The sequence below is a fragment of the Thamnophis elegans genome, chromosome 12 (genome assembly GCF_009769535.1).
Source record: "Thamnophis elegans isolate rThaEle1 chromosome 12, rThaEle1.pri, whole genome shotgun sequence".
NCBI classification, from domain to species: domain Eukaryota; kingdom Metazoa; phylum Chordata; class Lepidosauria; order Squamata; family Colubridae; genus Thamnophis; species Thamnophis elegans.
Genome location: NC_045552.1, coordinates 28357603 through 28429691, shown reverse-complemented (window position 1 = coordinate 28429691; position 72089 = coordinate 28357603).

The window sequence follows — 72089 nt, the reverse complement described above, 5'->3', positions numbered from 1 at the left end:
TCAGTGAAGCTGGGCTTATATACTTTTATCAAGCTCCGTGTATATGTGTGTGTGTGTGTGTGTGTGTGTGTGTGTTTGTTTGAAAAGGCAATGTGGCTCTGCATGCAATCAAACTTTTTGAATTCTTCCCCCCCTCCCCACACACGTACTTTTTCCAGCTGTTTCAGAGAGGATTTCAATTCTGCTCTTGCCTGCCATCATGAAAAGAAAAAAAATGTAAAAGGAAAAAGGCATGAGCTCTGAGGTCAGACTGAGCTAGCTGCTCCCAGAGCCTCTAAAAAGCCTTTAAAAAACACCCTCTACAGGAGGCAGGAGGACCACGTGCCTCATCTACATAAGGAAATTTTCGGCTTTTAACCCTTGCTTAGCTGTGCTTGAGTGATCATAAAGTCAGACTAAATGAGGCACCTCATTCTCCTGCCGCCTCCTGTAGAGGGCACTTTTTTAGAGGTTAAGCACAGTTAAGCACTAAGCAGAGTCATCCACTGTGACTCTGGCAGCAACTACCTCAGCCTTTTTCCTTTAATTTTTTTTTTCATGATGACAGTGGTGAGGCTCTGCTTCCCCTGCCTCCCCTGACTGCACATCCCTGGTGGGCGGCCAGGCCCACTTGCTAGTGGGAGCAAACTGGTTCGCTCCCAGCTGAGCTTCATAACTACCAGTTTGCCCGAACTTTGCCCGAACTGGTAGAATCCCACCCTTCTGTTACTGTACACTGGTGACTCATGTTTAAGTGATTGTCCACTACTACTCCAAGATCCCTCTCACAATTACTGTTTTTGAGCCAAGTTTCACCTAATCTGTATTTGTAGGGGGGTTTTCCTGCCTAAATGTAAAACCTTGCTTTTCTCCACATTAAATTTCATTTTGCTGGATAGGGACAATTGTTCACATCTATAATTCTCTTTTTGGATCCCGAGCTTGTCTTCTGGGGTGTTAGTTATTCCTGCCATCTTAATGTCATCTGCAAATTTCATGAGTTCCCCTTCTATTCCTTCATCTAAGTCATTTATGAAGATGTTGAAGAGTACTGGCCCTAAGATGGAATCTTGTGGAACCCCACTGCTTACTTCCCTCTATGTAGATGTAGTACCATTAAGGACTACTTGTTGAGTATGGTTTGTCAGCCAGTTGTAAATCCATCTTGTGGTTATGCTTTCTATCTCTATCTTTTCTAGATCACCAAGAAGTAGATTGTGGTCTACTTTGTCAAATGCCTTGTGAAGTCTAAATATACTATGTTCATAGCATTTCATTGCTCTACTAATTTAGACATTTGTCAAAGAAAGACATAAGTTAGGTTTGGCACGATCTGTTTTTAACAAACCCATGCTGGCTACTAGTTATAACTTTATTTGTTTCTAGATGTTCACAGATCTGTTTTTTTTTAAATTATTTTTCCAGTAGTTTCCCAGGTATTGATGTTTAACTGATTGACTTGTATTTTCCTGAGTGGGTGTCTGTGTGATGGGTTTTTTGTTGTTGTTGTTTTGTTTTAAGATGAGAACACATCAGCTCTTTTCCAATCCTCCGGTAGTTCCCGGTGCTTCAAGATTTTTGAAAGATACAATAATGGTTCTGAGATCACATCTGCCAGTTACTTCAGACCTCTGGGATGTAGTCCATCAAGTCCTGTTGATTTATATTCATCAAGGTCAGTCAGGTGTTCTCTCACTATTTTCTTGCTTATTTTAATTTTTATTTCTAGTCTGTTCTTTTACAGTTACGTTTTTGGTAGGTTGAGCCCTATTTTCCTTCTGTATAAAGACTGATGCAAAGAATGAGTTAAGCAACTCTGCTTTCTCTCTGCTGCTGATTACTTCCTTGCCGTCTTCTCTCTTTAGTGGGCCAACTGTTTCCTTGACTTTTTTATTGTTATTTATGTTGAAAGATTTTTTTTTTATTATCTTTGGCTTTTGTTGCAACTCTTTGTTTATTCTGAGCCTTTATTTTTATCACTTCATCTTTGTTATCTTTTTTGTAGATTTGTAGATTTTATTGTCATTTATAGGCCGCCCTTTTCCCTGAGGGGACTCAGGGCAGCTTACAATTCATAGGGAAAGAGTGCAAGACAAAACATGAAATAATATGTGAATAAAATAAAACAATAAAACACAACATTCATTCAGCATTCGGGTGGGGCGGATGAAAATCTTATCCCCAGGCCTGACGGGATAGCCAGATCTTAAGGGCTGCGCGGAAGGTCTGGACGGTGGTGAGGGTACGAATCTCTACGGGGAGATCGTTCCAAAGGGTCGGAGCTGCTACTGAGAAGGCTCTCCTCCGCGTAGTCGCCAGTCGGCACTGACTGGCGGATGGAACTCAGAGGAGGCCCAATCTGTGCGATCTGATGGGTCGAAGGGAGGTAATCGGCAGAAGGCGGTCTCTCAAGTAATCAGACCCACTACCATGGAGGGCTTTATGGATGGTGAGTAGCACCTTGAAGTGCACCCGGAGATCAAGAGGTAGCCAGCGCAGCTCGCGGAGGATAGGTGTTATGTGGGCGAACCGAGGTGCGCCCACTATCACTCGCGCGGCCGCATTCTGGACTAGCTGAAGTCGCCGGATGCTCTTCAAGGGCAGCCCCATGTAGAGCACATTGCAATATTCCAGCCTAGAGGTCACAAGGGCATGAGTGACTGTTGTGAGAGCCTCCCGGTTCAGGTAGGGACGCAACTGGCGCACCAGGCGAACCTGGGCAAATGCCCCCCTGGTCACAGCCGACAGATGATGGTCAAAAGTCAGCTGTGGGTCCAGGAGGACTCCCAAGTTGCGAACCTTATCTGAGGGGTATAGAATTTGACCCCCCAGCCTGAGTGGTGGAACACTGGCCAAATTATTGGGAGGAAAACACAACAGCCACTCGGTCTTGTCCGGGTTGAGTACCAGTTTGTTAGCTCTCATCCAGTTCTTAACGGCCTCAAGACCCCGGCTCATCACGTCCACCGCTTCATTGAGTTGGCACGGGGCGGACAGATACAACTGCGTGTCGTCCGCGTATTGATGGTATTTTATCCCGTGCCTCCGAATGATCTCGCCCAGTGGTTTCATGTATATGTTAAACAGTAGGGGGGATAGGACCAAGCCCTGCGGCACCCCATAAGTTAGGGGCCTCAGGGACGATCTCTGCCCCCCGACCAACACCGACTGCGACCTGTCCGAGAGGTAGGAGGAGAACCACCATAATACGGTGCCTCCCACTCCCACCTCCCGCAGTCGTTGCAGAATGATACCATGGTCGATGGTATCAAAAGCCGCTGAGAGGTCAAGGAGAACCAGGATGGACGCATGGCCTCCATCCCTGGCTCTCCAGAGATCATCGGTCAATGCGACCAAAGCGGTTTCTGTGCTGTAACCAGGTCTGAAGCCGGACTGGAAGGGGTCAAGATAACTAGCTTCCTCCAAGGATCGTTGAAGCTGGAAGGCCACCACCTTCTCAACAACCTTCCCAACAAAGGGAAGGTTGGAGACTGGACGGTAGTTGTTAAAAACGGCTGGATCCAAGGATGGTTTCTTCAGGAGGGGTCTCACCACCGCCGCTTTAAGTGCGGCGGGGAAGTGCCCCTCCTGAAGGGAGGCAGTTACGACCGCCTGGATCCAGCCTCGTGTCACCTCACTGCTGTTGGCAACCAGCCAGGAGGGACACGGGTCCAGTATACAGGTGGAGGCACTCACAGCTCGTATGGCCTTGTCCACATCCCTGGAGGCAACATCCTGAAACTCAACCCAGACATGGTCTGCCAAGCTATCCCCTTGTGTCTCGGCTGGATCTGCAGAGATGGAGTCCAAGTCCGACCGAAACCGAGCAACTTTGTCCGCCAAGAACTGGACATACTCCTCAGCCTTACCCTGTAGGGGTTCCCCCGCATCCCTCCTATTTAGGAGGGAGCGGGTTATCTTAAACAGGGCGGCTGGGCGGGACTCAGCGGACGCAACCAAGGTGGCAAAATATGTTCTTTTAGCTGTCCTCAATGCCCTGATATATTCCTGCTGATATTCTGTCCTTAGTTATGTGTCCCTCTTTCCATTTTTTTGTACTTATCATTTTTATCTTTCAGTTCATCAGAGAGTCTTTGTTCAACCATGCTGGTTTCTTCTTGGATTTCTTGTTTTCTTCTTCAGTAGTATTATGTTGGATTGGGCTTTTATGATCATAATTTTTCGGAGTTTCCCATGCTTCTTGAATTGTTTTCCCCTTTTGGATTTTTATCCATGACATTTTGCTTAGGCTCTTTCTGAGTGTGTTAAAATCAGCTTTTTTAAAGTTTAAGACACTGGTGAATTATTTTCTATTGGTTGTGTTTGCTTTATAATGAATGACATAGTCACTTTCGCCCAAGGTTCTCACAATTTCAACTCCTTCTATCACTTCTCTATTAGTAAGAAATAGGTCCAGTATAGTTTTTCCTCTAGTTCCCTCCTCTACCTTTGGATGACAAAGTTGTCAGCAAAGTTGTTTATGAATCTGTTTATCTCCCACTTGCTGCAGAGTTTATCTCCCAACTGATATCAAGGTAGTTAAAGTCTCCCATTACTACTGTGGTATGTTTCCTACATATATTTGTTAATTGATTAGCAAACAGTTCATCTATTTCTTCTGTTGGCTGGGTGGCCTGAATTATATACCTATAGCAAAGCCATTTTCCCCCTTTTATATTGACCCATACGGATTCCAGGGGGTTTTCATCCTTGGTTTTGTGTATTTCTATAGAGATGTAGTGTTCCTTTTATGTATAATGCAACTCCACCTCCTCTTTTGTTAGGTCTGTTTCTTTTGAACAGTTTGTACCTTTCCATCAGTACATTCCAGTCATGAGTTTCATCCCACCAAGCTTCAGTAATGGCAACTACATCATATCTGCCTTCATGTACAAATGCTTCAAATTCATCCTGTTTCTTCCCTAAACTTTGAGTGTTTGTGTCTAGGCATTTGAATCAGTGGTGGGTTGCAGATGGTACGCCCCACTATGGGCATACCAGAGCCTGCGTGGAACACCAGGTACTGTTCCGGTACAGTGCTCCGGAGGGCCCGCCCGAGCTCCTTGCCTGTTCTTTAAGCCTTTGGTGCTTCCGCGCATGCACATGGCGCGTACGGCACCTGCACAACACTCTGCCGAGCAGCTGGAGTGTCACGGAGGCTTGCGGAAGGGTCACAGGCAAGTACAATGCATGCACATGCTGCATGTGTGTGTGCGTGCATCGCGCACATCCATGTGGGTGACGCTGGTGTCAACTCTCTGTGTTGACATTCCATGCAGACTGGCAGCAGAGCCGGATCTCAGATTACAGTAGCTAGGTTGAAATGAATGAAGCTATTGGATAACGTGATTTATGAGAGGCTTAAGGGAGGACAGAAACATGGGCAAAGTTCAAAAGCAGAAAAAGAAAGCAAAAAAGATGGCTGTGAATAAGAAATCACTAATGAAGAATGCCTAATAAGCTGTTAATAAATCACTGCTTTTTGTATTACAATATTGGATCGCTTATTATGAAGCAGGCATCGTTAGGGTACTTTACAGACAGCCATCTTTTGCTTTTAAATATCGGGGTGCCGAGGGGGAACTCAGAAGACCATGGCAAAAGGCCAGCTATCTGAACAGAGCTGGAGAGCAGCCATCAGACATCAAAGTCGAGATGAGCGAAGCAAGAGGAGATAAGTAATCAACCCCTAAAAAAGCTAAAGCTGAGCCCCCACCCCACCCTTATGCCCACAAAAAGGGAAAGGCCCCAAGCGAACTGGGAAGAGTGGAGGAGATGCTGGACTGAAATCAAGCCAGGCACCCAGAGCCCCAAATGGAGCCCCTGGGAAGTTCCATAGAGCAACAGAGGGAAGAATTTGACTGGGTCACCCTCCGTAAAGAAAGGCCATTATGCATGCCAAAAGAGAGGGGAGAAGCAGTGGATCCTCTTGAGGTGACGAGAAGCACATGGGAACGCAGCCCCACTTCTCCACCCATTAGAAGGAAGATGAAGCCAGTGCCTCTCCCAAGTAGCAGGCAGGTTGCCCAGGGCAATCTCCACCCTCCCTCTGAACTAGAACTAAGGAGTATCTTTAGACATATCAAACACAAGCATACAGAGGCCGACAGGAGAGGGAAGGGTACTGCTGATTGAACCACGCCGATTCAGAGGAAAGTTTGATGGGAACTCAGACCAGTTAGCCCTATTCCTTGACTCAGCTGAGGCCCACCTGGAATGCTATGCACACCTCTACTCATCCCCCAGAGCCATAGTGAATACTATCACAGAGAGACTAGAGGGAGAAGCAAGCCCTCCACAAGAGGAGAGCCCCCCAACTGTAAAGTGTAGATGACTTCCTACGACTGCTAGAGGCCAGATTTGAGGAGGTGGAGGAGAACCTGTATGCAGAAGATGAGTTCAGCGACCTAAAGCAAAGGGGGTGCCCCATCAAAGAGCACATCCGCGAATTTAGGAGAGTCATTGGAAGGCCACCCCCTTTACCAGACTGTCTGTTAGTGTATTTTTTCAGAATAAGTCTGGACCAGCAGATTGTCCAAGTAACTGCCTACCGCGACATTCCAAACCGACTCTCTGAGTGGTTCTGAGTAGCAATAAAAGTCGACAGTGGGCTGCATGCCAACAATATGAGAAAGCAACCAGACACAAAAGAGAGAGGCCAACCTGACCTGAAACAACCCAGCTGACGGGGAACCACAGCACCACAGCCCTGAGACTAGCCCTCTCCCGAAGTCCACTGAAATGCTACAGATGCAAGGGGATGGGCCAACCCTGATGCCGAGGCCAGAGCTACTACCCAGGGCACAATGGGAACATGGCCACAAACAGGCTACCCACGCATCCCGGAAGGCTTTCCAGGCTGCAGAGGTCCCTCCCCAACCAGATGAAGGGGGGGAACCCAAGGCAACAACGGCCAGTCACCAGAATCCTACGACAGTGACAATGAGGGCAAAAACGAGAGGACCAATTCACCCTTTCCTTTTTCCAATATGCCTCACAGCCCCAAAGACAGGAAGCCAGGGGGATTTTCAAGCCCTAGTAGACTCGGGCTGCACTAGATGCTTGATCAACTTGACCACAGTTCTGAAACTGGGGATCAGAGCAAAAAGACTGGCCCATCCAATCTGGTTTGAACAGGTTGATGGGTCCCTAATGAGGAGAGCCTATGCCACCCACCTGACTGAACCAGTGATACTAGAGCTAGTGGATCACTGGGAAGTAATTTGATTCATAAAAGGCTCCAAAATGATAGATGCAGTCATACTGGGACTCTCCTGGCTAGACAAGTGGGGACCAACCATCTGGTGGCAAGGGGGTACCCGCAGGCTTAGGATAGAAATGGGGCCCCAACCCCTTTTCCACCAGCAAGCAGAAACACCACCCAAGCAGGGAACCCCTCCAAAAGACCACACCAAAACATCTGGAAGCCACATCCGACGAAACCCCAGAGACCGAACAGATCCCAGGGGAATATCAGGACCTCGCAGAAGTATTCAGCAAGGCAGAATGCAACATTCTCCCCCCCTCCCCACCATGAGGCAGATTGTGCCATTGAAATCATCCCCAGGGCAAAACTACCCAAACCCAAGCTGTACAGCATGGTGCCCTGGGAAATGCAAGAAATGTGCAAATACATAGACAAAAACCTATCACGAGGGTTCATCGAGCCAGCCAAGCCATGGGTTGCAGCGCCAGTCCTATGGAACTATGAGACTGTATGTGGACTTTTGAAGGATAAATGCCATGTGCGTACACAACCTATACCACCACCACCACCCCCCCATGAAAGATATGCTATCTCACTTGGCCAAGGGAAAAGTCTTTACCAAATTAGACCTCAGGGAGGCATACTACCAAATACGGATTAGGGAAGGAGATGAGTGGAAAACAGTGTTCAACTTCCCCCCAAGGAGCTTCCAATTCAAAGCGATGCCTTTCGGACTACAGGGAGCCCCAGCAGTGTTCATGCAGTTAATAAGTGAGGTGCTGCATGAGCACCTCAACAAGGGGGTCCTTGTCTACCTGGATGACATCCTCATCTACACTGAGACCATGAACGACCACATACCCCTGGTCCGCCAAGTACTGGAAAAACTACTGGCAGCCAATCTGTACGTCAAGCTATCAAAATGTGAATTCCACCGTGAGTGACTAGACTACCTAGGCTACCGAGTATCAAATGAGGGAATAGAGATGGACCCAGCCTAAGTGCAAGCCGTCCTAAGCTAGCAACTCCCTCACACCCGCAGACAGCTACAAAGTTTCCTAGAGTTCACGAACTTCTATAGGCAATTCATCCCCTCCTTTGCGAAAATTGCAAAACCCCTGACAGATCTCTTGAAGACAGGGAGCCCAGGAACAAAGCCTCACCCGGGACAACCTCCACAGTGGGATCTAAGGTGCAAAAATGCATTCGAGACACTAAAAGAAATGTTTGCAAAGGAACTGGTGCTGAGGCATCCTGACCCCGAGCAACACTTCGTGATCCAAGCAGATGCCAGCGGCATGGCAGTGGGAGTGGTGCTACTCCAAAGAAACAATCAATGAAACCTACAACTCTGAGCCTACACCTCCCGCAAGCTCACAGACACAGAGACGATGGGCCGCATGGGAAAAGGAGGCTTTCACAGTGAGATGGGCACTGCTAACCTAGAGACACCAGTTGGAAGGGGGCCAGAAACCGTTCAAAGTCTGGACTGACCATAAGAATCTGGAGACTCTAAGGACCCCATGGAAACTATCACCCAAACAAGTCCGATGGGCTCAATATTTCAACCACTTTGAACACATTCCAGGGCAGAGGAACTTTCTAGCTGACGCCCTCTCCCGTATGCCCCAGTACAAATGTGAATGGGAGCAGGTGGTGGACGCCATCACTCCCTCTACCCAAATAGCTGCCCAAGTGACCACCAGACGACAATGCCATGACCAGCATGACTAACCAGCAGATGACCTAACCACGAGACTCAAAACTGAACTGCTAGCAGACCCTTGGTTCCAAAACAATCAATACATCTTGACAAAAAGAGATGACCTTGCATGGAAGGGGACGAAACTCTATGTCCCGGAATCCTTACGCACCCTAATTCTCCAGAGGAATCACAACGCCAAACTGGCAGGTCACTTTGGATTCCTAAAGATGTTACACTTAGCCCGGAGGCAGTTCTGGCGGCCCAAAATAAAGATGTGGACAGTTACATGAAAAGTTGCACGATCTGCGTCACAAAGAAGAAGCGACCAGGAAAAAAACCCGGATTGCTGCAGCCAGTAGTAGAGCCAACAAGGCCGTGGGAGGTGATCGTAATGGACTTTATAGTAGAGTTGCCGAAAAGTGGGGAAAACACGGTGATTTGGACTGTAATAGACCCGTTCTCCAAACAGGCACACTTCATACCTTGCAGCGGACTACTCTCAGCTCACAAGCTGGCCAAACTGTTCTTGAAGCACATCTACCACCTGCATGGAGTACCTTGAAGAATTATCTCATACAGAGGGGTCCAGTTCATGACTAAGTTCTGGAGGGAGTTCCTGCGGTCCATTGGGTCATTCCAGGGGCTTAGCTCGGCTTTTCATCCAAGCACCAATAGAGAGACTGAATGCTATGGTAGAGCAGTACCTGAGGTGCTACGTGAACTATCAGCAGTCCAACTGGGCAGACCTTCCGACCTTCGCTGAGGTTGCATACAATAATGCTGTTTACAGCAGCACAGGACTAACACCGTTCAAAGTAGTGAGCAGCATGGACTTTGTCCCATTGCCTAGGGATCCCCCCCTTCCTCAGTCAGCTTGACTGACTGGATATCAATACTAAAAGCAGCCTGGGAGAATATGAAAAAAGTGCTAGCTAAAGCAACACAAACCTATAAGAAACAGGCAGATAAACACCGAGCTCCGCAATGTCCATTCCTTGTGGGAGAGAAGGTTTACCTCTCCACAAAATATTTGAGGTTAAGACTCCCTAGGAAGAAACTGGGATCAAAGTTTGTGGGACCATTCCCCATAGTAAAGATCATCAACCCAGTCTCAGTGCAACTGAAACTGCCCCGACCTCTAGGGAAGGTACACACAGTATTCCATAGTAGCAAAACCCATGGTCGGATCCACTCTGAGACCACTGCCCTGGGAGCCCCCAGGCCCTGTGGTCATAGGGGGCCACACCCATTATGAGATGCAATGCATCCTTGATTCGAGGTGGCACAGGAGACAACTCCAGTACTTAATTAAGTGGAAGGGCTATCCCTTGTTAGAGGCATCTTGGGTAAAGAGTAGAAATATCCAGGCTGATCACCTTATGGAGAGATTCCATGAAAACAATCCAAACAAGCCTGGGGGGAGGATGCAGTCTTGAATCCCATACTGGTACTCAAATTGTTTTTGCTTGCACAGATTGCCTTTGAAAAGTGAGAGGAGCCGGATGTCAACTCTCTGTGTTGCCATTCCATGCAGAGCGGCAGCGGAGTCGGATCTCAGAGTACAGTAGCTAGGTTGAAATGAATGAAGCTGTCAGGTGCTGCTTCATTTAATAATCAGGAAAGAAACCACTCAACTCCATTCTTGAAATTAAGTGTACTTTTACTAATTACAAACAATAAGGAGCAAAGCAAAGCTGAGTATGGATAAATTGGCGCGAAAGCAATGGATATCATGTATAGTTCAATCCCCTCCCCTTGGCACCCCATTTCATAGTCCAATAATAATTCACCCAACTGTCAGGTGGGAGATATCTTCAAAAAGCATCATCAGAGTGGAATGCTGGACAGTTAGCCTTGGCGGGAAACTCCCTTTCTCCACATGTGCAAAGAGATGGTCAGGACAGCTTCTAGAACACTCCTCCAGCACATAATGATTCCCCTCCCAAATACCATGCCCCCCCCTCCCCATTTCAATGGCAGCCAAAGCAGTAGCAAAGCAGAGGCTGACATCAGCTACTGGATAACGTGATTTATGAGAGGCTGAAGGGAGGACAGAAACACGGGCAAAGTTCAAAAGCAGAAAAAGAAAGCAAAAAAAATGGCTGTGAATAAGAAATGCCTAATGAAAAATGCCTAATGAAGCTGTTAATAAATCACTGCTTTTTGTATTACAATATTGGGTCGCTTATTATGAAGCAGGCATCATTAGGGTACTTTACACTGGGACTGTTCCAACCGTACCGGTTGGAATGGAATCTGGAACCCACCACTGATTTGAATCCTTTATGGGTCTTCGATCTGTTTCTTATGTTTCCTACTTTGTAACTGGAATTTCCATCCTTTTCATCACTCTCGATTTCATTGTGTTCTTCTTTTTTTATTTCTTCTTTTCTCTTTACTCCCTACCTCCTTATGGGATTGGTTATCTGGTGTTTGTTGCTGGGAATTAGGTTCCCTAGGTCATGAAGATGCCTCCCTCCCCTCTCAATTTTAGCGTAAAGCCCTTTTGATAGGCCAATTATTTTCTGAATATATGGTTTCCAGTTCTTGTGAGGTGCTGCCCATCCCTTGCCAGGAGCCCTTCATGTAGGTAATGCAGACCATGGTCTAAGAAGCCTAAGTTATGTTGTCATGACCAGTTTTTGAGTTAGTGACTTGTTTCTAAAATCCTTTTCTCCCTAATTGGATGTTGACCTTTCGTTGGAGGTATAGATGAAAACAACATTTGTGCCCCTAATTCTTTAACTTTCTTCCGTAGCTGTTCATAATCTCTTATTATTGTTTTCAGATTATTGTACCATTGGTCCCCATAGGGTTGGTTATTTTAGTAAAGTACTCAGTTACATATTTGATTTTTGCTCCAGGGAGATTATATATCTCCCTAGATTGACTGCCTAATCTGCAGTCTATATTTTCTGTTCCTCTAGGAATTGAATCTCCTATCACCAATATTCACCTTTTTTTCCCTAGGGAAGTCTGGAATATTTTCTTCCTGTTGCAGGAATGCTGGATTGTGCTTCTTTTTTGGAAACTATTGATGAATACTCTTTGTGAGTATATATATATGTCTGTATATTTTCTTCCAGCAATTGCTAGGTTTTGAATGGGTGCACAGGCTGGTAGGAGCAAAATACTGCAAGTTTGCTTCAGTGTGTGTGTGGGGGGGGGGAGGGAGGGAGGGAGGGAGGGAGGGAGGGGGAGAGGGAGAGAGAGGAGAGATTGAAGAAATGCTTGCCCCAGCCTGTAGTACAAAGAATTCAAACCAACTGAAAACAAGGCCCTGTCTCTTCTAAAACTGGTGGGTTGAGATTAAGCCATTATGCCTGCTAATGCCTACCTTTTCAGATGGAATACGTGACATTCTTGATCTCAGTGATATTTTGCTCTATGAAAGGCGTGACATGAATGCTGCTGCCTTCAGGATGAGTTAAATCTGTAGCTCCGGCCTCAAGTCAATTAGGTTTAACAATAGAATATAATTCTCTCTCTGATGAGTGCATGTTTGTCTTTAATCTGTTACAAGGTGATGAGACTTACAGAAAATGTTCAGCTCTTGGAAAAGTGCTCTCTTAAGGCACAGCTTTTTTTTTTTTTTCATTCTTGTCCTACTTACAGAAAAAATGTTCTGGGGATTATTTGGTGGCATCTCTTAATATGCTCAGATCTTTTAAAGAAAACTATTATTCCCTGATGATGAGCCTTCGGAACCCTCTAAATTTCATGTCTTCCCTGTTCCGATGGGCGGGGGGGGTAATTTATAGCACCTATTTTGTTCTGAGAAAAGGGGATCTTTCTGGCTCAGCCACAGTGATGGCTCAAACATCCTCCCATTGCCATTATTGGTGCCATTATTTTTCCCATCAAATTGGTACCTACTTTATTTACCTACCTGCATGGAACATGCTTTCAAACTCAACCAATGCTGGACCTGTCTGAATGTGACACCCAAATGTGCGGCCACATCGGTGGAGGGAAAAGCTCCAAATAACACTGCAGAAATGCCATTAATATTCTGAGTTCAGAACTAGTTCTCTCCCTGTGGTGCATCTGGATAGTGCACAAGTGTGAAATGAACATACTAGCAATGTTAAGCAGCCAAATAACTACTCTATAATAACACTGTAGTCTCCTGGCTAATGTACCATCACCACAAATTAACTAATAATAGTGAAAGGCCAGTTCCAATCAGTGGTGGGATTCAATTTTTTTTTTACTATCGGTTCTGTGGGCATGGCTTGGTGGGCCTGGCAGGGGAAGGATACTGCAAAATCCCCATTCCCTCCCAATCAGCTGGGACTCTGGAGACAAAATGGGGAAAGACCTGGGATTACCCACAAATGCTCCATACAGAGAGTCATCACCAGAGGTGGGCTGCTCCTGGTTTGTCTGGATCGGGTGAACTGGTAGTAAGCGGCGGTGGCAGGTTCCACCCACCCACCCGGATGCTTCTGCACATGTGCAGAAATGCCGTGTGTGCAAGTGAATTAGTAGTAAAAAAATTAAATTAAATTAAAATTGTTACAAGACAGTAGAGAAAGAGGAGGATTTGGACTTCTCGATTGGGAGATTTATTATCAAGCAGCAGCTCTCACCTGGATAAAGGACTGGATCAATCTAAAAAACAGATTATTAACAATAGAAGGTTATACTTTGGAATTGGGTTGGCACGACTTTATCTGGGATGGGAAAGACAAGAGTCATAGTGTAGCTATTTCTAAAAACATTTAATTAGAAAAGCTCTACTACAAACATGGTTAAAAATCAAAACAAAACTTTATAATAAAATCCCAACCTGGCTATCCACCATGGAAGCTCTCATATACCCAAACGTATTGGACATAAACAAGATAATAAGATATAAAGACATATTAGACAACCAAGAAAAGCTAAAAACAAGGCAAGAATTGAAAGACGAGGGAATAGATATTGGCTGGTGACCCTATTTACAAATACAGGCAAGGTATAAAAAAAACACAGGGAAAGGGATGGATTCTATAAGGAGCCGCAAGAGCTGGATAAAATTTTACAAGGAACCAAAGAAAAATTGATGAAAAAAATATTTAAAATGGAAAAAGAAACTGTGAAAGAAACGATGATAACCTGGGCGATAAACTTTGGGCATAGTATAGAATTGGTGGAATGGGAAAAAAATTGGGAAATAAACTACAAATTAACGATGGCAATGGCTTATAGAGAGAACATGTACAAGATGTTCTACAGATGGCACCTTCCACCAGCGAGAATTGCAAAAATGTTCCCGGAGTGTTCATCTATCTGCTGGAAATGCAGCAGACAACATGGAACATACTACCATATGTGGTAGACGTGCACAGCTGCGAAAAGGTATTGGAAAAAAATAAAAATTGGCTAGAGAAGATTACTACACATCAAATTGCACTAAAAAAAATTTGTTAGGGATTATAAAAGGAAATTATGAAAAAAATACTAGATACTTAATTTTACACATCATTACGGCAGCAAGAATTAAACTGGAAAAATAATTCTATACCAACAGAAGAAAATGTAATTAAAAAAATATTGGAATGGGCAGAGATGGATAGGCTCACAAAAGAACTAAAAGAGAAAGATGAATCTGAATATTATTCCGTATGGGATTTATTCTACAATTAACTAGAGAAAAGGAGGGGGAAAGCAGGAAAGCAAAAAAGAAAGGAAGAAAGAATAACAAAACAATAGACAACTACAAAACTGGAAAAGGATTAAAAGATTGAAATATGAGATAGACTATAACAAATAAATATTACACAAATGACGTAAATGTAGTAAAAACTGTTATACCTAGAATATATTGAATTTTAATTTTGGATTAAGGGCCTAGATCAATGATGGGGGCCTTCCAGAAGGCCAGGGGAGGCCATTTCATCTCCCCAAGTTCCCGAGGCTTTCCTGAAGCCTGGGGAGGACGAAAAATGGTCCCAATAGGCCAACCGGAAGTTCAGAAATGATCCATTTCCGTCTTTTAGAAAAGCTTCTGGAGGTGGGGAATGTGAAAACTCCCCCTGCATGGGGGATTGTGCACATATGTGGGGGGGTGTCACGTGCACATGCACATGGGGGGGGGGTACGCGTGTGTGCACGATAGTGCATGCGCACAGAATTCTGGCACGCCTTTAGAGAAAGGCTAACCATCCCTGGCCTAGTTGGATTGGAAATAAGATTTTGGAACTCATTATAAGAATCCTTCTTGTGGTTTGTTTAAGGTGACCAGATCTTCAGATTGGTAAAGAGGGACACCATTGACCGGGGGCGGGGGCCTTGATTAAAAATTTTATATTTTGTCAAAAGCTCACAAAAGGCGACTAATTTTCCCAGGACACTGAAACCATCATAAACACGAATCTGTTGCCAAACAAAATTTTGATCACGAGACCATGAGGATGCTGCAATGGTCGCTAAGTGTGAAAAATGGTCGCAACGGTTGCTAAGTGTGAATGGTCATCAGTCACTTTTTTCAATGCCATTGTAGCTTTGGTCACTAAACGTCTTCCCCCTCCTCGAGACACCTCACTTCTTCCTTCCTTCATTCCTCTTGCTTATCTACCTTCACCTTATCCGTCTTCTGCTCTTTCTCTCTCTTCCTTCCTTTCTCCTTCCATCCTCTCTTCCTTCCTCACTCACTCCCTTCCTCCTTTTCTCTTCCTTCCTCCTTCCTTTCTTTCAGCTTCCTTTCTTTTGCCTATCTACCTTCTCTGTCTTTCTGCTCTTTCCACCTCTCTCTTCCCCTTCGCTTCTGTTCCTTCCTCCTTCCATCCTTTCACCTTCCCTCCTTCCTATTCCTTCCTTCTTCCTTCCTTCTGCCTATCTACCTTCACCTTGTCTGTCTTTCTGCTCTTTCCCTGTCTTCCCCTTTCCTCCCTCCCCTCTTTCCTTTCTAGTTCCATCTTTTCTTCTTTCCTCTCGCTCCCTTTTTCTTTTTTCCTTCCTTCTTCCTTCCTCTTGCCTATCAACTTCATTCTCTTTGTCTTTCTGCTCTTTCCCTCTCTTCCCCTTCTCTTCCTACCTCCTTCCCTCTTTTCTCCCTCCCTTCTTCTTTTTCTTCCTTCCTTTCTTCTTCCATCTTCCTCCTTCTCCTTCCTCCTTCCTTCTATTCTTTCTCCTTCCTTCCATCTTTTCTCCTTCCATCTTCTCCCCCTTCCCTTCTTCTTTTCCTTTCCCCCTCCCTCCTTCCTTCCTCTCCTTCCCACTCTCTCCTTGGGAGGGGACAAAAAACCTAATGGCTAACGGGGTTGGGGGGGCAGCAGAGACCAAATAAAGTCAGAAGATCTTATTAAAACTTTCCTATTTGTTGAATTGCATTGCTGCGAACTTATAAACCAAATCAGGGGAACATTTTGCAACTGAGGGTGCTGCAAGGAAAGGGGGGAGGGAGGCAGCCCTGCCGTTTCCCCAGTTTTGCAAGGAATGAGAAATGGTGGTTTAATCCAAAGCAAAGAATGACTGCAATCGGAACCGCAGACAGGGAAAGAAAGAAAGATCCTTGTAGCACAAAACCCATCTTTGCATGGTTGTGAGAACATAGGTAAAACAAAACAAAAAAGCACAGCATCTCTCCGCCCTCTGAATGGGACTCAGCATGACTCCGATTTGAATAGAAGGACACGGAGCTGGGTGGGGAGATAAGCACCTTCATTTGCATTCTCTGCGACCATGATGCTTTGTGAGGAACAATCCCAGGGGCTCCCCATGACTTTTTGCAGATTTTTCCTTTCGTGCTTAAAAAAAAATGGGACTTTTTAAAAACGCCACAGAATGAGCTGTCAGCCTGACAAAATGCAACCCCTTCCTTCGTCCTCCTCCTCCTCCTCCGTCACTAACAGCTGGGGGCTCAGAAATCGGAGTGAAAAGCCAGTCCTCTATCTCTTCCCTCTTCCTGGATTCCTGGAGTTTTTTAAATCCTGCTTCTGTGCATAAACATTCCTTCAGCCTCTCCCTCTCTCCCTCCCCCCCCCTCTCTCTCTGTATCTGTTTGTCTCTCACTCTCTGTGTGGCTCTTTGCCTCTATCTCCCTCCCTCCGTCTCTCTCTCTCTCTCTGTCTCTCTGTGTCTCTCTCTCTCTGTCTCTCTGTGTCTCTCTCTCTCTGTCTCTCCTCCCTCCCTCTGTGTATGTGTATGTGTGTGTGTATGTGTGTGTGTGTGTTTCTCACTCTGTGTGTGTGTCTCTCTGTCTCTGTCTTTAAGCCACTGTTGCACCTGTCATCCTGGATCAGGCTGAGCTGCCTGTCCTTCTTCAACACCTCCCGGGGGTGCACATCCATTGTAAAATCCATCAGGTCATCCAAAGTAGCGGGGCTCAGCAGGACCTTGGCTGAATGCGTGCAAACGCTCAAGTCCACTGCTCGCTGCTCCTCAGCTAGTTGCAAAGTTCTCTCCAGAGATTCTGGCAGGTAGAAGCAGCGCTTGCCTCTCGAGCTTCAGCTAAGGGGATTTTTTTTGTGGGACGGAGCCTGGGCAGCAGGGAATTCCCCCCCCCCGAAGTAGAAGGAGAGGCTTTCAAACTAGTCTGATCCTGCTTGAAAAGGTTGCTGTGGCGGAGAAAAGGGTGCCCTGGCTGAGGATTCCCTCTTTCAGTCGGTCTCTGGAATTTCCCTTCCCACTTTTTTTTTCTACAGAAGGAAAGGGTTTTTTGACTGGGCATCTCGACATGAGTAAGGCCGTTCTGCTCCTTCTTTGCACTGCTCTCCTCTCTCTGATAGCCGCCTAGTTAAAAAGGAGGAGGAGCCCATCGAGGAAGACGAGGAACGCGAGGGGCATCCCTGCCCCTGCGGACAGGCTATGGACTAGCGGAGCCTTCTCTTCCTCCTTTTTAACCAGGCAATCTTTTTAACCAGGCGATCTTCGGCTGCTGCATAAGCCCACGGGCATGTGCTGCCCTCTTCTCTCTGATAGCCGCCTGGTTAAAAAGGAGGAGGAGGCTCTGCTGGTCCGGAGCCCATCTACGGGGTGAGGGATCCCCCTTGCGTTCCTCATCTTCCCGGATGGGCTCTGGACCAGCGGAGTCGTCTCCTCCTTTTTAACTAGGCGGCTATCAGAGAGAAGAGGGTAGGGCGTGCCTGTGGCCTTGTGCAGCACCCGAATTCTTGCCTCCTGTTCTTCAGCTGTTGCACAATCCCAAGGGCATGCACTGCCCAGTTTGCTGAATCTGGCATGGCTTCAGAGAAAGAAGGCGTGCGAAAAAGCCAACCCCCATTCCTGCTGCCTGAACGTTTGAATAAAGGAGGCTGCAGTCTCCTTTGTCCTTGGCTATGCGATTTTCTTTTGTTCTCTGCTGCCCGAATGAGTGAATGAGACAGAGGGAGAATGAAAGGAGATTGCGTCCCTTCTGTCTCCCCGTTGCTCAGAAAAGCAACTCCAGGAAGGTCCTTTGGGGTGGCAGGCATCCTAGAACCTGCCTGCTAGCAAAGGACCTTCCCGAAGTTGCTTTTCTGAGCAACGGGGAGACAGAAGGGACAAAATACCAGCCGACCGGGACAGGTATACAGGGCTGGGGGCAGGGCAGGCTTACTTCCAGGTCCGGTCACAAAAATTGGGACTTTTTAAGAACGCCCCGGGACGCGGGACAAATTGTGCAAAATCGTGACTGTCCCGCCAAAATGGGATGTCTGGTCACCTTATCTTTGACCCCCATCCGAATCCCACCTGATGGGGGACATGGAATAAGGCTACTTCTCTACAAGGTGTGCTGTCCCCCAATATGGGTCAAAGTCTCAAGAGAAGGGAGTCAAAGCCCTAAGGCATCTCTGCATGGTCTCCTTTCCTTCTCTCTGATAGGCCTTTGGGGAGCATCTCAACCCGTTGCAGCTAACGAAGCTGATCTTGGAAGCCCTGAAGGCTTTGACACACGTGGACAATAACATCTTTCAGTCTGTGGGGCTGCTCCTCAACGCCATCCTGGTGGAGTGGATATGGAGGAAGTAAGAACATTGCAGGGTTTGGAGCAAATGGGATGTAGGAGATTTTGTAGAAAACAAAGATGAGAATGGCAGAGACCTTGTTGGCACAGTGGTGACACTTCTGCTGGTTTTAAGAAGGCTAAGGCTGGATGGGAGGCCACTGAGCGATCTTAGGGCTGTTGAGAAAGTTGTCCAAACCTCCCAGAAGAAGGTAAGGGCAAAACAAAGGAGCCATATTATTTTCATGAAAAATAACCTTTGGTGAGCCAGTGTGAATAGAATAGAATAGAATTTGTATTATTTGTATGCCGCCCTTCTCCGGGAGGACTCAGGGTGGCGAACAATTCAAGGGGGGAAAGGGGGAACATAAAAAAACCGAAATACAAATAATAAAAGTAAGCAACAGTCGCACAACCATACATGTCGAGAGGGAACTCATCACTCCCAGGCCTGCTGGTAAAGCCAGGTTTTGACGGCTTTTCGGAAGGCCTGGAGAGAGGTGAGGGTCCGAATCCCTGCAGGGAGTTCATTCCAGAGGGCTGGAGCTGCCACAGAGAAGGCCCTCCCCCGGGTAATAGCCAGATGGCATTGGCTGGTAGATGGCACCCGGAGGAGGCCAACCCTATGAGATCTAATGGGTCTGTGGGAGGTAATTGGCAGCAGGCGGTCTCTCAAGTACCCAGATCCAATACCATGAAGGGCTTTATAAGTTATGACTAGCACCTTGAAGCGTATCTGGAGACTGATCGGTAACCAGTGCAGCTCGCGGAGGATAGGTGTAACGTGGCTGTACCGAGGTGCACCCACAATCGCTCGCGCGGCTGCGTTCTGGATGAGTTGGAGTCTCCGAATACTCTTCAAGGGCTGCCCCATGTAGAGCGCATTGCAGTAGTCCAGTCTTGAGGTCACAAGGGCGTGAGTGACTGTTGCGAGCGCCTCCCAGTCCAGGTAGGGTCGCAACTGGTGCACCAGGCGAACCTGGGCAAATGCCCCCCTGGTCACAGCCAACAAATGGTGTTCTAAAGTCAGCTGTGGATCCAGGAGGGCCCCCAAGCTGCAAGCCCTGTCTGAGGGGCATAGATTTTCACCCCCCAGCCTGAGTGATGGAATATTGACCAGGTTTTTGGGAGGGAAACACAACAGCCACTCGGTCTTGTTTGGATTGAGTACAAGCTTGTTAACACCCATCCAGACCCTAACAGCCTCCAGGCACTGGCACATCATGTCAACCGCTTCACTGAGTTGGCACGGGGCGGACAGATACAGCTGTGTATCGTCCGCATATTGATGGTGCTTTATCCCGTACCGTCGAATGATCTCACCCAGTGGCTTCATGTAGATATTAAATAGCAGGGGGGACAGGACCGAACCCTGAGGAACCCCGTATTTCAGGGGCCTAGGGGTCGACCTCTCCTCCCCAACTAACACTGACTGCGACCTGTCCGAAAGGTAGGAGGAGAACCACCGAAAAACGGTGCCTCCCACCCCCACCTCTCGCAACCGTCGCAGAAGGATACCATGGTCGATGGTATCGAAGGCCGCTGAGAGGTCAAGGAGCACTAAGATGGAGGAATGACCTCCATCCCTGGCTCTCCAGAGATCATCGGTCAGTGCGACCAAAGCGGTTTCCGTGCTGTAGCCAGGCCTGAAACCCGACTGAAAGGAGTCTAGATAATCGGCTTCATTGAAGGACCGCCGGAGTTGCGAGGCCACCACTTTCTCAACAACCTTCCCAATGAAGGGGAGGTTGGAGACTGGGCGGTAGTTGTTCAAACTGGCTGGGTCCAGTGATGGCTTCTTCAGGAGGGGTCTCACCACTGCTACTTTCAATGCCAGTGGGAAGAAACCCCCCCTAAGAGAGGCATTCGCCACCGCCTGGATCCAGCCCCGCGTCACCTCCCTGCTGTTCGCGACCAGCCAGGAGGGGCACGGGTCCAGTACACATGTGGAAGCACTCACCACTCCCATCGCCTTGTCCACTTCATCAGGAGCAACAGGTTGAAAATCAGTCCAGAGGTGTCGTTCAAGACCTTCCTCCGGTACCTCGGCTGGCTCTGCACAATTGGAGTCCAGGTCCATCTGAAGCCGAGCAACTTTGTCCACGAGGAACTGGACATATTCCTCTGCTCTACCTTGTAAGGGGTTCCCCGCAACCCTCATATTTAAGAGGGAGCGGGTCACCCTAAACAAGGCGGCAGGGCGGGACTCAGCGGACGCAATCAGAGTGGCAATGTGGTTGTTGTGTGGCAGTAGTGAAGGCTCCAGATGTTTTTATAGCTTTGTCAGCTACCTTGAGTCATCATGTACAAATAGGCGGCAATATAAATCTCCTTAAAAAAAAATATCACAGGCAGCTGTGGAATCAGGAGTTTTTAAAATATGTAGGGCAAATGTTAACATTGTGGGGACCAATTTATTCCCCCCCGGGTGGGAGTTATCGTCTCTACTGCATCTCCAATGGAGACCAATGCTGGATCTCATCCCTCCAATCTCTCTTTTGCCATAGCTACCCATGATCTTGAAGGAGATCTACCAGCGTCTCCCGAATATTACCCACCCAGCAACGAAAGACCTCACCCTCAGGGCCATATGTAACTTGGCCTCCAAGAGGGTCAACCGAGTTGTGGACATATTGCTGGAATCCTCCATTGCCTGTGATGGGTAAGAAGAACTTCAAGGAGATGGGACTCCTGTTGTCTTGGATTCCTCAGAGTCTCTCAATCCTTTGCGATGGGGTGAATCCCTGTAGCTCAGGTGGAGGAAAAGGGTGGAAGTTGATTCTCTGAGCTTCTGCTTTGGTTTCCAAATATTTTGTTAACAGGCAAGGTAACATCTTCAGCAGAGTTTAAGAGACATCAGTGCTGGTGATCTTCTGCTTGTAAGGGCATGGTGTGGTCAGTAGGTCTTGTGATGGAGAGGTCACATCAGATGTGGGTTATGTCAGGTAAGGATTTTGTGATGGGTCTTGTGATGGACGCGGTGAGGGTCATATCAACTGAGGGTTTTGTGATGGGGAGGTCACCTCAGATTGAGGGTCGTGTCAGGTGATGATCTTGTGATGGGTCTTCTGATGGACCAGGTGAGGGTCATATCAAGTGAGGGTCTTGTGATGGGGAAGTCACCTCAAATTGAGGGTTGTGTCAGGTGGGGATCTTGTGATGGGTCTTGTGATGGACCAGGTGAGGGTCATATCAAGTGAGGGTCTTGTGATGGGGCGGTCAGTAAAGGTCGTGTCAGGTAAGGGTCTTGATGGATGTTCTGATGGGCCATGGGTGTGTCTAGTGGTAGGTCACAACAGATGAGGGTCGAGATGGAAATGAACTTTGAAAGATATTTTACGACTTTTCTTGTAACATTCATTAAGTGAATCACTGAAGTTGTCAAGAGGGAAACATGGTTGTTAAGTGAATCTGGCTTTCCCATTGAATGTGCTTGTTAAAAGATCGCAAAATGTGATCGCTTGACTTTGGGACGGTCATAAATCTGAACCACTTGTCCAAGAGTCTGAATTTTGGGCAGATGATTCTGAGGATGCTGGAAAATGTGAAAACTGGGAATAAGTTGCTTTTTCAATGCCGTTGTTCCTTTGAATGGCTCCTAGAGAAACGGTTATAAGTCGAGAACTACCTGCGTATATAGAGATATTTTTCTGGCATGAGAGCCATTCATTTGGCCTTCAGTTTTCCTATCCTTCCTTCCGTTGGGGGGTGGGTTCATCTCTCTGGACTGGCCGTCTCTTCTGAAATGGGGAAAGGATCTGATTCCCCCCAATCTGTTTCTCCCCCTCCGCGGAAGCGCCAGGGAGCTTTGGGGGTGCTGGCTGCAGACCCTTACGCCAACCTCAAGATCATGAAGCCCCTCTTGAAAAGGCTGCAGGACCAAGACCCCAGCACCGAAGCGCTCTCAAGGAGGAACAGCAAGTCCCCCATGCCCATTGCGGTAAGCCCTCCACTCTGTTTCCCTTGGATCTTAGAGGTGGGGCACGCCTAAGGGAAGGGGGGAGGGAGGCAGTGGGCAAACTGCTGGGGGCTCAAATTGGAGCATCATTTGGCGTAATCCCCCCCTTTTAGTTGGAGCAGATGTTTCTCTCCCTGGGCACAATGAGAATGTATCTGCTGAACAAAACTCCTCATTGGCAACAGGAAGGGCATCTGGCCAGTAAACCCTCAGCTCCATTCAGTTGTCCAGACTGCACCCCACAAGGGATTCTGGGGAAGAGGAAGAAGGTGATGAGTCTAAGTAACCTGGGGAGCCCAAGGTGACTCTCCCTTCATCCCGTTTCTAGGCCACCAATGCCCTCTGTTTCCTCCTGTCCCTCCCGAACGCTGCTGACCTCCTCCACAACAAATTCTCCAACCTGCTCCTCGCCCTGGTCATGCAGCTGTACTTCCTCCTGGGAGCCAGCAAGAGTGGGGCCAGGAGGTCCAGCAGAGTCATAGACCTTTCAGAAAAGATCAACCTCTAGGGGTAAGGAATCTCCTGGGCCCAATCTGGATCCTACTGGATATCACTGGAGGGGGAAGAAATAAAGGGAGGCTGATTTGCTGTTGTGTTTTGTGGTTGCTCACAAGCCGCCAAGTGAAACCTGGAGCTCTCCTGAAGGACGGCGGGAGGCCGGTTGGCATCAGGGGAAGCCTGGCCTTTGCAGGGGGCATCAGCCGAAGCATTGGCACCAACTCTTCTCCCTTCCTTTGATTTAGCATGGCAGTGCAGGCTATCAAAAACCTCATCCTGTCTGCCGGATACGAAGAGGAATACAAAGAATTGGGGATGCTGGGATGCTGGGAGATGCTCTTGAGCCCTGAAAGTCTCTTTGAGGCCATTTTCCACCTGGTCCGGTAAGAACTTCAGAGTCCAAAGAACTTGTCTACAAGTGGCAGTGAGTGAGAGAGGGAGGAAAAGGCAGAGAGAGAGGAGGAGGAAGAAGGGGCAGAGCGAGAGAAAGTGAGGGAGGGGGGAAGAGGGAGGGAAGAGGGGAGGAAGAGAGAGAGAGAGAGGAAGAGGGAGGGTGAAAGAGGGAAGGTGTCAGCACTCCTCCATTGAATAATTAGGAAAGAAAACCACGAGACTCCATTGATAGAAATCAAGTGTACTTTAACTAATTATAAATGATTAGAAGCATAGCAAAGTGAAGACTGATTATTTAGGCACGAAAGTAAATGATATATAGAATAACCCATTCCCCACCCCTTGGCATCCCAGTTAAATCCAATCATAATTCTCCCAAGTGTCAGGTGTGATATAACATCGAAAGGCATCACCCAGATGGAATGTCGGTGCCGTTGGCCTTGGCGGGAAACCTCCTCCGCATGTGCAGTAAGACAGGCAGCAGAAACTCCAGAATCTTCCTCCAGCACAATTAGTATTCTCCTCCCAAATACCACGCCCCCCCTCCCCGTTTCAATGGCAGCCGAAGCAGCAGCAAAGCAGAGGCTGACATCCGGCCCTCCTCCGGAAAAAGGCAGTCAGGCCTGGAAAACAACAAAACACAAACAAACAGACGAACAACAAAAAACAGAAAAAGAATAATAGGGGGGGGGAGAGAAAGTCAGGAAGGAGATTCAGCTAGGGCTTGTCCGGATAAGCAGAATGGAACTGGTGGAGTAGTTGGGGCCCCCGGAGATGGGACTTGTCTACCCACTCGGCATGAGACTGAGGAAAATGCTTCCAAGCCACCAGGTACTGAAGGCGATTCCACCGTCTACGAGAGTCCAATATCTCCCGAACCTCATAATGTTGCTCACCATCAATCAATAGGGGGGCAGGTGGCGGATCCACTGGCGGACGTAAAGATGAAAAACAAACAGGTTTAATTAGATTAATGTGGAAAACAGGATATACACGGTTGAGGTGCTTGGGTAGCTGTAAGCGAACCGAAACAGGATTGATGACCTTGATTATGGGAAACGGGCCTACATACTTAGGCCCCAGCTTTTTTGACTTCTGCGTAGTTTGAAGGAACTTTGTGGATAGATAAACTTGGTCACCCACTTTGTACTGATAAGATTGACAACGTTTCTTATCAACCTGTTTCTTATGCGCACGGTGCGCAGCATCCAAAGTGTGAAGTGCCAAAGGCCAAATATGCCGCAACCGCTCACTCCAGTCGGAGATAGATGAGACCTGTGGTTGCTCAAGAGGAACTTCAGGAATAGGAACAAAGTCCTGGCCAAACACAACACGAAAAGGGGTGAATCCAGTGCTGCTATGTACAGAATTATTATAAGCCACTTCCGCGTGCGGCAACAAGTCCACCCAATCATCTTGCTGGTAATTGATGAAACAACATACCGTATATACTCGAGTATAAGCCGAGTTTTTCAGCCCACTTTTTGGGCTGAAAAAAGCCGCCTCGGCTTATACTCGAGTCTACAACTGGATCCGGCAGTGCTGTTGCCTGTTGGAGGAGGAGGAGGCGAACCAGCCTGCCACCGCCGGCCACCGCCACCCCGCCGCTCTTCCCGCCCCCTTCCAAGCCCCACAGTCCAGCGGACGCAGCAGAAGCAGCCCCGGGGCCGCTGCCGCTCCCTGCATTTTGTGGACGGGGTCTCGCAGGAAGGAATCCCCTCTCCAAGGGATCCCTGTCCATAAAATGCGGGGAGCGGCAGCGGAGCCCTGGGGCTGCTTCTGCTCCGTCCGCTCCTCTCTGCTCTCCTGTCGCCAGCTGGTGGGGCTGACCCTGATCCATAAACACTGCCGAATTCAGCCTCGGATCTTTGTCCGGACCTCTTTCTGGTCCGCCTCTGAAGTCCATATTCTCCATAGTCTCTCGAACTGCTCCCCCCACCTCCAGTTTCTTCCTAGTTTGATCCCACACGCCGCTGACCTAGGAACCGCATACCTCCCAGCAGTTTTTTCAGGCTGCTCCCAGATGGGACGGGAGGGGGATTGTATTAGCCAAAGGGGGGAAAGCGAGTGAGCGAGCGAAGCAGTGGGAGGGGGAAAGGATCCCTGTGAAGCCCTGCGGCCAAGGAGCGCTGCCTGCTTTTAAAGAAAACCTGGAAGGGGAAGAGGGTGGGTTTTTTCCCCCTCCCTTTTTCTTTTCGTTCCCGTGGCTCAGCCTCTCCTTTCCTTGGGGCCGCTGACCTAGGAACCGCATACCAGCAGTTTTTTCAGGCTGCTCCCAGATGGGAAGGGAGGGGGATTGTAAACCCCTTCCACACTCTGGCTCCTTTTCTTTCCTCCAGAGTTCGGGCTCTCTTTCTTTCTTTCTTTGAAAGAGAAGCCCAAATTAGCCAAAGGGGGGAAAGCGAGCGAGCGAGCAAAGCAGTGGGAGGGGGAAAGGTCCCTGTGAAGCCCTGCGGCCAAGGAGCGCTGCCTGCTTTTAAAGAAAACCTGGAAGGGGAAGAGGGCGGGTTTTTTCCCCTCAGTTGTGAGGGCAATGCTGCTCGCGACTTTCACCGCTGTCCTCCTCAGCTCATTTGGGAAGGACGATTGTAACAGGTTGAGATTTCCTTTCAAAACAAAACAAAACCAACCCCTCCCCCGGTCCCAATGTTTCAAACAACCCCCTTTCCTGCTGGGAAGAGCCCAGCCAACCCCCCCCCCCGTCCCTTCCCATTCGAAAGGGAAGCTCGTATCACCTTCTAGAGAAAGTGGCAAATGCCCTCCGTGACTTCCTTGGTTTTTCTCCAGGCTCTGCTCTTCGGCATTGCCCTTGGGGAAAACTGCCGCGGTTTGTTTCCTTGAATATATTAACAGGCGCGTGGAAAGCAACTAAGCCAAGGAGCGTACGTAGTTCAGCCAAGCGAGTCTAGTTTCCTGTGGTCCCTTGCTCGCTCGCTTTCCCCCCTTTGGCTAATTTAGGCTTCTCTTTCAAAGAAAGAAAAAAAGAAAGAAAGAAAGAGAGCCTGAACTCTGGAAGAGGAGGAGCCAGGGTGTAGAAGGGGTTTACAATCCCCCTCCCTTCCCATCTGGGAGCAGCCTGAAAAACTGCTGCCGCGCCACGCCTGCGCCCCAAACAGAGCTGGGTCCAATCAGCCTTTTTCCCCCTTTTTATGCCCTGTCTCAGACGTGCAGGCGCGCATGCTGTGAACTTGCCCACTTAGACGTCGAGGTTGCTGCTTGCACTCTTGTATTTCCCCCTTCCTCTTACGTGCCCTCCTTGGTGCAGCGGGCTAACGCTGGTGAAAGGAGTGGGGTGGACACAACTGGTAAATTATAAACCACAGATTTTAATCCTATTTAATTTTTAATGGTATCAAATTTAGCTATAAAGAAGAGAGAAAGAAAGAGGGAGTGTGTGCACAGGAGTGTGGATTTTCTAAAAACCCCATTGAATCCAGAGGAGGGAAGAAAGAAAGAAAGAAAGAAGAAGTGTGTGCACAGGAGTGTGGATTTTCTAAAAATCCCATTGAATCCAGAGGAGGGAAGAGAGAAAGAAAGGAGTGTATGAGGGTGGGAGATTTCCTAAACCCCATTGAATCCAGAGGAGGGAAGAAAGAAAGAAAGAAGAAGTGTGTGCACAGGAGTGGGGATTTTCTAAAAATTAGTAATGCTATGGATGGCAGTGAAGACAGCGCTTTGTATGAGAACGACAGCTCTGATGGTGATGACTGCGAACTCAGTGATGATGACAATGTCTATGCTGATAACCTCACACTAGCTAATGCTGAAGCTCTGTTTGGACATACAGATGATGATGAGGAATCCAGTTTTGAAGGATTTTAACTCTTATGTTTTAGCTTGGTTGCTGAATGAGCTAAGGTTTTTGTACATTTAAAGTTATTGTTGATACCATATTGTTTTTATTGACCCTCTTTTCCACTTACAGAGCTAGTTATTTATTTATAAATAAATAATATTTATTTATTCAAAAACATTATTGGTATCTATTTTTATTTTTGAAATTTACCGGTAGCTGCTGCATTTCCCACCCTAGGCTTATACTCGAGTCAATAACTTTTCCAGCTTTTTGGGGTAAAATTAGGTGCCTCGGCTTATATTCGGGTCGGCTTATACTCGAGTATATACGGTAAATATTGTTCTAGAACAGAATTAGTCCTCTCGCAAGCCCCATTAGTCTGAGGGTGGTGGGCAGAGCTTAGACCCTGGGTGGAGCCAATGTGTTTAAGAAATTCTTTCCAGAAGACAGAGGTGAATTGGATGCCCCTATCAGAAATGATGTGGTCAGGCATGCCATGCAAACGGTAAACGTGAGAAATGAAAAGTTTAGCAAGCGCCTTCGCAGAAGGGATCTTAGGGCAAGGTATGAAGTGAACTTGCTTGGAAAACAAGTCTGTAACCACCCATATGACCATGTGCCCCTGGCTTTCAGGAAGTTCGACAATGAAATCCATAGAAATCTCCTTCCAGGGGGCGACAGAGTGAGCTACAGTCTGGAGTAAACCCTGCGGTTTCCTCGGTGGGCGCTTAGCAGCTGCACAAACAGGACAACTGGCAACATAAAATTCAATGTCCTTCTTTAAAGATGGCCACCAAAACTGTCATTTCACAAGATGCAGCGTCTTCACAAAGCCAAAGTGCCCCGCTAACTTGGAATCATGTGCCCGTTGGAGAACCATGAGACGAAGAGAGGCAGGGACGTAAAGTTTCGCTCCAATCCATGGCAAATCTTCTCTCATTGTGCATTCACCTTGATGTTGCTGGAACCAATCATCCTGAGGGAGGCCCTTTTTGAGGTCAGAAAGGAAATCTTGAGACATGTCCACCTTAGCGCGTGTCTGTTGCCTAGTAACAACAGGAGCAGCGAGGCTGGATGCAGGAACTATGGGTTGAACAATACTAAGCTTAGAGCAGTTGTACTGAAGGAGTCTGGACAAAGCATCAGCCATGAAATTCTCCCCCCCTCCCCGGGATGTACTTAAGTGTGAAATTAAAACGATTGAAATGCTGAGCCCAGTGCATCTGCTTAGGGGAGAGTCACCTGGGAGTCCTCAAAGCTTCCAAGTTCTTATGGTCAATCCACACCTCAAACGGGTGCTTAGCGCCCTCCAGGAAGTGGCGCCATGTGGCTAAAGCCCAACATACAGCAAATGCTTCTTTCTCCCAGATCGCCCAACGTCTCTCTGTCTCTGTGAGTTTAAGAGAGGTGTAGGCACAAGGTTGTAGATTACCTTGGTCATTAGTCTGAAGCAAAACAGCTCCCACTGCCACGTCGCTGGCATCAGCTTGAACGACAAAAGGCTTGTCCATATCTGGATGCTTCAGAACTGGCTTTTTGGCAAAAAGTCTCTTCAACTTTTCAAACGCAGCTTGACACTCCATGGTCCAATTCAACGGTTTGCTAGGTTTAGGTTTTGGCCCACCTTTGGACTTTAACACATTTGTGATGGGAAGTGCAATTTTGGCAAAAGAAGGGATGAACTGACAGTAGAAATTAGCAAAACCCAAAAATTTCTGTAATTGCCTCCATGTGCAAGGCACTCAGTGACCGCCTTGACCTTAGCGGGGTCCATTTCCACCTCTGTGGGTGAGATACGGTACCCAAGGTAGTCTATCTTCTCCTGGTGAAATTCACGTTTGGATAACTTGGCATAAAGTTCTGCGCTTGGAGTTTCTTCAGGACAGTGCGGCCCAACTTGACGTGTTCTTCATATGTTTGTGTGTAAATAAGGATATCATCTAAATATACGATAACGCCCTTGTAAAGGTGGTCATGCAAAATCTCATTAATTAGTTGCATGAAAACTGCAGGTGCCCCCTGCAGGCCAAAAGGCATTACATGGAACTGGAAGCAACCCAGGGGGCAGTTGAAAGCAGTCTTCCACTCATCTCCCTCCTTTATTCGGACTCTATAGTATGCCTCCCTTAAGTCCAGTTTAGTAAAAATGCGGCCTTTTCCCAGTTGGGCCAGCATGTCCTTCATCAGAGGCAAAGGGTAGAGATTATGAGAAGAGATTGAATTAAGGTTCTTAAAATTAACACATAAGCGCAGCGAGCCATCTTTCTTCTCCCTGAATAGTACAGGGGCCGCCACCTTGGGTCTGGCTGGTTCAATGAAACCCCTTTGTAAGTTCTTTTTTTTTTTTTAAATATATTTTATTCATTTTCACATCCATTTTGCAATCACTTATATACAGGGTATTTGCTATAAGAAAAGAAAAAAAATGAAATAAAACAAAATAAAAAGAAAACACTACTCATCATTCACAACCCCACCTAACACTTCCATCCTCCATACACCCCATCTACCCCCTCCAACTTTCCTTTCTCCCTCTAACACTCCCCTCCTACTTCCTTCTCCCCCTCAAACCTTCCTTCTCCCCTTACTCCCCACACGCCCTCCTTGCATTCCCCTTACTCCTTCCTTACTCCTCCCTCTTCTTTCCCTCTACCTCCCTCCTTGGTGTATGCCTTTATTTGAGTGTTGTTTAATCTGATAGAAAGTAAAATAAACCAAGGAGAAAGAAAAAAAATATATAAAGAAAGAAAAGAGAGAGAAAAGAAAAAAAGAAAACAACAACAACAACAAAAAAAAAACAACCGTATATAAGTACATTCTTGTTCTTATTGAGACTATATTAACACCCACCCACCCACCCCCCACATCCCTAATCCTCCCGACTTCCCAGGGCCCACACCTGGCACTACCTTCTGTCTAAAGTATCTTGTGAACGTATGGATTAAAAATAAAAATAATATATTAAAGGAAAGAAAAACAAGAAAAAAGAAAGAAAAGAAAAGAGAAAAGAAAAAAAAAACCACTCTTTGTGTTGAGCTCAGCCCCCCATCTTTATCTATGCTTAAATAGTATAAGTCATTCTATCTATATTTTATTCTCGTCTCTTACTTCTTTGTTATTTACCCCAACCTTCTGTAGACTCTCCCGTTCCTCTTCCTAAACCTTATATTCAGATAAACATTTATACAGATTTGTGTAGGCATCAATATACAATCTAACCAAAAATAATCCCTTCCGATAAAATTTAAGCAACGTGGTTCATGCCACATATTCAAATATTACTTTACAGAAGAATAATCAAACTTTCCCTTCTAATAAAATTTAAACAGCGTAAATAGTCTTTCTTAACCTCATTTTCAAACAATAATTCAAAATAATCTAACCAAGCTTTCCCTTCTTAGTAAAGTTTAAGCAGCGTGGATCAAGTATTACTTTACACAAAAATCAGTTTACATTCTATCTTAAGATAATCCCAACCGACTTTCTCTTCTAATAGGATTTAAACAACGTAAATCATTCCGCATGCATTTTACCCTCATCCCTTGCTTGTCTGATATTTACCACTATCAAATTTATGCAGACATTAGTTTAAGATCTAGCTCAAAGTAATTTCACCCAACTTTCCCTTCTAATAAGAATTAAATAGCATGGATCATTCCACATATTCAAATAATACTTTCAACAAAAGTCAGTTAACCTTCTGTTTTAAGGTAGTCCCTTCTAACAAAATTTAAACAACATAATTCATTCCGCATTCATTTTACATCTATCTTAAGATAATCCCAACCGGCTTTCTCTTCTAATAGGATTTAAACAACGTAAATCATTCCGCATATATTTTACCCTCATCCCTTGCTTGTCTGATATTTACCACTATCAAATTTATGCAGACATCAGTTTAAGATCTAGCTCAAAGTAATTTCACCCAACTTTCCCTTCTAATAAGAATTAATCCGCTTTTTCTACCGGAGAGAGGTCGCAAACCCCCATTCGGTCCACAACTTTGGCAAATATTTTAAAATGTCTAAATCCTCAATCTCCGCTTTTCTGCTTCTCCGAGGGAGGAAAGGCTACCCCCTCCATCTTGCAGTCACGCGGCCTGCCGCTTGCCTTCTCCTTCCGCTTGTCTCTCCTCTTTTCCAAGTGAGTAAGGAAGTCCCGCCTTCAAAGTCCTACAATAGAAATCTCGGGCCTCCGAGACAGAGTTAAGGCGAAATCTTTGATTCTCAAATGTGACCGTAATGCCGGCTGGGGCCTCCCATCTGTACCGAATCTGTTGATTTCTAAGTTCTTTAGTTAAAAAGGCATAGTCTCTTCTTGCTCTCAACATCTGGAAAGGGATTTCTTTGAAGACAGTCAGGTCCTGGTCATCAACTCGGAGACTGTTATTATGAAGCTTTTGCACGATCGCGTTTCTGGATTCTTTTGTGGAGAAATATATAATTATGTCCCTCGGGAGCTGTCGCTGTTCCGCTACCAACGAGTTCTGGCGATAAATTTTCCGAATCTGCCAATCAAAGTTAAGTCCCGGGCTTCCCACCGCATGGCTAAAGGCTTCAGCAAAGGTCTGTTTCAGATTCTCTTGCTCCTTTTCGCGGAGTCCTCTAACTCTTATTGCAAATGCCTTCCTATTAAAATTTATCATCACGAGCTGTTCTTCGGTGTCTCTAATTTTTTGTTGTAATATTTGAATATTAGTAGTCAAATTAAAATTAGCCTTCTCCAAGCTTTCCAATTTATTCTCTATTTCAGCAGAATAATCTGACAGGGCAGACACGGCTGCGAACGTATTCGCCTTCATTTGGTCAATTTTAGACTTTAAATCATCATATAATTCCAATACAAATTCCTTGATTTCTTGTTTAAAATCATTAAATATTTGAAAGAAAAATTCCTGTGTTAAAAATTCTCCAGTAGAGGGCATAGGAGACAAAGGCTGTGATTCCAGTATAAATTCTTTAAATTCTTTAGGCACATTTGTAGCAAGACGCTTCTTTGACCTGGGTGCCATAATAAATAAGCAAATAAGCAGCGCTTTCGCTCCCCTCTGTTTCCAAAGAAAAAGAATTTATTTTGTTAAGGAGCGATCTGCAGGAAGGTAAAACCGGCTAAGTACATCCCCTATCAATCACCAACGAAGAGAAATCGCCATTTTGAAGTCCGTTTAGACAAAGAAGTCTCTAAGGCAAATGGTGCTGGTATTTAAGATAGTAATAAAAGCATAAATCTCACAGGAGTGGGACCCGCCCGTATTAATCCTGGCTTGAAAAAACTTTGCTTTGTCCTGGGGGGGGGGCTCACCTGTCTGGGGCTGCCAAAAAAGGCAGCTGAGAAGAACTGGCTGGAGATAAAAGCTCCACTCCCGCTGGATCTAATCTCTGTCCACAGCCAAAAAAAAAGAGAAAGGCTGTGGATTACGAATAGACCCTAGCATACAGAGCTACTCCCTGCCCCTTTCTTAGCCAAAAAGGGGTGATATCTATGATCTTATTTAGATATACAGACCAGATCTCTGAGAGGAGCTCGGTTGAGCCCTCCTCGGCAACAGGCCACGCCCCCCGGAAGTCCCCCTTTGTAAGTTCTTGTCAATAAACTTCCTCATTTCCTCCATCTCTCTGGGCGACATAGAATAAATTTGGGGTTTTGGAAGCGGCACTCCAGGCAAAATTTCGATGGAGCAGTCAGTGCTTCTGTGGGGTGGAAGTTTATCCGAAGATTTTTCACTAAAAAACCCCTTTAGGTCCCAATATTCTTTTGGAATCTTTTCCTCCCCCTCAATTTTCTCCTGGCCCCTGGTGGCCAATGCGGGGCTGGAGCCACCAGGCTCAGGGGCGTTGGCATCCCCGTCTGGGGCTGTGCTGGTCCAGATGCACAGCCACCCCTCCCTCCAGTTAATGCGAGGGTTCCATTTTCGAAGCCAGGGTAGTCCTAAAATAAGGGGTCTGTCCATCCCAGGTGCCACAATAAAAGAGATCAATTCTACATGGGTGCCCATTTTCATCTCTAGAGGTTCAGTGTAGAAATGCCCCCCCTCCCCCTGCAATGGATCCATCGATTTGGCAAAAACAATAGGGGTTTTTAAAGTCCTCAATTTCAAGCCCAGTTTCTCAACCATTGCAGGATTAATCATACATCTAGAACAGCCTGAATCAAGGAGGGCAGAAAGCCGCCCCGTCTCCCCAGCCGGTGGCACCCTTAACTCAATCGGGATCAACATGGGGCCTTTAAAAGAACTCACCCAACGTGGCTAGGGAAGAAGGCGGGGCTTAGCAGTGAGAAGACGGACTTTCAGGCAGTTCCTGAGAGACCGTCTATACCGGGTCATTGGACGATTCGTTTTGGATCTAAGCTGTCCCGGAGAGACAGTGAAGGTGGTGGGAACTCCAGTGGTCCCAGAGATGTTCGCAAAATCTCTGGGAACCTAAGGAAAGCCCTCCTAATCCAGTGATTTCCAGATCAGCCGATGCTGACTATAACTGCAAAAGCCCAGAGAGAGAGTGGATATAAGCATGTTGTTTGGTGTGAATTTTAAATCTTTTTTTCTTGTTGGAAAGAGAACACTCTAAATTTGGAAACTTAGTTTAAAATAAGGCTGACTAGTGAGAAAAGCGGCGGGGATAAATGTTGCCAATTGGAAAGTTTATCTTTCTGTTCCTTTCTTTTATCTTTGGAAGCCGGACTGGACTCTTTTGTAATTTAAATCGGCCTCTTGTGTTCCTCCTTTTTGTTGTCGATATTTTTAACTTTGAACCTAATGGGGACATTGAATTTAAACCTAAAGTGCTTTGAAGATCTGCTTTTTTTTTTTTTTTAGCCTTTTGGTTGTATTTTAACAATTAGTAATTAACAAACGCTACGGAACAACAAGCTAAAGCAAGTTATAAACTACAAATCACAAGCTAACACTGCCATCTAGTGGACTTGAATTTTGTTATCAAAATCCCTCCTGTAATGCATTTGATTTACGTATTTACACAGCTGGAATCTTGCTAGACAAAACAGCAGAGCTGAGAGTGACCTTGGAAAGACTTTTATCTTAGGGGGGGGGAAGAGTCCAAAAAAAACCATTTGTTTTAGCTTGCTGGCATTCTTTCATCTCTCAATACCATTCTCACACCATCTGCTGCGGAGATATTGACATTGATTTTTTCTTTTTTGATCATTATTGACTCTTTGATCTTTTACATTTTTTTCTGTTTTGATTATTCTTTTTAACCTTTGGATCATTCTTTTTGACCCCTTGACTATTTACTTTTTTTTTCTTTTTCCCACTTGTAGCTGAAGCACCTCTCCTTTTCTTTTTTGGGGGGTCTCTTTTTTTCTTTTTCTCTTTCTATCTATCTATCTATCTATCTATCTATCTATCTATCTATCTATATATATATATATATATATATATATATATATATATATATATATATATATATATCTTCCTTTGTACTCTCACTGTATTTCTTTCTTTTCTGAAGAAATTGGGACATCAACAGATGATCCAATTTAAATTTTGAACAAAATAGTTGGAAAAGTTCCCTTTTTTCCTTTCCTTTTTTCTCCCTTCTTTCTTTTCTTTTCTCTCTCTCCCCTTTTCCTCATCTCTCCCTCCCCTCCCCTGTGTACTCTCACTGTATTTCTTTCTTTTCTGAAGAAATTGGGACATCAACAGATGATCCAATTTAAATTTTGAACAAAATAGTCATCCATTCTACTTATAACCTTCCACCCTCTAATACTAATTGGCTATGAGTAGAAAACCAGTTGCTTTTGGCTTTACATCAACCTCTGCCTCCTCACCTGTGGGAGGCCAGAGGACAACACAGACAATGTCCCAGCATGAAAAAGAGAAGGAAGCAAATTTTGAAACACTTATGCAAATGATGCAGAAAATGCAAGCAGGAATTGACAGTAAAGATAGCAAGTTAGACATCCTTGTAAAAAAAATGGAGGTAATGGAACAACAAAATCAAAGCATAGTGCAAAAAGTTGAGAAAATGGAAGAGAAAGTTGAAAGCATGCACAACTGGATGCTGAAATACGAAGACAGAATTCAAAAAATTGAAAATAAAATCCAAGAAGGAGAGAAGAAAACTGAGAAGCTAGAGACCAGACTAAGTGATGTAGAAAGAGAGAGCAGTGGAATATTAAGATAGGAGATGGATAGGTCTGAATTTTTCTTAAGATTTCAAAACATAGAAGAAAAAGGAGAAGACTTAGTTCAGATAATTTCAAATATTTTGATAGATGTTCTGGAGATGTCCCAGGACAAAATAATAGAAAATATAGACGAGAGTATTAGAGTATACACAAGATATGCAATGAGAAATGCTCTCCCAAGGGAAGTGCATGTAAGATTTACTAAGAAAACAATTAAATCACAAATCTTACAGAAATTGAGAGATAGAAAATTAGAATATAAAGGTAAGGAGTTTGTAGTTCTCAAACAAATTCCGAGAGAGGTGAGAGAGAGGAGAAGAGATTATCAATTTCTGACTAAAGTATTGATTAAAAAAGGTGTTAATTACAGATGGCTCATACCGGAAGGTTTACTATGTACATGACAAGGACAAAGACACAGGATAGATACAATTGAGAAGGCAGAAGCTTTTTATGAAGAATACTTTAGAGAAATGGCTGAGAAAGCTGGGAAAGACGATTCAGCAGTACAAATACTGGAACCACCTGCAACCGCGACCGAAAAAATAGAAGGAGCAGTAGGTGGAAGTTAGAAAGAAGGGGCAACAGGGAATAGAAGCCGTAAAGAAAAACGAGAACCCAGATCTACTAGAACGATAAATCCTGTATATAAAGTATAAACATGAAAGAAAGAAAAATGATTACAATTAACATTAATGGACTTAATTCGGTAACTAAAAGAAAGAAAATCTTTTATAAACTAGAGAAATTACAACTTGACATAATCTGCCTGCAAGAAGTACATATCCAAAAGAAATATGAACATTTATTAACTCAACCAAAGATTGGGAAAATGTTTTCAACATTGGCGAACTGCAAGAAAAGAGGAGTGGTCTTTTATATTCCAGCAAAAGTAGTCTATGCAGAGGAAGAGGAAGAATTTTGATGGTGGAAATTATGGATATCAAAAAGACACTCTTCATTGGAATCTACGCCCCCAATGAAAAACAAGATGAATTTTACAAAAAAACTACACCAAAAAGTTTTGGAACTAGACTATGCTGATATTTGTATGATGGGAGACTTTAATGGCATTGTGTCAAAATATGGACTATAAAACACATAAAACAAAAAAATTAAATAGGAAGCCTCTGCCAAAATCTTTTTTTAGGATGACAGATGAAGTAAATCTAAAAGATATATGGAGAGAAAGAAATGCTGAAAAAGAACAATATACTTTCTACTCAAACAGACATTCTTCATTCTCTAGAATAGATATGATATGGGTCTCAGTGGAGTTGAGCTCCAACATAAAAGAAATTGAAATTGGAGCAAGTACCTGGGCGGACCACAATCCAATTTTAATTAAATGGAAAGGGCAAAGGGCAAGACCTAGATGGACACTAAATAACACTATATTGAAAGAAAAAGAGTTTGTACAAAAAATGGAAAAAGAGGTAGTCCTTTTCCTTAAAGAAAATAGGAAAGAAGATACGTCGTTGCAGAATCTCTGGGATACAATGAAGGCTGTAATCAGAGGTTTGACTATAGACTACACAAGGAAGAGAAACTCAAAGAAAAGACATAAAGCTCTAGATAACGACTATAAAATACTTGAAAGAGAACTACAGAGAGCACCACAAAAAAAAGATGTCAAAATAAAAATGGACATAATTAAACACAAAATGGACCTATTAGAAAAGGAAGAACTGGCACAAAAAATTAGAGGTGCCAAACAGAATTATTTTGAAAATGCGAACAAGCCAGGCAGGTGGTTGGCATATAAGATGAAAAAAGAGAGATAAACAAAGAAAATACTTCAACTAAGAGATAAACAAGGAGAAATTCAGTATGGAAATACTGAGAAAAAAAATATTATACAAGACTATTATGCTAAACTCTATGAACAAGAGAAGGTGGAGGAGGGACGAGTTAAAAAGTACCTACAAGATGCCAATCTCCCCCCAGGTACCAGACAAAACTAGAACAATGTTAGAAAGTAAAATAACAATGATGGAGCTAACAGAGGCACTTAAAAAACAAAACAATGGGAAAGCTCCAGGACCAGATGGACTACCTGTGGAATTCTACAAAATATTTGAAGAAACATTGACCCTCCCACTCCTACAAGTCATGAATGAAGTGATGTCTGAGAGCAAAATACCGAAGTCATCGTCAGAAGCGTATATCACACTACTACCCAAGGAAGAGACTGATTTAACACAAATCAAGAATTATAGACCAATCTCTTTATTAAATTCAGACTACAAGCTATTTACATCTATACTAGCTGAGAGACTTAAAAAATATTTAAATGGCTTCATCCACTCAGATCAAAATGGCTTTTTACCTAAAAGACAAATTAAAGACAATATGAGAATGATTTTGAATACCTTGGAATACTATGAGGCCCATCCTGAAAAACAAATGGCACTGATGTTTCTCAATGCACAGAAGGCCTTTGACAATGTGAATTGGCAATTTATCTTTTTGTAACTGGAGCAGATGAATTTTGGCAAGAAATTCACTCAAACTATACGAATGATATACCAGAAACAAGCAGCAAAGATAATGGTAAATGGAGAACTAACAGATCCGATTGAAATAAAGAGAGGTACAAGACAAGGCTGCCCACTATCACCACTACTCTTTGTCCTAACACTAGAGGTCTTAAACAGAAAGATCAGAGAAGAAGAAGAAATAAGAGGAATGAAAATTAAGAGAGAAGAGTATAAATTACAAGCGTTTGCGGATGACTTAGTTTTTATTCTTGAAGATCCATTAGAAACAGTATCCAAATTGCTGGAAAGAATAGAGGAATACGGAGAAGTAGCAGGCTTGAAAATAAACAAAGATAAAACAAAGATCATGACAAAGAATATCCCAGCAACACAAAAGGAAGAGCTGTCAGAAATGTTGCAGATTCAAAACACAAGTAAGGTTAAATATTTGGGGGTATACTTATCACCTAGATGTAGCACTCTTAAAGAGGATAACTATACTAGACTAAAACGACAAATAGCAATTGACTTGGAGAAATGGGAAAATTTGCATTTATCAATGATGGGAAGAATCTCTACAATTAAAATGAACATTCTACCTAGAATTCTATATCTGTTTCAGACAATCCCAATCAGATTGGGTAAGGATTTTTTTCAAGATTGAAATAAAATAGTTTTGAAATTCATTTGGCAAGGGAAAAAAGCTAGAATAAAAGTTAAATTACTACAAGATGTTAGATCGAGAGGAGGATTTGGATTACCTGATTGGGAGCTATACTATCAGGCAACAAATTTGATGTGGATTAAGGAATGGATATTATTAAAAAAACTCTAGATTATTGAATGTAGAAGGTCACGACTTGCTGTTGGGATGGCATGCTTTCTTATGGTATAAGGGTACTAAATCACATGGTTACTTTAGAAGACATTATATAAGGGAGGCGTTATTGTTAAATTGGGAAAAGGTTAAAAGACTACATTATTTAAAAATTCCAGTCTGGATATCAACAATTGAAGCATTTTCATATCCGATAATATATAAAAAGGAACAAACAGTTAGATATACAGAATTATTGAATACAGAGGGTGAGCTCAAATCTATTCAAGAGTTGAAACAAGAAGGGATGGAAATGAACTGGTATTCATATGTACAGATACAATCTAGATATAATGAAGATAGAAAAACTAAAAGTCTTTATAATAAAATGACTGAGTTAGATAAAATTTTAACAGGCACTGATGAAAAAGTAATTAAAAAACTATATGGATATTTATTGGAGTTTAAATTGCATGAAGAACAAGTTAAAGAAACTATGATAGCTTGGGGAAAAAAACTTTAGGTATGGGATTGATTTAGAGAATTGGCAGAGAATTGTCTACTGCATATAGAGAAAACTTGTATAAGATGTTTTACAGGTGGCACCTACCCCTGACCAGAATCGCAAGAATGTTCAAGAATAAATCAGAAAAATGTTGGAAATGTCACCAGATACCTGGCTCATACTACCACATGTGGTGGACTTGCACTGAAGCTAAAAGATACTGGACTAAAATCCACATGTGGTTGTAGAAAATGACACACAAACAAATAGACTTTAAACCAGAGGTCTTTTTATTGGAGATCATACCAAAAACCTACAACAAAGACTTAAAATATCTGATTGTAAATGTGTTAACAGTAGCCGGAATTGTATTTGCAAAAAACTGGAAAAACGAAACAATACCAAAACAGGAAGAAGTTATCTGAAAAATGATGGACTGTGCTGAAATGAGTAAATTGACATTTGAAATTAGAGAGCAAGAGGATGAACAATTTTATAAGATATGGGATTTGTTTTATCGGTGGCTAGGGGGAAAAAAAACTTTGGAAATGAAAAATGATATACTTATGCCTTAATTGAAGAAAGTAAATGATGATATAATTATGCTGTGAAATAATCTAATAATGACACAATGAAGTATTAATATAAGGTCTGGGGATATAATGTATAAGGTTAAGAACTTATTATAATGATATTTCGCTGCTGATAAGCAATTCTAATAGGGGAACAAATGAAAACTGGTATATATAGGCAGCGATGCTTTGTTGAAAAATGAAGGAATAAGATCTCTGTTTGAAGGTATGAAATGCAAGGTTAACAATAACTAGAAGTATACTTTCTGGGGGAAAATAATGCTAATATTAACTGAATATATATTGTAGAATGAAAATGAGGCCTTTAGTTAGATGAAATAATTGAGACGGTAAATATTATTTGAAGATGCAGATGTTAAAACACTTGTAACCAAATGACATGCTGTATGTGATGATGGGTTTTTTTTGTCTTTTTTGTCCCCCCCCCCCTTTTTTTAAAAACCCTAGGTTATTGTGGTGTCTATTAAATATACAACAGAGAGATGTGTATATGGGGGGAAACGTAGTAAGGATGCACCTGTGATCAAATGACATATTGTATGTGATGATGGGGGGGGGGGTTCTTTCCTTTTTTCTCTCTCTCCTTTTCCCTCTGTTTTTTTTTCTATTGTTATGTGATGTTGTCCATGTAATAAAAAATAAAATTATTATTAAAAAAAAAGAACTCACCCAAAGTGGTGAGGCGTCGTCATCGGAGTCATCAGAGGAGCTGGTGGTCATGTCCGCTTCCTCCTCCGCCTCCTGCCGGAAATGCTGGTGGGTATTTTCTGCAGCGAAGGCAGCCTCCTTCTTCCTCCCTGGGCCCTTGCTGGTCTTCCCTCTTGGTAGGGGGTGGGGCGGTTGGAGGAAGTTTAACGCGGCAATCCATGGCTCGATGCCCCCCTTTTCCACAAAGGAAGCACGTGAAAGCCTTGGCCTTGCTGGCGGAGCTTCCCTTCCCTTCACCCCTGACACGGAATGGGGGCCTTTGAGCTGGAGGGGTCGATTTCTCTGCTTTTTCCTCTTTTGCATGTTGAAGTCTAATTAAGTCAAGTTCAACGTCTGCTGCATTTTCGTACCAAGCAACCACTCGCTTGGGAAGGTGTCTGTTAATGCATTGTTGATAAATGTCCTCATTTAATCCCAATGCAAACTGATCCAGGAGCGCTTCTTCAGACCAACCCTTCATAAATGATGAAAGCTGTTGAAACTCCTGAATATATTCAGTCACTGGTCTATCTCCCTGTTTTAGGGTCATAAATTTCACCTTCCCTCGTTTCTCAATCAGCGGATCAGCTCTTTAAAGCAGTCATAAAGGCATCAAAATTCCTCAGGAGAGGGGAGTTGGATTGGTGTAAGCTGACCATCCAATCGGCCACTTTTCCTTGCAAAGAAAGTAAAACTATTCGCACTTTCATCGCATCTATTTCTAAATCGGGCCCATAAAGTTCCATAAAGTTCCAAATCTGAATCACAAAAAGATCCAGGTCCTTGGCATCACCGTTATATTTTACTGGTAAGGGAGGGACTTTTGCCATTCTGCATCTTCTGCCCCCCCCTACTCTGGCAGCAGCCCTGGCTGGGGGGGAGGCTGTTTCTGGGTTTGTTTGCTCCCATCCCCCCTCAGCCTCTTCACCCTCCCTAAATTTATGCAAGGAGTACCTTTGTTCAAATTCTTCCATTTGCTCTTGGGATCTCTGCTCGGTCATAGCTTCTTCCCAATATGCTGGCTTTTTCCTTTGTTTTCGTCTGGCAACTCCTGCATCCAAATTCTACGGATCCTCTTTTTGCCCCACTCCCAAAGTCCATCGGGGCCGAACTGCAGGTTCCTCTACCCTTAGGCCAGCTAGCTTTTTAGGTAAAGTTGGTTCTGCAGTTTCTCTCTCAATCTCCTCATCATCACTCACTTGCAATGACATTCATTCCGTTCCTTCTTTTGAGTACACCCCCCACGGTAGGTTGAAAACTCCTGGTGGGGTGTGAGTGAGACTTCACTTACTGTCAGCACTCCTCCATTGAATAATTAGGAAAGAAAACCACGAGACTCCATTGATAGAAATCAAGAGTACTTTTACTAATTATAAATGATTAGAAGCATAGCAAAGCGAAGACTGATTATTTAGGTGCGAAAGCAAATGATATATAGAATAACCCATTCCCCACCCCTTGGCATCCCAGTTACAGTCCAATCATAATTCTCCCAAGTATCAGGTGTGATATAATGTTGAAAGGCATCACCCAGATGGAATGTCGGTGCCGTTGGCCTTGGCAGGAAACCTCCTCCGCATGCGCAGTAAGACAGGCAGCAGAAACTCCAGAATCTTCCTCCAGCACAATTAGTATTCCCCTCCCAAATACCACACCCCCTCCCCATTTCAATGGCAGCCGAAGCAGCAGCAAAGCAGAGGCTGACAGAAGGGGGAGCAGAAGGAGAGGAAGAAGAAGAGGCAGAGAGAGGGAAAGTGAGGGTTGGGAGGGAGAGAGGGAGGGGAGGGCAGAGGGAGAGGAGGAAGAAGAAGGGGCAGAGCGAGAGAAAGTGAGGGAGAGGGGGAAGAGGGAGGGAGAGGGTCGGGAGACGAAAAGAGAGGAAGAGGGAGGGAGAGACAGAGGGAGAGGGAGGGGAGAGGGAGAGAGAGGGAGAAGAGATGGAGGGGGAGAGAAAGAGAGGGAGTTTAAGAGGGAGAGATAAAAGGAGAGAGAGAATGAGATGGAGACAGAGGGTGGGAAGGAGAGGGAAAGAAAGAGAAAGAGAGGGAGGGTGAACAATTCTCTAAATGGACTAATTCATTGAGTAATTCATTTATCCATAATTCAGATAATCATTTCTCTAGCTTGGTGATTTTCTCCTCACTCACCAGCAGATCTTTTCTGATTTCTCCCTATTTGATCTTTAGGAAACTCTTTACCTACTCTAAAGTGGAGCTGAAGGTGATGTTTAGACAGGCCAATACCTACCTGCACCATCCCGGGATGGGATGGTGCAGGTAGGTATTGGCATGGTGTTCTTCTCTGAGGTGAGGAGACATTGTGATGCACCACAACATTGTGGAGCTCCAGGAAAGTTGTGCAGGGTTCACGAGGACTTCATGGTTAGGAACTCAAAGTTGTAGGGGCTCCATCACTGGAGGCCTTGAAGAAGAGACTGGACAGCCGTTTGTCTGACATAGTAGATGGTCTCCTGCTTGGTCAAGGGGTTGAACTAGAATACCTCCAAGGTATCCTCTTATTCTGTTAATTGCTGGATTGGGAGGGAGGGAAGGAGGAAGGAAGATTCAATGACCCCAAATTCCATTTCCGTTTCGCATTATAAGCAGTTTTGTATTCTTACAACTACAACTTACACTACCTTTTGCCATAATATAGTCCTTGACATAAGACCATCATAGAACCTCTAGTGGTTACTAAGTGATCGCAGCAGCTCTTAAGCAAATGCCGTGGTCATATACTTACGATTCAAAAGTTTTATTTTCTTTTAAAACAAACATTTCATCATTCCTCAATCAGTAAGACATCGGAGTACAATTTTTTGGTGTGTCAAAATAGTTCTAGTTTACCACCAAATTTTTGTCTAGCCTAATGTATACCCCTCCCTCCATCCACCCTCCCCCAACCCCCCTCCTCCTCCTCCCCCTGACTTCCCAGAACCCGTACACGGTATGGATTTCTAACAAACACAGTCTAAAATCTATTGAGAAAAAAAGAAATAAAAAAATTAATAACATTCTACATTGACCTTAGCTTCTTCTTGCTGAACCAACTTTAAACAATTTAAATCATTTCTGATCTTAAGCATAGGCTAACTGGAATTTCTTAGTCCCGTATTTATTTTGTATATAGTCAATCCATTTTTTCCAGTCTCGTTTATATCTCTCATTTGAGTGATCTTTAAGATATGCCGATATTTTAGCCATCTCGGCTAAGTTTGTAACTTTCAATGTCCATTCTTGAGTTGTAGGCAAGTCTTCCTTCTTCCAGTATTGCGCCACCAACAGTCTTGCTGCCGTTATTAGATGCAGAATCAAGTTAGTCTCTACCACTGTAAAGTCAGTACTTATACCTAGTAAGAATAGCTGAGGAGTAAACTTTATCCTTCTTTTAAAGATATTTTGCATAATCCACCATATTTTTATCCAAAATGCCTTAACCTTTTGGCAAGTCCACCATATATGAAAATATGTAGCATCGAGAGAACCACACCTCCAACATTTAGGCTGTACATTCGGATACATAGAAGCCAGCTTTTTAGGATCTAAATGCCATCTATAGAACATCTTATAAAAAAATTCTCTCAGGTTTTGAGCTTGTGTAAATTTCACATTTGTTACCCATATTCTTTCCCATGTATCCAACATTATTGGTTCTTCAATATTTTGAACCCACTTTATCATACAATCTTTAACTAATTCTGTTTCCAAATCCATCTGTATTAATACATTATATATCCTCTTTATATGCATTAAGCTTTGATCTCTTATTTGTTTAAACAAATTATCTTCAACTTGGATAAAACCGATTTTTTGATCTATTTTCCACCTAGCCTGTAATTGCCCATACTGGAACCATGTTTGAACTACCTTCTCCTCTTTTAATACCTCTAAAGATTTTAGTTGTAGTACCCCCCTTTCCAAAATGAGAAGCTGTCTATAGGTAGTTCTATCCTGTTTTTGTGCTATGTTCATATTTTCAATTGCATGTCTAGGAATTGCCCACATGGGTATCTTGTCATTTAATTTATATTGGTATTTTTTCCAGACCCTCAGTAAAGCATTTCTTAAAATATGACTTTTAAACTTCTTATCCAATTTTTTGTTGAATAACTTACAATAAACCAGATCTTTCAGTGATTTCCTTCTACGGGTTGTCCTTGATGTATGACCACAACTGAGCCCCAAAACGCTTCATGTAACCTCAAAACACTGTGACCGTTGGGAGGTGAAGCTGACATTGCGATGATACAACGTGCAATCTTGGAGCTCCAGGATCGCCATCGATATCTCTGCCGCTAGACGGTCATTTTGGACCTAAACCATCGCATAAAGGCAGTGATAGAGAATGGCACATCCTGCTGATCCCAGGGACATTGCAAAGTCCCTGGCAGTTCCAGGAAAAGCCCTTTTTTCCAACCACAGAGAAGCAGCCATTAAATCTGCTGAAAGTTGGGAAAACTCCAGAACAGAAGGAAAGCAGGAGAGAAAATGTGTCGAATTGGTGAAATAAATTTTATTATTAGAGATGAGAACACCCAAAAAGATCAAAAGTAAAGTTAAAATTGAAGAAACAAGTGGTGAGATTAAGCCTGAGTCAAACTTAGTGTGTTATTTTTCTTTAGTCTTTTTATTGATAGAATTTTTACAAATGCTTCTTACTTTTTAAACTGGACTGGTTTTTTCCTTCTTTTATTTTCCCTTTTTTAATACTTTTTTTAACCCTCTAGTGCATATTCTTTTTAAGAACTTTTCTTTTTCTCCTTAAGTTTGGAATATAAAAAGGGGAGTAAAAGTAGAAGGAAAGAAGTTACACTGCCACTTAGAGACTTGGATGTTTGAAAACATTGTTTTTCTTTTTTTTTCTTTTGAACATTTGATTTACATTTCAAGGTCTCTGAGCTTGTTTATTGAAAATGATAGCAGGATGAGCATGGATTGTTTATACAGGTGCTCCTCCAGGATACTATCAGTAACTGGACTGGAGTGAAAAGAAAGCCCTGACTTGAAAGAGAGAAGAATTGCAGTGAACTTGTTTGGAACTTAATAAAAAAAAGCCTTGGATTCTATATAGTGGTAGTGTATACTATCTATAGGAATGTCACAACACAAAAAAGAAAAGAAAGTGACATTGCAGATGATTATGCAAGAAATTCAAAAAATACAAGTAAGAACAGAGAGCATTGAAAAGAGAATGGAGAATATTGAACAAAGAACAGAAAAAGATGCAGAAAAAGATGAACAGAGAGATAAGAAAATTGGTGATATTGACAGCAGATTGAGTGTGGTTGGGAAAGATAAGAATGGAATATTGGAATGGGAGATAGATAGATCAGAATTTTACTTCAGATTCCATAATATAGAAGAAGAAAAGGGAGGAAATTTGGCAGATGTAATACCAAGAAAGCAATTAGAACGCAAATGCTACAAATGGCAAGAGATATAAGATTGCACTACTATTGGAAGGATACAGGATGATATAATAAAGTGAAATGAAATGCTATAATAAAAACTAATTTAAATTTAGTTAAACTTAGAATATTACACATAAAATGAAGTAATAATAGTTATAGTCAAATAAATGATTAATAATGATAATAATTATATTATATATACACACACAGACACATATACACACACACATACACACACACACATATTTTGTGCACATGACTGCAGAAAGGCATCACAGCACTGACAAAAGGCAACAGTAAAAATAATGGCTTTCTGTCGTGATAGTCTCTTGTGATGAGCCGATAGACAGAGAAAGGAAGCAGTATGCGTCCTCCCATATTTGGGCATACCAGGGGTTATAACACAATATATAATATAATAATATCATAATATAAAATAATAATATAATATAATATAAAATAATATAATAAATATAATATAATTGATAATATGAGATTTTATATAAATTGTAAGTGAAGACTATGGTGAGGAGGCACAGGAGTTCTGTGACCAATTGACATATTGTATGTAACTGGAGGATGGTTTTTATGTTATATGTTTGTTTATTTTGTCTGTTTAAAAATGAAAAAATGAAAAAAGAAAAAAGAAACACTGTGACAGTCATAAATACGGACCATCAAGTACCCAAGTTTTGATCAGGTGACTGTGATCAATGGTCATGAGTCTGAAAAATGGAGTTGTCCCTTTTGTCAGTGCCGTGGTGACTTTCCGCAGTCACTAAATGAGAACTGCCTTTTCTTTTCTTCTCCCCATAATGGCTGAATGTCGCATCTCTTCATAGACACTATGAGGAAAGTTCCTTTCTTTTCTTTGCTAATGCTCTATCTCTCCACTCTTGTTCCCCAGCTTCGATATCATCCGGAGGTTGGACACTTCTTCATCATGAAGGACATCCTCAATGTCCTCCAAGACTGGATGGCTCAGCCATATCCCCTCATCCAAATATTTGCTATTCGTGGTCTGGGGTATCCTCTCCAGCACCCCTTTGAGGTAAGAGATGAGGGGCAGGAAGTGAGGGACTTTCAAGGGAGCATCAGGGGTGACCTCACTCTCTAGGAATTCTACAAGGTTAGGAAGGATAGAAGGAGGAGAAGAAGACAACCACCAGAAAGAGGATGCCCTCAGCTACAATGGCCTCTCTTCTACAAAGATGGGGGCATCCCTGGAAGATCTGAAGGATCAATTTGGAGACAGATCCTCTTGGAGGACATCTAAAGTAGAACAAGAAGCAATGGATGGGAACTAATGAAGGAGAGAAGCAACCTAGAACTAAGGAGAAATTCCCTGACAATAAGGACAATTAACCAGTGGAACGACTTGCCTCCAGACATGGTGGGTGCTCCAAAACTGGAGGCTTTCAAGAAGAGATTGAACAACCATTGATTTGAAATGGTGTAAGGTCTCTGCTTAAGCAGGGGGTTGGACTAGATGACTTCCAAGTTCCTTTTCAACCCTGTTATTCTAGGTTCTGTGGGCTTCTCTGTGTTGGTCATTCCTAGATTCAGAGAACCCCAGTGACCATATTTAATCGCTCCCTTCTTTCCCTCCTTCCCCCAGAATACGATGTTAGAGCCGGTGCTAGTCCCTGTGGTCAACTGTGCTTGTCACCCAGACAAGTGTGTAGCAAAGGAATCACTTTGTACTCTTCAGTTCCTCTTCCGGCATCTGAATTCTCAAACCTATGGATGGAAAGCTGTCAATCTTATTCCGGTCCTGGGGAAGTATTTTGCTGATGTATGTCAACCAAATCACAACAAAGTAATCCACCACCACCCTCTCTCTTCCTCTCCCTTGCTCCCTCCCTTCTCTCTTTTTCTCCCATAAAGATTGCCTGGGTACCATCTGAAAAATTTTAATCTTATTGAAAAGGCTTAGAAACAGTTCAGCAACAACTGTGTTGTTCTCATCTAAAAGAGTGTGTGAGCTTCCAGATGATCATTGAGCCCTTCCAGAGAGCTGGAGAAGTTCCAGATGAGGTGGAAGAGAATGAAGGTTGCCACTCTCTTCAGCTTCACCAAACCACCATCAATCACTCTCCATATTTATTAAAAAATCCAGATTGGTGTTGCTTGATCTCAGACACTTTAAGGTGTGTAGATTTCAACTCTGCTGGCCTGAGAACTCCAGAGGTTGAAGTCCCCACAAAGCTGCTGAGATTGGGAAACTCTGGTCTCCATCAGTATTTCTCCCTCTTGGCAACTTGAAGAGGTGAGGACTTCAACTCCCAGAACTCTCCAGCCAGCAGAGTGCAGTTGGAGTCCTCACATCTGAAGGCTGCAAGGATGGTGAAACAACTCCCTTGATCACCACCAGAGAGGTTGGTCTGCAAGCCTTTTAAACCCATGGCCAAACATTGGCATGGCTTTGCCTAGAGAAACAGTTGCCAGACTCCCCTTCCTTTGTCTCGTGAGTGGGAACCTGAGGCAGATCAGATGAAGAGGATGGGAGTTATGAAGGCTTTTATTGTAGGTTTAGTGGATCCCTCCCTGCCTTTGTCTTTAAGGAAACAAAGGAGAATCAAATGTGAGATGTTTTCTCACCTGAAATTTCTGCTCTCAGATTTTGCTCAGCTGACTGTTGTGTGTGTTGCAGTTTGTTATTCTAGGTTCTCACAAAACCTCCCACTTCCTAAATGCTATTGGAGGGACTGACACATTTCTCTTCCTTGTAGGAGGACACCGACTTGCGCAACACCTCCATCACCCTTTTTGGCCTGGTCTTAAAAGGGGTCAAGGAGGCAGAGGGGAATCTGACTGAATCCATCCTGCGCAACCTGATTCCTCTCATAATCCAGTTGGCTAATAGTTGGACCCAAGAGGGTGGGGCCAACTAAGTTCCTGCTCTCTTCATGCTCCCTTCTCCATGAGACCACGTTGTACCCCCATCTTCACTCAGAGCAATGTGGTTGCATCATGTGGACCCTCTGGAAAAGACAAAGAAATTCTGCAATCCTGAAGTTGTGAGGTTCTTGGTGCTCTCTGAACCTGGTTGTTTTCTTGCAGGCCTTTACAGACCCAACTAGGTGACAGCATCAGTAGGTTGGAGGGGAGGGTTTGATCTCTGCTTAATGCCCGATCATTTTGATGTAGGTGTAGGTTTTCTGTTGGGTTGTTCTTGGATTAGGGGGTTGTTTTCTTCTTGATGGTTTGCCTGGTACCAATAGAAGAGAATCAGGGTTAAATTGTGGGGAATTCTGGCCTTCAGGGGCCCCCTTGCCCTGCCATAGCTTCCTCCTGGGGTGGCTCATCCCCTTTCCCACCCCTGAGCAAGGAGAAGGCTGGGTTTTCTCTGCAGAAGATTGACAACCTCAGAACTGGCTCCTCTGAAACCTCCTTTCCACCCTTGGCCCAGATCTCCTGGAACACCCTGACCTCCTGCGTCTCCTTTATGAAGTGGGAGGAGGTTCCAGAGACTTTGTTTGACTACGAGATTTACACCAGTCTCCAGAGCATGTATTCCAGCATCTGCTCAGAGTTGGTAAGTAGGAGCCTAGCTAGTGCCTTTTCTTCCAGATTAGAGTATAATATATTTCTTTTTCGCCTGCCTTTCTTCTTTTGATAGTGGACAAGATGGTGGACATCCCTAAAGCTTCTCTTCCCTCTCCTCCACCAATTTCCTTACCAACAACTCTGTGAGGTGGGTTGCCCTAAGGGAGAGGGACTGAACCAAAGTCACCCAGGAGTCCTACATGCCTAAGGCAGGACTAGAACTCCCCAAGTCACCCAGGAGGCTTTCGTGCGAAAGGTGGGACTCAAACTCTCCATCTCCTAGTGATTGGCCCAAAATCACCCAGCTGGCTTTCATCCAAAAGGAGGGATTAATTCAATTCAATTCCATTCAATTTATTAGATTTACAGGCCGCCCAATCCCAGGCAGCTTACACAGAACAAGAAAAGAAAAACAAACAAAATTAAAAATAAAAATTAAAAAATTAAAAATTCTCCAACACACATACATTCTGATTGGGGCTGGACTCTACATAATAAGGTCAACAGCCCCAGGCCTGAGAACAGCCAGGTTTTAACAGCTTTTCTGAAGGCCATGAGGGGGGGTGTGAGGTCCGGACCTCTGGGGGTAGCTGATTCCACAGGGTTGGAGCAGCCACAGAGAAGACTCTCCTCCGAGGCCTCACCAGCCGACACTGTCCGGCTGACGGCGTCCTAAGGAGGCCCACCCTGTGGGATCTTATCGGCCATTGGGAGGTATGTGGCAGTAGGCGGTCTCGCAAATACACTGGTCCGGAGCCATGCAGGGCTTTAAAGGTAATGACCAACACCTTGAATTGTGTTCGGAGACTAATTGGCAGCCAGTGCAGCTCGCGGAGGATAGGTGTAATATGGGTGTATCTGACTAGAACTTACTGGCTCCTGGTTTGTTGCCTGAGGCCTCAAGCACTAGACTAAACTGACTAGAGAATACACTTCAAGGTGCTAGTTTTTACTTATAAAGCACTTCATGGTATTGGACCTGGGTACTTGAGAGACCGCCTGCTGCCAATTACCTCCCAAAGATCCATTAGATCGCACAGGGTCGGCCTCCTCCGGGTTCCATCTACTAGCCAATGCCATCTGGCTACGACCCGGGGGAGGGCCTTCTCTGTTGCAGCTCCAGCCCTTTGGAACGAACTCCCCGTGGAGATTCGGACCCTCACCTCTCTCCTGGCCTTCCGAAAAGCTGTTAAAACCTGACTGTGTCAGCAGGCCTGGGGTTGATGAGCTCTCTTCCCCTCTCGACAGGTGTGGATGTTGGTTATTTTAAATGTTGTTTTGTATTTGTATGTTCCCTTTCCCGTTTGAGTTGTTCACCGCCCTAAGTCCCTATAGGGAATAGGGCGGCATATAAATAAAATAAAACTTCAAACTACTTCTTGGGTTGTTGCTCCCATGGGAACAGCAGAGGTTGTATGCCACCATAAGGACTAGAAACCTTGCTGATTTGTGGGTTTAAGGATTAGAAATGGCAGTTTTGTGGAAAAGGGAAATTACAATTTAAAGGGGGCAAAACATGAATACATTTATAAGATCAGAAGCCATTTCCTTATCATCTTTCTTTCCCTTTTCTTTTTTTATTTGTTTTTCACTATCTACTATTTTTCTTTATTTTCCTTTATGGTTTTAACTTGGATAAAACTCTTTAATAACATAAATGTGTGTGTGTGTGTGTGTGTGTGTGTGTGTGTGTGTAATACAATGTAATACTATATATACGTATACTATACTATGCTACATTATATAATGTAATATTATTATATTGTATTGCATTGTATAATAGTCCGGTCGAGTCCAATCAAGTCCAGTATAGTATAATAATATTTTTTAGTATAATAAAGTATATAATAATAATAATAATAATAATAATAATAATAATAATAATAATAATAATAATAATTTGACTCACTGCCACATAGTTGGATCATAAAATGCTTAGAAACAACTGGCATTAGCAAAAATATTACATGCTTTACTGAAAAGGCAATGAAACAATGGAGAACTGAGTTGGCAGTAGGGAATGAGATCTACGGAATGGTTAATATCAAGCTAGGAATTTTCCAGGGTGATTCACTTTCACCTCTTCTCTTCATCATCGCAATGATCCCACTATCAGTAATCTTGAAAAAAATGAAATTAGGCTACCAAACAGCCAAAGAAGCTGAAAAAATTTCGCATTTACTATATATGGATGATTTGAAACTCTATGGAAAGTCAGAAATAGAAATCCAATCATTGACAAACACAGTCCGAGTATTCAGCACCGATATTTCAATGCAGTTTGGCGTGGAAAAATATGCCACTGTATCCATAAAAAGGGGCAAAATCACTGCATGTGAGGGAATTGAAATGCCCAATGGCCAATTAATTAAATGCAAAGAAAATGAAGCCTACAAATACTTAGGCATTCTGCAGTTGGATAACATCAAGCATGGAGAAGTAAAAACTATTGTCAGGCGAGAGTACACCAACAGAGTTAGGAAAATTTTGAAATCTAAATTGAATGGTGGAAATACAATCAAGGCCAAAAATACGGTACCTGGGCAATACCAGTTATAAGATACACAGCTGGTATAGTTAACTGGACACAAGCTGATTTGGACCTTTTGGACTGAAAAACCAGGAAACTAATGACAATGCACTACAGTTTACATCCACGTGGTGATACTGATAGACTATATCTGCCCCGAAAATCAGGTGGCAGAGGATTATTACAAGTGAAGCAAACAGTTGAAGAAGAAAAACATGCACTGGCTGATTATTTAAAAGAAAGTCAAGAACATCTATTAATCAAAGTAAAGAACAAAAATCTACTGAAGGCCCAACAGATGAAACAAGAATACAGAAAAGATGTGATAAAATCAAGAATGGAGAGTTGGCAGAACAAAGCACTGCATGGCCAATTTCTGGAAAAAATAAAAGATAAAGTGGACAGTGAACAAACTTGGTTATGGTTAACAACAGGTACATTAAAGAAAGAAACAGAGTCACTAATCCTGGCTGCGCAAGAACAAGCTATCCGCACAAATGCCATTAAGGCCAAAATCAAAAAATCCTCTGATGATGCCAAATGCAGACTTTGCAAAGAAGATGATGAAACTGTTGATCACATACTCAGCTGCTGTAAAAAAATTGCGCAGACGGATTATTAATTGCGGCACAATTCAGTAGCACAAATGATCCATTGGAATTTGTGCAAAAATTATAATATTAAAACAGCAACAAACTGGTGGGAACATCAGCCTGAAAAAGTCACCGAAAATCAGATGGTCAAGATCTTGTGGGATTTCCGTATACAAACCGACAAAATACTTGCGCATAATAGACCAGACATCACACTGGTTGAGAAAAATAAGGTCACAATCATAGACATCGCAATACCAGGTGATAGCAGGGTCGCTGAGAAGGAACATGAAAAAAATAGCAAAATACCAGGACTTAAAAATCGAAATTCAACAACTATGGGACAAACCAGCAGTGGTAATTCCAGTGGTAATTGGCACACTGGGTGCTATTCCCAAAGCACTGAAATTACAGTTAAAACAGTTAAAAATTGACAAAATCACCATCAGTCAAATGCAAAAAGCCGCACTGCTTGGATCTGCACGCACATTACAAAAATACGTTACGATTTCCGAGGCCCCTGGGTGGGGCCCGACTAGTAACCAATGCCAAATCCGGCGAAACAACTGGCTGCTGTGATACAATTGTATAATAATAATAATATAGTTTAGTAGATTAGAGTAGGATACAATACAATATGTAAGACATTGTTACTGAGGACATGAGGACTAGAAACCTTAGAAAGAAAAAAAGAGGAAGCTGCATAGTTCATTGCCTTGTTTGTGGCCTTGTGTTCCCCAGATCAATCGATGCAAGGAAAACCTGCCGGAAATGTTGGAGCAGATGCTGGAATTCCTGAAAAGCCGGAATTCTTTGTCCCGAGAGGCAGCTGCCATCTTAATTGGTAACCCCAAATGCAAACTCTGGAAGGAGGGGATGAAAAACCAGGGCAGGTGGGTGGCCTAAGGCCAGGCATGCTGACCATTATCTCTCTCACATACACACGGCCCCATTTCTTAAGGGTATCACTGTGGTTGTTAAATGAACCTGGCTTCCTTCCGGAGTTTGCTCACCCAAAGGTTGCAAAAAGTGATCAGGTGACTCTGCAACAGTCATAAATATGAGTCGTATGAAATTCTTTCCATTCCATCTCTAGACAGACCCAATTCCTGGGGCACTCAGGATTTTAACTTTAATCAACTTCTCCTTTAAAGAAGGAAGCGTCGGAAGCTTATTGAGACCTTAAGCTTTGGCTGTGTTTGGTTGCCGCCTCAGACGCCCCCCCCCCCTTGGTTCTATCTTGCTCACCCTGCTATTTGTTATCTGCCCCTACGGCTTTAGGAAAGTCCTGGCCGTTTCGACTGACTGGTGTGCCTGCTAGGGAGGGGAAGAGGACGACCCTCTAAATCCCCTGAACTGAGCCCTGTGTCACTGCGGCCTTCTCCGGACATTGCCCTTTGCCTCCCGCTCTAGCCACTAGGGGAGTAGGATTGTGGCTGAGTTGGTGTGAGAGCAATGGGGGATGGCGACCACGGTGGCAGAGACTGGGCTCCAAAAACATCAACACTTCCCCCCTCCTCTGCGAAAGTGGCTCAGGCTAGTTCCAAACTTTGGCCCCCTAGATTGGGGCACTTACTCATCGTTAAGACTGCCATTTATGAACCACTGGACTTTCTACTTTTTACATCTTGCCCTGCCTGCATACGGCCACCTTATATATCATCTACTTTTGATCGGGCGGCCGAGGACGTCTCCCCAGGACATAGGAGGGGAGAGAAACGGAGTACCCCTCCTCCCCCCTTTTTCACATTGTTACACATCTAACTGCGCAATTTTTTAAATAGTATGAGGAGTGCATGGGATTGGTTGTGATTGAATGAATGGCCCACTTTTATTATTATATTGTTGTAAATTTTTGTGTTTTTAACTTTCACGTGGGGACTGTTTGGGGGAGTGCATGGGTATGTATGATTCGGAGGACCTGCCGGGAGATGCGGGGGCCATGGGGGTGGTTGAGGGGACCGGAGACATGGGAGAGGGTCGGGGTATTACGGTCGTAACAGGGAGGGGCAGATATGGCGGGGACTTTAGGGCTGGCCATTACCGGGGAAGGAGGGTTCGCTACATCACAGAGATCCCTCCTTCCGGCCCTATGAGTCCCACTCCGAGACCAGATGGCGCAAGTGATCAGGACCCTGGACTCAGGCTGCTGTCGCTAAATGCCAGGTCTGTGGTACATAAAGCTCCTCTCGTCCGGGACTTAATTTTAGACGAGAGGGCAGACCTGGCATGTATTACTGAAACCTGGCTGGGCCCAGAGGGAGGAGTCTCCCTTGTAGAGCTGTGCCCAGAAGGATTTCAGGTGCTGCACCAGCCGAGAGCCCAGGGAAGGGGTGGGGGTGTGGCCGTTGTTATCCGGGAGTCGTTAGTTCCTCGTAGGGTCCCTGCTCCGGAGCTTGTCGGGTGTGAGTCCCTGCTGATAAAGTTGGACCTCAAGGGTCAAGTGGGTCTGCTGTTAACGTACCTGCCTCCCAACAGCGTTACAGCAGCCCTCCCCTCGCTCCTCGAGTCGGTAGCCGAGCTGGCAATTGAGTTCCCTAGGTTGATGGTCCTGGGGGACTTTAATTTGCCTTCGCTCGGTGAAAACTCTGATGGGGTGCAGGAGTTCATGGCTTCCATGACAGCCATGGGCTTGACCCAAGTAATTCGGGGCCCAACCCATTTGGCGGGTCACATGCTCGACCTCGTATTCCTCTCGGAGCAGTGGATTTGTGATCTTGGTCTGAGGGGTAACGACATCATACCCCTGTCGTGGTCAGACCATTGCCTACTGAGGCTCGACTTCCGGAGACCAAACCCCCACTGTAGGGAGGAGGAACCGACCAGGTGGTTCCGCCCCAGGCGACTTATGGAACCGTTAAGGTTCCAGACAGAGCTTGGGGTTATTCCTGATACTTTCGCCCACAGTCCGGTAGAGACTCTGGTTGCTGCTTGGCACTCAGCAGCATCGGAGGCCCTCGACCGGATTGCGCCACTACGGCCCCTCCGAGGCGGCGGATCCCGGAGACCTCCTTGGTTCACCGAGGAACTCCGGGGGATGAAGCGCCGGAGGAGATGCCTAGAGCACCGATGGAGGTCCGATAAGTCCGAATCGAACCGAGCAATGGTAGCCACCTGCACCAAGGAATACACCAGGGCACTTAGGGCAGCGAAAAGATCTCACATAGCCACCTTGGTTGCGTCCGCTGAGTCCCGCCCAGCCGCCCTGTTTAAGATAACCCGCTCCCTATTAAATAAAAGGGAAGCGGGGGAACCCTTGCAGGGCAGAGCTGAGGATTATGCCCAATTCTTAGCGGACAAAATTGCTCGGTTCCGGTCGGACTTGGACTCCATCCCTGCAGTTCCAGCCGAGGCACAAGAGGATCAGGTAGAACATCTCTGGGTTGAGTTTCAGGATGTTACCCCCGGGGATGTGGACAAGGCCATGAGGGCTGTAAGTGCCTCCACCTGCGTACTGGACCCGTGTCCCTCATGGCTGGTTACTAACAGCAGTGAGGTGACACGAGGCTGGATCCAGGCGGTTGTGACCGCCTCTCTTCGGGAGGGGAACTTCCCCGCCGCACTGAAAGCGGCGGTGGTGAGACCCCTCCTAAAAAAGCCATCTTTGGATCCAGCTGTTCTCAATAACTATCGCCCAGTCTCCAACCTTCCCTTCCTTGGGAAGGTTGTTGAGAAGGTGGTGGCCTTTCAGCTCCAACGGGCCTTGGATGAAGCTAACTATCTCGACCCCTTCCAGTCAGGCTTCAGACCCGGTTACAGCACGGAAACCGCTTTGGTCGCATTGACTGATGATCTCTGGAGAGCCAGAGATGGAGGATATTCCTCCATCCTGGTTCTCCTTGACCTCTCAGCGGCTTTCGATACCATCGACCATGGTATCCTTCTGCGACGACTGCGGGAGGTGGGAGTGGGAGGCACCGTGTTGAGGTGGTTCTCCTCCTACCTCTCGGACAGGTCGCAGTCGGTGTTAGTGGGGGGGCAAAGATCGTCCCCTAGGCCCCTAACATATGGGGTGCCTCAGGGCTCGGTCTTATCCCCCCTACTATTCAACATCTACATGAAACCGCTGGGAGAGATCATCCGTAGGCACGGGATCAGATACCATCAATATGCGGACGATACCCAGTTGTATCTGTCCACCCCGTGCCACCTCAATGAAGCGGCAGACGTGATGAACCGGGGCCTTGAGGCCGTTATGGACTGGATGAGGGTTAACAAGCTTGTGCTCAACCCAGAAAAGACCGAGTGGCTGTTGTGTTTCCCTCCCAAAGATCCCACCAACATTCCATCACTCAGGCTGGGGGGTCAAATTTTATACCCCTCAGAGAGGGTTCGCAACTTGGGAGTCCTCCTAGATCCACAGCTATCGTTTGACCACCACCTGACGGCTGTGACTAGGGGGGCATTCGCCCAGGTTCGCCTGGTGCGCCAGTTGCGACCCTACCTGAACCGGGAGGCACTCACAACAGTCACTCGGGCCCTTGTGACCTCTAGGCTGGAATACTGCAATGTGCTCTACATGGGGCTGCCCTTGAAGAGCATCCGGCGACTTCAGCTAGTACAGAATGCGGCCGCGCGAGCGATTGTGGGTGCACCTCGGTTCACCCACATAACACCTATCCTCCGCGAGCTGCGCTGGCTACCTGTCGATCTCCGGATGCGCTTCAAGGTGCTATTAGTCACCCATAAAGCCCTGCATGGTAGTGGATCCGGATACTTGAGAGACCGCCTCCTGCCAATTACCTCCCTGCGACCAATTAGATCTCACCGATTGGGCCTCCTCCGTATTCCATCGGCCAGCCAATGCCGGCTGGCAACTACAAGGAGGAGGGCCTTCTCGGTAGTAGCCCCGACCCTTTGGAACGAACTCCCCGTGGAGATTCGTACCCTCACCACCGTCCAGGCCTTCCGCACAGCCTTGAAGAACTGGCTAGCCCGTCAGGCCTGGGGACAAGGATAGCCGCCCCTCCCGAATGATGAATGTATGTTGTTTATTACTTTTATTATATGTGTCTATGTCATTGTTGTACTTTCCCTTCCCTGATTTTATGTGAGCCGCCCTGAGTCCCCTCAGGGAAAAGGGCGGCCTACAAATGCTAATAAAATCTAAAAATCTAAAATCTAAATCTAAATTCCTGGGGCACTCCCGTAAAGTCCCAAAGTATAAAACAAAAGAATTCTTTGTTTTCTTTCTTGAATCAGTCTATTTAGCCATCTCTGCCAACTCCACCAACCTTTTCTTTGCATGTGTCTAGGCACACAATACATGAAACGGGATGTGGTGACTTCCAAACTTAATCCATCCATTTGAAAAAGGTTTGCTTAGATTCAATCCATGTAAATAACATTTAAAAAGTAAGATAACTACTATCCAAAACCATTCCAAAATTCAAATTTGCCACTAAGTTCTTCTATTAATTGATTTAAATTGGTTTTTAAGTTTTATGGGCAGTCCCTTTTTTATTGAACAATAAAAATTCCCCACCAGCTGTAAACACTTTCTTTTTCCACATCATTTTGGAGCCACCCCGACTTTGTCAGCCTTTTGACTGGATTTTTTTATCACCGGCTTGAAGATCTTATCTTGCTTCCTTTGGAGATTTTGCGATATCCCTGAGATCAACAAGACATAATCTTCCTATTCACCATCTCTTCGGGATGCTTTAGGTCCATTGGGACCCCCCAGTGATAAAAGTGTCAACTGCAATCTCAGAGCATTGAGATCGCACGTTGTCTCGTCTTCGGCCCCTCCTCTCCCCAAGTGTCCGAATTTTGATCCTGTGGTTTGTTTGATGGAATGAAATATTGGATGACTGTCAGCCTTCGTCCTTCTTTCCATCCGACCTCTAGACAGACCCAATTCCTGGGACCATCCCGTAAAGTCCCAAAGCGACTCTTCCAAATATAAACAAAAGAATTCTGCATTTTTTTTCTTGAATCAGTTGATTTAGCCGTTTCTGCCAACTCCACCAACCTTTTCTTTGCATGAGTCTAGGCTGCTGCGCAGAATACATGAAATGGGATGTGGTGACTTCGAAACAAATTGAAGAAGTTTTCCTGGGTGAGTTCCAAAGTTCCCTCGCTTAAAGCAGAGACTTTCTCTCCAGAAGCTCTGTCGCTGATCATAGTTGGTTCTCAAGGTGGATCCCAGGAATCATTTCTTTTCTGGATTCCTTCCAGGTCTCCGGGATCTGCAAGAGGATCGTGAAGCCTCCGTGGCTCAGGCTGCAGCTGAGTCCATGGAAGTAATCTTCCGGCAGTGCGGCCATCGAATCAACCCTGATCTCATTAGTAGCCAGCTCCTCTCCAAAGTCATCCGGAACATCTCCGCGACCAAACTATCATAGTTAAATAGTTTAATCCTTTACTTTATTGTCTTGGCACCCCATACAACAAAGTTGTGCCTTCTTCAGTGTATATTATACATTAAAAATAAAACTATACAATTGTATACAACTGTACATGCTATCAAATGAAATTGAAAATTACTGATATTGCACGTCTGTTGCCCTCTACAGTAGAAGTCAAGATAGTTACTGCTCTGGGATGGGAGCTCTTTTTCAGTCTACTTGTCCTTGTTTTTATTGTCCTGTACCGTCTGCCAAATGTTAATAGTTAAAAAAAAATAGGGTGTCCAGGTGGTGATGGATCTTTAAGGAGATGGAGGAAGTTCACAGTCCGGTGGAGACCTTGGTTGCTGCTTGGAATGAGATCCAAAAGAGACATCTAGAGCGCCGCTGGAGGGCCAGTAAGTCTGAGTCAGACCGAGCACTGATGAGAGCCTATATCAGAGCCTATCTCGTGGCAATACGGGCATCGAAATGTGCACATTTTGCCACTCTTATTGCATCTGCTGAATCGTGCCCAGCCACCTTGTTTAGAATAACCCACTCCCTCTTGAAAGGGACAATGTGGATGACCCTTTACAAGGTAGAGCTGAGGAGTTTGTTCAGTTTCTAGAGGATAAAGTCACTCGGATTCGGACAGACCTGGACTCCAATTGCTCAGAGCCAGCCGAGATACCGGGGGAAGGTCTTGAGCGGAATTTATGGACTGAGTTTCAACTTGTCACGCCTGTGGAAGTGGACAAGGCCATGGGAGCAGTGAGTGCCTCCACTTGCATACTGGACCCGTACCCCTCCTGGCTGGTCGCGAACAGCAGGGAGGTGACACGTGGCTGGATCCAGACAATAGTTAGCACCTCTCTCCAGGAGGGATCCTTCCCGCCCCTTCTAAAGGTGGTGGTGGTGAGACCCCTCCTGAAGAAGCCGTCTTTGGATCCAGCCATCTTGAGTAACTATCGTCCAGTTTCCAACCTCCCCTTTGTTGGGAAGGTTGTTGAGAAAGTGGTGGCCTTTCAACTCCGGCGGTCCTTGGATGAAACCGATTATCTGGATTCCTTTCAGTCTGGATTCAGGCCTGGCTGCAGTATGGAAACTGCTTTGGTCTCACTGATCGATGATCTCTGGAGAGCCAGGGATGGGGGCCATGTCTCCATCCTAGTGCTCCTTGACCTCTCAGTGGCCTTTGATACCATCGACAATGGTATCCTTCTGCGACGGTTGCGAGAGGTGGGTGTGGGAGGCACCGTTCTTCGGTCGTTCGCCTCCTACCTCTCGGACAGGTCGCAGTCGGTGTTGGTCGGAGGGCAGAGGTCGATCCCTAGGCCCCTTAACTATGGGGTGCCGCAGGGTTCGGTCCTGTCCCCCCTCCTATTCAATATCTACATGAAGCCACTGGGTGAGATCATTCGTCAGCACGGGATAAAATACCACCAATATGTGGACGATACACAGTTGTATCTGTCCACCCCCTGCCAACTCAGTGAAGCGGTGGAAGTGATATGTCAGTGCCTGGAGGCTGTCAGGGTCTGGATGGGTACGAACAAGCTTGCACTCAATCCCGACAAGACCGAGTGGCTATTGCTGTTCCCTCCCAAAGATTGGCCTTGTACTCCATCTCTCAGGCTGGGGGTGAAATTATATGCCCCTCAGACAGGGTTCGCAATTTGGGAGTCCTCCTGGACCCGCAGCTGACTTTAGAACATCATTTGTCGGCTGTGACCAGGGGGGCATTTGCCCAGGTTCGACTGGTGCACCAATTGCGACCCTACCTGAACTGGGAGGCACTTAGAACAGTCACTCACACCCTTGTGACCTCAAGACTGGACTACTGTAACACGTTCTACATGGGGCTGCCATTGAAGAGCATTCAGAGACTTCAGCTTGTCCAGAATGCAGCCGCGCGAGCAATTGTGGGTGCACCTCAGTACACCCACATTACACCTATCCTCTGTGAGCTGCACTGGCTGCCTCTTGGGCTCCGGACACGTTTCAAGGTGCTAGTCGTTACTTTTAAAGCCCTACATGGTATTGGACCTGGGTACTTGAGAGACCGCCTCCTGCCAATTACCTCCCTACGACCAATTAGATCCCACAGATTAGGCCTCCTCCGAATACCATCTGCTAGCCATTGTCGACTGTTGACTCCCAGGGGGAGGGCCTTTTCTGTGATTGCTCCAGCCCTCTGGAATGATCTCCCCGTGGAGATCCGGACCCTCACCACCCTTCCGGCTTTCCGCAAAGCCACTAAGACCTGGCTGTTCCGGCAGGCCTGGGGCTGATGAGTTCCCAGCCCCATTGAATTGTTGCAACTGTTGCTGTGTTTTAACTTGTCTGTTTTTTTGTTTTCTTGTTGTATTCCCCTTCCCCTCTGCTTGTTAGCCGCCCCAAGTCTCCTGGGAATGGGGTGGCATAAAAATTGAATAAACATTCAAACATTCAAACAAACATGAAGATAATTCCTACGTCGTGAAAGACCACGAAGGAATGTCATCGAAACAGGAGCTGGCAGGGAGATTAGTAACTCATAGGTACCTGATTGGCTGTTGACTGATGAGGGGCCCGTCTCTCTCTTTCTTTTTTCTTTTTTGAGTATAAGGAAAGTAAGGAGAATGGAATAAATAACATTGCCACCTAGAGGCCTGGAAACATTGTTTTCTTTTTCTTGTATGAGTGTTTAGAGAAAAGTTTTTAAAAAATTAAGATCTGATGTTACATTTCAAGAATTTTAAGCCTGTTTATGAAATGATAGTGGGATGAGCATGGGAGATAGTTAATGCATGTGCTCTTCTGGGATACTATCAGTGCATGGAGTTTGGGCTTGAAAGAAAATGTGGAATTCAAAGAAAGAAGACTGTAGTGAACTTGAAAAGAGAATTATAAATTTTGTTTGGAACTTAATATAAGAGTCTTGGATTTTACAGTAGACAAGGAAGTGACACTGCAGATGATTATGCAAGGAATACAAAAAATACAAGTAAGAACAGAGAATATAGAAAAGAGAACATTGAAAAGAGAATAGAAAATATAGAACAAAGAACAGAGGACATCAAATAAAAAAACAGGGAAAACAGATGAAAAAATTGAAAACATTCACCAAATGATGATGAAATATGAGGACAGACTTTAAAAAAATGGAAGAAAAAGATGAGCCAAGAGATGATAAAATAGGGAGATATTGATAGCAGATTGTGCGTAGTTGAAAAAGGTAACAGTGGAATACTGGGATGGGAGATCGATAGATCAGAATTTTATTTCAGAATTCAAAACATAGAAGAAAAAAGGGAGAAAATCTGGCAGAAATAACAATAGAAATCTGGCAGATATCTTGGAGATAACCAAACAGAAAATGATGGATGGTATAGATGAGATATTTCGAGTCTATACAAGATATGCAGTGAGAAATAATCTCCCAAGAGAAGTTCATATAAGATTTACTAAGAAAACAATTAAGGCAAGAGACAAAAGACTGGAATATAAAAATAAGGAGATTGTATTGTTTTTAATAAAGATTTTTTTTCATTTTTGAATAAACACAGATGAAACACAAAAAACCCACAAAACCATCTTCTGTTACAAATTGTAGAAAGTGTGTCAATAGGTTACAAAAACCTCTGTGCATCCCGTCCACAGTCATCACCTACAATTCATATCAAATCATATATTTTAAATTGTGTGTGTGTGTGTGTGTGTGTGTGTGTATATATATATATATATATATATATATATATATATATATATATATATATATATATATATATATATATATATATATATATATATATATGTTATATTTATGCTGATAAATAAATAAAGGGAGACTAGTAGAGATCTATTTCAAGCTATTTAGCTCTCATCAGCTAGCCATACCCTATGTTGGGAATCAAACCTGTGCTCTCTTGCCTCTCAGGCAGATGTGTTAACCATTGAGCTACAGAGCTCGATTCCTTATCAGCCAGCCAGGGTGAGAGGTATATATTTAAAGTCACAACCCCTGGTATGCCCAAATATGGGAGGAAGGTCAGTGGAAGTGGAAGTGTGACCTTCCTCCCATATTTGGGCATACCAGGGGTTGTGACTTTAAATATATACCTCTCACCCTGGCTGGCTGATAAGGAATCGAGCTCTGTAGCTCAATGGTTAACACATCTGCCTGAGAGGCAAGAGAGCACAGGTTCGATTCCCAACATAGGGTATGGCTAGCTGATGAGAACTAAATAGCTTGAAATAGATCTATACTAGTCTCCCTTTATTTATTTATCAGCATAAATATAACAAATGTAACAAAAAGGCAACAGTAAAAAATATTGGGTCTCTGTCTGAATGGTCTCTTGTGACGAGCCGAAGACAGAGAGTGGAAGTGTGACCTTCCTCCCATATTTGGGCATACCAGGGGTTGTGACTTTAAATATATGTGTGTGTGTGTGTGTGTGTGTGTGTGTGTGTGTGTGTGTGTGTTATTTGTGCTGATAAATAAATAAAGGGAGACTAGTATAGATCTATTTCAAGCTATTTAGCTCTCATCAGCTAGCCATACCCTTACTGGGATTTGAACCTGGGCTATATGGCATACTAGGCACACTAGGCAGAGATCTTAGCCATTAGGCCATAGGCTCTTATCCGTTATCAGCGAAGCCAGGGTGAAAGGTATCTATTAGATTTTTACAACCCCTGGTAAGCCCCAATTATGGGAGGAAGCTAACTGCTTCCATCATCTGTCCTTCGGCTCGTCACAAGAGTCCATCACGACAGAAACCCAATATTTTTACTGTTGCCTTTGTTATATTTGTGTTTTTTTATTTGTGCTGATAAATAAATAAAGGGAGACTAGTATAGATCTATTTCAAGCTATTTAGCTCTCATCAGCTAGCCATCAGCTAGCCATCAGCTAGCCATATTGGACAAAAATTTGGAAATGGGTGCAAGAAATTACAGGAGAACAGATAAAATACAAACCCGAAATCTTTCTGCTGGGAATAATCAAAGGGAAATATACAAAGAAAATTAAGTACGTATTAGCACATCTGCTAACTACAGTTAGAACAGCATTTGCCCAATGCTGGAAACAAAATAATATCCCCTCAGATGAATTAGTGATTAAAAAAAACTTTGGATTGTGCAGAGATGGACAAATTAACACTGAAATTAAAAGATAAAGAAGAGTCGGAATATTACAAAATTTGGAACAGTTGGTACAAATGGCTGCAAAACAAGAATAAAATTAATTAAGTTGAAAAACAATATATATAAATATAGAGAGAACTGTGTATAAAGGTGTGTAAATATAGAAGCGAAATATTATATACATGTACAGGTATGATGACATAACAATGTTGATATAAGGACTGTAAGGTGGTGTAGAAGGGAAAAAATAATAATAAAATCTGCTAAAAAAACAAAACAAATGGCTTTGATATTCTTAGATGCACAGAAAGCCTTTGACAATGTGAACTGGCGATTTATGTTGTTACAGCTGGAACAGAGGGGCTTTGGTAAGAAATTCACCCAAACCATACAAACTATATACCACAAACAAACAGCAAAGATAATGATAAATGGAGAACTGACAGACTCTATTGAAATAAGGAAAGGGACAAGACAAGGTTGTCCATTATCGCCCCTGTTGTTTGTCTTAACATTAAAAGTCCTAAATAGAAAGATTAGAGAAGAAAAAGACATAAAAGGAATGAAAATTAAAAAGGAAGAATATAAATTGCAGGCATTTGCAGATGACCTGGTCTTCATCTTAGAGGATCCACTAGAAACTGCACCTAAATTGATAGAAAAAATAGAAGAATATGGAAAAGTAGCAGGTTTGAAAATAAATAAAGACAAAACTAAGATTTTGACAAAGAACATGTTATTAAGACAAAAGGAAGAATTGGCGGAAGCTTTGAAGATCCAAGTCAAGAATAAGGTCAAGTATTTGGGGATATATTTGACAGCAAGATGTAGTACACTTAAAGAGAACAATTACCATAAACATAAACAACAGATTGCAACAGATTTGGAAAAATGGGAAAATTTACAACTATCAATAATAGGGAGAATATCAACAATCAAGATGAATATATTACCCAGGATTTTATAGTTATTCCAGACAATTCCAGTTAATTAGGGAAAGATTATTTTGACGATTTAAACAAAATAGTGTTGAAGTATATTTGGCAGGAAAAGAAAGCGAGAATAAAATTAAAATTGTTACAAGATGCTAGAACAAGAGGCAGATTTGGTCTACCAAACTGGGAATTATATTATCAGGCAACAAGTTTGATGTGGGTTAAGGAATGGATAACATTAAGAAATTCTAGATTATTGACTGTAGAAGGACATTATTTGCTGTTGGGATGGCACGCTTTCTTATGGTATAAGGGAACTAAAATACAGGGGTACTTTAGAAGACATTACATATGTGAGGCTTTGCTACTAAATTGGGAGAAGATTAAAAGGTCACATTATCTAAAAATTCCAGTCTGGTTATCAACTATTGAAGCATTTTCATATCCAATAACATACAAAAAGGAACAAACAGTTAGATATGGTGAAATATTGAATGCAGCGGGTGAACTGAAATCTATGCAAGAACTGGAACAGCAAGGTATAAAGATAAACTGGTTTTCATATGCGCAAATACATTCTAGATATGATAAAGATCTTAAAATGGAAGGTTTCCATGATAAAATGACTGAGTTAGATTATTTTTTTTATTAAAAGTTTTAAAAAAGTTTTACAAATATATATCTCCCCGTCCCCGAACCCAACTCCCCCCCCAACCTCCCAGAGCAAATATAGGGTATAAACATTAACAACCATATTCTAAAATAAACTAACAGACTTTAGCATCATCCCTCACTTGTACTTTAACTCCCCTTTTGTAAAGCTAACTTTAAACAAGTTGTATCCTTCCTTGCTCATTCACTCATAAGCTATATGGAGTTTCTTAGTCCCATATTTATTTTGAATATAATCAATCCATCTTCTCCATTCCAGCTTGTATTTCTCATCTGAATGGTCTTTAAGACATGCTGATATTTTAGCCATCTCTGCTAAGTTTGTTACTTTTAATGTCCATTCTTGAATAGTAGGCAATTCTTCCTTCTTCCAGTACTGCGCCACCAACAGTCTTGCTGCCGTTGTAAAATTCAAAATCAAATTAGTCTGTATAATGGTACAGTCTGTAATTATACCTAACAGGAATAACTGAGGAGTAAACTTTATCCTCTTTTTAAGAATATTTTGCATAATCCACCATATTTTTATCCAAAATGCTTTAACCTTTTTACAAGTCCACCGTACACTGTTCCCTCTAAGGTGCGCGGCTGCGCGGCCGCGCACATGGCAAGAAGCCTTGCGCAGAGGTTTCTAACTGCCTCGCAGATTTCTTTCAAAGTAAACGTAGGGAAGTCCTTTGCAGGCAGCTAGAACTGGCCGCCCGCAAAGGACCTCCCCAAACTTGTTTCAGCGGCAGCTCTCAGCCTGGGCGGCAGCGTCATGCAGGCTGTGGAAGGAGGGGGAGGAGGAGGGAACCAAAGAGAGGCTTTTACCGAGTCTGCGCCCCACAGCCAGGACCGTCCTTGCGCCTGAAGCCGCGTTTCTTCCTGCAAAGCCCTTCTGGCGTCAAACGGAACTCTCGGGTTGCCCGAAGGGCTTTGCAGGAAGAAACACGGCTTGAGGCGCAAGGACGGTCCTGGCTGTGGGGCGCAAACCCGGTAAAAGCCTCTCTTTGGTTCCCTTCTCCTCCTCCTCCTCCTCCTCCTCCTTCTTTCTGGAGCCCCTTCCTCAAAGATTTGGTACCAAAGCAATGGCGGTGAGGAAGTTGTGTCTTTTGGATTTTGCACTGTTGTCTTTTCAATGGTTCTCAGACTGGTTGAACCTTTAGCAGCTGGGGTGATAATCTTTACTGTTAAGGTTACAATTGGATGTGTTGGACGAATCTTAAAAGATGAAACTTTTATTAAAACGTTTGGCTTAACTAAAAACGTCTTCCTTTTTCTTCTTCTTCTTAAATATGATTTATTCATTTATTTTTACTTCAGAAGTTTGATGACCGTTGTACAAACTAATCCAACCTAAATGTAGAGGAGGAGAAGAAGGGGGGGATTTAAAAAGAGCAGAGGAAAAAGAAAAGAAAGCATGAAGAAAACATAAAGAAAGGGATGGGAGGGAGGGAAGGAAGGAAGGCACTTTATGTTGAAACAGAAAATATTATATAAGGAAGAAAATGGAAATAACTTAGGAAGGAAGGAAGGAAGGAAGGAAGGAAGGAAGGAAGGAAGGAAGGAAGGAAGGAAGGAATTGCACTTAATATTGAAGGAAAAGAGAATGAAGGAAAAAGTATTGGAAGGATTGAAAGAAGGAAGGAGGAACAAAGAATTACACTTAATATTGAAATGGAAAAGAAAATATAATGAATGAAAGAAGAAGTATAGGAAGGAAGGGAAGGAAGGAAGGAAGGAAGGAAGACACAAAGACTGTTGAAACAGAAAAGATAATATAAGGAAGAAAATGGAAAGACGTATAGGAAGGAAGGAAGGAAAAAAGGAAGACAATGTTGAAATGGAAAAGAATATAAGGAAGAAAATGGAAAAAAGTATAGGAAGAAAGGAAGAAATGTACTTAATATTGAAACAGACAAGGGAATGAAGGAAAAAATATTGGAAGGATTGAAAGAAGGAAGAAAGAATGGAAGGAACAAAGACAATGTTGAAATGGAAAAGAATATAAGGAAAAAAATGGAAAAATGTTAGGAAGGAAGAATTACACTTAATATTGAAACAATTGAATACAATGAAGGAAAAGGAAACAGGAATAAGGGAGGGACGGAGGACTTCAGCTCCCAGAATTTCCCTGGCTGAAGAATTCTGGGAACTGAAGTCCACCCCTCGTAAAGTGACCAAGGCTGGGAAAAGAATCCGCATTAGGGACAATGCAAGCTATGCTTCACCCCTTCAGTCCATCTTAGCGTGCAAGAAAGACATCAGACAACGCCATAGTTGCTATGGTAGCATTTGGCTATGCGCAGCGATGCTCTCCTGGTCTTTATGGGTGGGAGGGGGGCAGTTGAGCTGTGATGCTAATCCCCTCGTGGGAACACAGAGGGTGGGAGAAGAGAACCAAAGAACTTCAAACTCCAAGGTTCTGGAGTGGAGAATAAGGGGATCAACTTTGTCTAAATGATATTGACATATAAAGAACGGTTGTAGGAACTGGGTATGTCCAGTTTGATGAAAAGAAGGACTAGGGGAGACATGATAGCAACCCCAATATCTCAGGGGTTGCTCCAAAGAAGAGAGAGTCAAACTATTCTCCAAGGCACCTGAAGGCTGGACAAGAAGCAATGGATGGAAACTAATCAAGGAGAGAAGCAACCTAGAACTAAGGATAAATTTCCTGACAGTGAGAACAATTAACCAATGGACCAACTTGCCTCCAGAAGTTGGGAATGCTCCAACACTGGAAGTTTTAAAGAAGATTTTGGATAACCGTTTGTCTTAAGTAGTGTAGGGTTTCCTGCCTAGGCAGGGGGTTGGACTAGAAGACCTCCAAGGTCCCTTCTGTCATTCTATTCTACGATTAGGGGACTGGAGGCTAAAACATATGAAGAATGGTTGCAAGAACTGGGTATAATGAAAAGAAGGAATTGGGGAGACATGATAGCAGTCTTCCAATATCTCAGGGGTTGCCACAAAAAAAGAGGGAGTCAAGCTATTCTCCAAAGCACCTGAGGGCAGGACAAGAAGCAATGGGTGGAAACTAATCAAGGAGAGAAGAAACTTAGAACTAAGGAGAAAATTCCTAACAGTTAAAACAATTAACGGAACAGCTTGCCTCCAGAGTTGTGAATGCCCCAACACTGGAAGTCTTTAAGAAGATGTGGGATAGCCATTTGTCTTAAGTGGTGTAGGGTTTCCTGCCTAAGCAGGGAATTGGACTAGAAGACCTCCAAAGTCCCTTCCAATTCTATTTCTATTGTATTCTCTATATTCTATTCTTTCTCTATTCTATTCGAACCTCTTCTGAACTAAATGTTTATCTAGAACTCAAATAAATAGCTGCTTTTTGGTTTTATTTTTTTTAATATTTATCAGTCTCTCTTTTATTCCATACTTCTGGTTGAAAGACTATTCTATGTCATGCTAAACAAATGCATATTCTAGTGGCGGCGGGAGCTCGTTGGCATCTTCAGCAGCAGCCCTGCCTCCTGTGAAAAAACCGAAGATGGAGCAGATCCACGCAGATGACGTTGCTGCAACATGACTGGAGGAGGAATTCTGGGAGTTGAAGTCCACAAGGCTTAAAGCTGTCAGGTTTGAAGACCCCTGGGGTTTTTTTCCTAAAGGGTTAGGGGTGCGAGGGTCTTGTAACTTGACAGCTTTAAGACTTGCACGCTTCAATGCCAGAGTTTCTGAGCCAACATTTTGGTTGCTAAGCAGGAACGTTGTTAAGTGATACTGATATTATATAACACTTTTAATTAAGCGGGTACCTTGAATAAACATAACTTTGAGTTTCAAATAATACTGATTTCGTTGTTGTCTTAGGTGACATCTGTGAAAAAAATTCAGGTGCTCAGGCATGAAAATGTGCCGCTCAAATACTATACTTTTCCGCTCACATTGAAAAAAAATTAGAGGGAACATTGCCACCGTATATGATAACACATAGCATCAGCACAATGACATCTCCAGCATTTAGGTTGTAAATTCGGATACATACAAGCCAATTTTTTAGGATCTAAATGCCATCTATAAAACATCTTGTAGAAATTCTCTCTCAGGTTTTGGGATTAAATTTTCATAGGTACTGATGAAAAGAGAGAGAGAATATATAGAGAGAGAATAGCGAGAGAGAGAGAGAAATAGAGAGAGTGTGTGTGTGTAGGTAGGTAGGTAGGTAGATAGTGGGTCTAGAGAGAGAGAAATAGAAATAGAGAGAAATACAGTAGATAGGTAGGGAGAGAGAGAGTAGGTAGGTTGGTAGGTAGATAGGTAAAGGGATAGAGAGAGAGAGTGAGAGAGAGAGAGAGAAATACAGTAGGTAGGGAAGGAAAGTGTGTGTGTTTAGGTAGGTAGAGGGATAGAGAGAGAGAAATACAGTAGATAGGTAGGGAGAGAGAGAGAGTAGTTAGTTAGGTAGGTAGGTAAAGGGATAGAGAATGAGAGAAAGAGAAATGCAATAGGTAGGGAGAGTGCGTGCATGCATGTGTGTGTGTGTGTGTGTGTGTGTGTGTGTGTGTGTGTAGATAGGTAGGTAGGTAGAGATATAGAGAGTGAGAGAAATAGAGATAGAGAGAAATACAGTAGATAGGTAGGTGTTTCTGCTAGCACAGCACTTGATCAATGTAATTCTCATCAATCAGTTAGAGCTTTCCAAAAAGAAAAAAAAAGTTTTTGCACAGTGCAAACCTCATGAAAACTGTTTTTCCCCCAAAAAAGCATGAATAGCCCTCGGGGGGTGGGGCTTGCAGAGTGCTTCTGGGGGGTTGTGGGAGCCAAAAGCGAGCCAAAAACGGGCCCATTTTTTGTCAAAAAAATTGCATGCATAGCCTTATGAAGGCTTATAGAGTGCTGCTGGGGGCTGGGGGGGGGCAAAAAACAGCCTGTTTTTTGCTCATTTCTGCCTTCCCCAGCCCTCAGGAGCTCTCTGAAAGCCTTCATAAGGGTATGCAGGACCATTTTGGTGAAGGGGCGGGGCTTCAGGAGGCAAAAAAATGCTGTATTCACTGTATAAGACGCACCCAGATTTTCAGCCTCTTTTTTGAGGAAAAAAGGTGTGTCTTATACTCCGAAAAATATGATAGGTTCTCTTACTTGAGCAGGGACTGGACTAGAAGACCTCCAGGGTCCCTTCCAGCTCTATTGTAGATTTCTTCTTGTATACTATTTCATCTATGAGAGTCACATGAATATGTTATTATTTACAATGTGTATTTTTGAACGACTCCCTTAATTCATTCAAAGGTCATAAAATCGATCAGCGACCCAGGGTGACCTGGTTTATGACTGACGCAACTTACAACCTATAACGCTGGGCTCATTCACAGCTGAACGTTGAGAGGCCTCCCTGTAACAGATATGAGGAGAGGACCAGGGCTCAGCTCCCTTTCTGGATTAACAAACTAAGTTGACAAACGTTGCATCCTTTCCAAAGGCAATCATGGCCCATGGGAAGAGGCCATGTGGGATCCAGAGGTTTTCCTGGAGGCTTTGATTCAATGCTCCATCTATGTGGGTAATAAGGAAAATCTTTTTGGAGGCTGCTAGATCTGCCCCCAGGGGAGTGTTCAGCTCTCGGCATCTGCCCTACTCTATGTGCTCCAATTTCTGCTGGAAGACAACCAAGCGTGGAGATGTCCCAGACATCGTTGGTGGTTGATGGTGGCCACCACCCTTCTCCATTGGCACCTGTGGCTCTGGGACCTTCTCGTGGCTTCCTCTCTCTGAAATAAAATTGTCCTGACTTTCTCTGTTTCCAAAATCTCCCTGCCAGGTCCCGTTTCCACGATGTTCCTTCACGATGTAAGAATTATCTACACGCTCTCAAAAGCATCTCAAAAGCTACATTCCATGTTAAGGTTGTGGTTAAATAGAAACCAATCAACATTTTCCAAACTCATTGGTAGCCTCACATTGCAATGAAGAAGGACATGCATTCAATTTCGCAGCTACTAAGATTGTTGGCCGAACAGGTACAAAAACAGCCAGGGAAATGATTGAAGCCCAGGAAACAGGCCCCTCGTCAGTCAACAGCCAATCAGGTACCTATGAGTTACTAATCTCCCTGCCAAGTCCTGTTTCCATTACATCCCTTCGTGGTCTTTCACAACATAGGAATTATCTTCACGCTTCCTCCCTTTCCCCAAAGACCAGCTGAAAGGGAGATGCCCAGAGGGTCCTTGGTTGCCCCCTCCCCTCTTTGGAAGAGCTTTATAGCTCCTGCTGCCTTAAGAAAGTTCCAAACACCCTTAAAAATCCATCTCGTCCTGGG